Source organism: Zingiber officinale, chromosome 4B (genome assembly GCF_018446385.1).
Source record: "Zingiber officinale cultivar Zhangliang chromosome 4B, Zo_v1.1, whole genome shotgun sequence".
In the NCBI taxonomy this organism is placed as follows: domain Eukaryota; kingdom Viridiplantae; phylum Streptophyta; class Magnoliopsida; order Zingiberales; family Zingiberaceae; genus Zingiber; species Zingiber officinale.
This window is the reverse complement of record NC_055993.1, coordinates 28109971-28182059: the sequence shown is the minus strand read 5'-3', so window position 1 is coordinate 28182059 and position 72089 is coordinate 28109971. Positions and strand designations below refer to the sequence as shown.

General features: G+C 38.9%; 3 protein-coding genes, 1 non-coding gene and 1 pseudogene across 4 annotated transcripts; 2 read left to right on the top strand and 3 right to left on the bottom strand.

Annotated features, from left to right (window-relative positions):
- The first annotated feature begins 30223 nt into the window (after nt 1-30223).
- LOC121978942 lies at nt 30224-30329 on the top strand. The gene has a single exon (XR_006111260.1). It is a non-coding gene; the product is annotated as a small nucleolar RNA R71 (small nucleolar RNA).
- Nucleotides 30330-35122: 4793 nt separating this feature from the next.
- LOC121977466 (ethylene-responsive transcription factor ERF026-like) lies at nt 35123-35934 on the bottom strand. Its single transcript, XM_042530026.1, has one exon. The coding sequence runs from the start codon at nt 35831-35833 to the stop codon at nt 35264-35266; it is 570 nt and encodes a 189-aa protein (XP_042385960.1). The 5' UTR covers nt 35834-35934; the 3' UTR covers nt 35123-35263.
- A 5226-nt stretch (nt 35935-41160) lies between these two features.
- Nucleotides 41161-42078, bottom strand: LOC121978174. Its single transcript, XM_042530551.1, has one exon. It carries the CDS (start codon nt 42076-42078, stop codon nt 41161-41163), a length of 918 nt encoding a protein of 305 aa, XP_042386485.1.
- A 9810-nt stretch (nt 42079-51888) lies between these two features.
- Nucleotides 51889-52977, bottom strand: LOC121978173. The gene is made up of 2 exons (XM_042530549.1): nt 52633-52977; nt 51889-52578 (listed from the first exon to the last, which is right to left on the bottom strand). Exons 1-2 carry the CDS (start codon nt 52975-52977, stop codon nt 51889-51891), a joined length of 1035 nt encoding a protein of 344 aa, XP_042386483.1.
- Nucleotides 52978-53680: 703 nt separating this feature from the next.
- On the top strand, nt 53681-53752 carry LOC121978871 (annotated as a pseudogene).
- Nucleotides 53753-72089: the final 18337 nt, after the last annotated feature.

Sequence of the window (72089 nt, the reverse complement as noted above, 5' to 3'; positions counted from 1 at the left end):
TCCGAGTGGTATAGGGAAATCCTGTATGCATGTCAAACATAGGTATCCAAACAATATGCAGCATATAAATGCAGCAAACACAAACACAAGAAATAAATGCATCATGCATATGATGCCAATGACGCGTCCTGGTCACCCCTGACGCCAGTCGATCATCTCACAGAATAGTGAGGCCGAGTGGGTAGGGCTGTGACAACCGTGCACTGTCAGAACTACTCCCGATGGTGACCGAGGGACGGATGCCGGAGTACACCTATCCTCCTACCCCAAATCATAAATGGGGAGTGCAATGCTCAACTCCCGGTACACGATGACGGGAGGAATCCTGCCGGATAACACGTTGTCACACTACCCATGAGCGGACCAGCGGTGCCTAACAGAGTCCCTACTGCAACACACTGCCTGAATCGACCACTAACCCATGAGTGGTGGTGTGTGCAGATCCATGTAATCAAGCGATGTGCTCAACAATAATGGAGCGGACTATCGACATGCAATCATGCAAATGGTGCATGACAAATATCCATAAAAACATCCTGGCCTAATCCATATATATAGAAAAGTGCACCCTAGGTCAATGAATCATATCGAATCAAAGGTACACAGAAGGTATAAAAACCTAGGTCCTGAACATTGTGAAGCATGGTATATCACTACCCCCTATAAGCATGTATAAACAAATAAAGTATACATGGGATGCAAATCAAGCAATCAATCAATCATGTAGCAGATATTGGGTAGTGACTAACCGAAACAAATAAAGGACATAATTAATGCAACTTGTTAAATTCACTACTATGTATATCAAATGACATAAGTCAAAAGTACCCGCCTCCAATAGGAAAAGTCCAATCAGTCCAAATCCGACGTCGAGATACTCGTCTCGCGTCAAGGTCCTGTATATCAAACATAATGTCTAGTTTAGCTATTTCTATAATACCACAATTATCCAAACTACATTCTAATCCAATTAAAGAAATTCTAAATTGGATCCAACAAAATTAATGAACCCTAATTAAATAAAATCAGTGGGTCCACCAGGGTTAGTTCCTTAACCCTAATCATAACATGAGATTAAAAATCTAAAGCTAATCCAATCTACCAATCTCCAACATAAACCTAATTAATATACACGAAGCTCAAAAACCCTAAACCTTACCTCAAATTTTTCGGATGCCTCAATGCTGCTCAAATCCTGAAGAACTTACTGTCGAGACCCGGAGAAGCTGCTGTGGGAAAACAGTGACAAGTAACATAGTTATCAACCAACAAATTCAGCACAGGATCCAAATCAAAAATCCAAATACCCCTTTTTGCCTTACCTAACTCGCTACACCCTGTTCTCCTCACTGCCGGCGGCTGGTGGCGAAGAAGGAGGATCCAGTGGTGATGTCTAGGGCAGAAATGTTTGGCCGGCTAGGAAAAATTCAAATGGCTGGCAACCGAAGATCGGCAGGGCTCATCTAGCGCTTGCTTCTGCCGTGAACAGGGCGTCTCCGAGAAAAAGGAGGCAAGGCCGGCGGTGAGCTCAAACCTAGGGCACGGAAGAGGAGGAGGTTCGGTGGTGGGCGAGAGGTGGCTGTCGGAGAGGGTGTCGGTGCTTAGGCTCGGCGTCGGGTCAGAGTGACAGCGTCGCGGCTAGAGCCCGGTGGACCTGGTGGCCGGCGCTCGAAGAAAAGTAGAAGGAAAGGCCGGCGAGGTCGCGATCGGGGACCGAGAGCCGGCAGTCAGTGATGGAAATCTCACGGCTAGGGCGACGGCAGTGGCGAGGGAAAGAGGTGAAACCCTTAGCCGAGGGCTATTGTATAAAAAAAGGAAGAAGAAACCGCCGCGGCCGGCGGTTAATGCTCCGGCGGTTAGGGCTCGGAGGCGTCGGCGCAAGGGGGAGAAGGTCGCGGCGTCGAGGGGTTTTGGCGAGGTAAGAAAAAGAAAACAGATAAAGAAAATAAATAGGAAAAATGAAATGTAATTATAAACATTTCCTCGCTTAACTGGGGTAGCCAAAACAGGCTTTTCTGGGCCATATTTTTATCCCCGTGAACTCGTCCATACGAGCTCCGAAAAATTCCCGAAAAATTTCCAAAAATTCTGAAAAATTCCCTTATTAAGTGTCGGCTTTGATTTTTGTTTTTTACCTTCAAAAGAGGACGAATTTGTCCTCTACACCGACGCGTCTCTACAGGGTATGGGTGCTGTTCGTTCATGATCTGAAGTTGGCCGTTATTATTTTTGCCCGAAGATTTGGCGGTAGTACCTGCATGATATTACATTGAGATTCTCACTGACCATGGAACTTAATCTTTGACCAAGGACATAGATGGAGTTCTGAAGGATTATGATTGTACCATTAGCTATCGGGAAAAGCTAATGTGGTTGCCGATGCACGCGAGGTCAGAGGACTTTAGCTTGCACAGAGTTGGTCATGATTTGATTGAGATTTCTTCTGTTAGACCAGCAGCAGGCTTGTTACCATAGTTGCTCGATCGTCGATCGGGCGAACCAGAGACAGTTGTTGAGACCTTATAGAGCTCATGAGGCAAAGTGGTCCATATTATCGACGAGGATGTCGGAGGCATAAGGCACAAGTGCGGGTCGAGACGAGCTCTCCATTTATTTCCACGTTTCACCCACGTGAAGAGATTGGCCTCGAGAGCGCGATAAATTGGACCTTTCCGGATCTAGGAAAGGATTGGGCGAGCTTATCGCCGTCCTTGGCGGCGTTCACGCCGTATTCCACGTATCTACCGAGGAGATCGTCCCGATCTGATACATGTGTTGATAGATAATCTCGGTTCCTTTCAGCCTGACGTCACCTATGAGGAGGATTCTAGACCGGAAAGAATGTCAATTGCGGAACAAGACTATTCGGCTGGTTAAAGTCGGATGACAGCATCATTCGGACGAGGAGGCTACTTGGGAGCTCGAGGATACGATCCTAGCTCGATGTCCCCATCTTTTCACTTGAGGTGTGTGATTTAATTCACCGTTCAGCATTTATAATCGTTACCGGTTATTAGTACTTGCTGATGGTAGATACCGAAATTTGGGGATCAAATTTTTATTAGTGGAGGAGAATGTAAAATACCGGAAAATAGGAAATATTAATAAGGGAATTTTTCGGGAATTTTTCGAAGCTCGTATGGACGAGTTCACGGGGATAAAAATAGGGGACATCGAGCTCGGATCGTATCCTGGAGCTCCCAAGTTGCCTCCTCGTCTGAATGATGCTGTCATCCAACTTTAACCAGCCGAATAGTCTTGTTCCGCAACTGACGTTCTTTCCGGTCTAGAATCCATACCGGAACCTCCTCATAGGTGACGTCAGGCTGAAAGGAGAACTGAGATTATCTATCAACACATGTATCAGATCGGGTACGTATCTCCTCAGCGTAGATACGTGGAATACGGCGTGAACGCCTGCCAAGGACGGCATTAGTGCCAACCGATAAGCTACTGCTCCAATCCTTTCCGAGATCTGGAAAGGTACAATTTATCGCGGAGCTAGCTTACCTCTGAGGCCAATCTCTTCACCCCTTTCGTGGGTGAAACTCGTAGAAATACCTGGTCGCAAATGGAGAACTCTAAGGGTCTCCGACTCCGGTCAGCATAACACTTCTAGCAGTCTTATGCCTCTGACATCCTCTGTCTGATAATATGGACCACTTTGCCTCACGTTGAGCTCTATGAGGTCTCAACAACTGGGTCTCTCGGATTCTCGTCCTGATCGACGACTGAGCAACTATGGTAACAAGGCCTGTCTGCCCTCGCCTCAATGTCTAACCCAGAAAATCCCGAATCAAATCGACTACAACTCGGTGGCAAGCTAAAGTCCCTCTGGACCTCTAGCTAAGTGCATCGGCAACCACATTAGCTTTTCCCCGGTGATAGCTAATGGTACAATCATAATCCTTCAGGAACTCCATCTATGTCCTCGGTCAAAGATTAAGTTCCTTCTGAGTGAACAGCTATTTGAGACTCCGATGGTCAGTGAGAATCTCAATGTAATATCATACAGGTACTACCGCCAAATCTTCAGGGCAAAAATAATAACGGCCAACTCCAGATCATGAACTGAGTATTTTCTTCTCAGGCTCCCTCAACTATTGAGAAGCATATAAGAACGCTCTACCGTTCTACCTCAGAACAGCACCCATACCCTGTAGAGACGCATCGGTGTAGAGGACAAATTCGTCCTCTTCTGAAGGTAAAAACCAAAAATCAAAGCCGACACTAGTCTTCGCTTCAGCTCCTAGAAGCTGGTCTTGAAATCCTCAGTCCAAGTAAACTTCACGCCTTTCATGGTCACGCGTGAAAGTAGCATAGCTATGCGGAAGAAACCCTCGACGAAAGGTCTGTAATATCCTGCGAGTCACAAAAGACTGCGGATCTCCTACACTGATTTCGGTTGCTCTCAACGGTAACAACCTCTATCTCCTGTGGAACCACGGTACACTCCTACTAGTGACCGTGTGTCCCAAACATCATAACAAAAGACAATCCAAACCAGCACTACTGATAATCACATATAGATGTTTCTCGTCGAATCATCTCTAGATCTATGCAAAGGTAGTGTACGTGACTCACCTCGGATCCGAAATAGATCACAACATCGTCCACAAAGATAATGGAAACCTATCCAAACATCCTCGACATACCAGGATCATCGAGTCCCTGAAAACATCTAAGGCACTGTAAGCCTATATGGCAAAAACCAAGACACATAATGTTCGTATCACAGACATTCCTATCCATAAGATCTCCAATAATAAATCGAAAAATCTGATCATCAATAACATAAATCACCAAAGAATAAATCCTCCAGGGTGAGAGCAACGCTCCATCACAGGAAACACCACATATGTGGGAGCAACGCTCTACCACAAGAAATCCTCAATATGTGGGAGCAACACTCCACCACAAATAATCTGAAATATGTATCTGCAATAAATATAGGAGCAATGCTTCGCTACCAGCAATCCGCGATATGTGGGAGCAACGCTCCACCACAAAACAATACCTAAGTACCCCAAGGCACCTAACTATCCAGCTAGAGACTGTACAAAATCTCTCTACCACAATTCGCTGTGGTTAGCCTAGGATATAACAACCTAGTAACTAATCAAATTCCATCATCAACTCTATCAGCATCCTAGTGGGTCATCCACTGATAGGAAAATTAGTTGATGGGTTAATTCAACAAATGACATAATGCAGTCACTCCACATTCTGCATTCAGTATAAGTAGAATCATCATGCTGCTACCAATGTATACACCTAGCACACATGCTCACACAACATATGTATGATCAACAAAATCCTCCAATTATTATACACCAAACATACTCACAACTCAGGTATACTCAGTATGATACCTCCAACAATACATACCAAACACGTGTGCAAAATCAATGTAGGTAAAATCAACAATGCACCTCAAACAACACTCACATGACATATCTTCACCTATGCCAAGAGTATAACCAACATATACTTCCAATAAAGCATACTAAACTCAGGTGCACTCACAAATCAAACATAATCAAAAAGTTACCTCAGATACCACACCAAACACATATGTACATATCCCAACTCAGATTAAATCGACAAAATGCCTCCATCAAAACACCACCGATGTACTTATACTACATCTCGGATTTAATCAACAAGATATCTTCAATAATACCTCCAGATACATACACCCAACTACATATCTATGATCCACAAGGAACCTTCAAACCATATCAGAACATGGATACATATACTACTTGCAAATGGGCAGTCTACCACAGGACTCCTACAACCCAAAACAATCATGATATACATGCAAAATCAGCATACCAGCTCAATCAAAGAGGCCAACCTTATGCTACCAACACTCATGGGTTACCGGTATATCTAAACAAAATTCATGCATATGTATCAAGCATGAATACATCAATCAAAGGCAACCCAAAATAAAGCAGCCTAATCATCCAGTAACAACCCTGCTCTAGGTTCAAAGGAACTGGTATCGGACAAGAAAAATATACACACCGTGGTATAACATTGCTAGTCAATGTCATACACTACCAAGACTATATCCAATGGGAAATTTTTTTTTTTTCATCATAAATCCAAATGTACTCTCCCAGTTTACACTAGTAACGATTGTATCCCATAAGTGTTAAGCAATTAGCTCTACACTTCCTTACACCAGCGGGGTCACATATCCCAACGCACCCTCTAAGTTATCCCACCAGGTATATACAGTCCACGGTCAAAGTCTTCATGGAATAGGATACATCGATCATTTATAAACTATCCAAGCTGAAAATGATTTCTGACTAAATCAGTCCTTCCCACGTCAGTACAAAACATGTACTCTAAGGTGCTCTAGATACATAACTAAGCACAAACAACCTAAAGGTTCGAACCTCTAAAAATAGAGTATGGCAATCCTCTACTGATCAACCAACAAAACTAAATCATTCATCTACTAACTAATCAAGAATACCTTAATCCTCCACAAGCAACTAAGGTATATCCAACCACATAATATCATATGTATAAATGTGTACGACCCAAAAGAAAAAGTCAGAATTTAAGAACATCATGACACTCTCATCTTCATCCTCAAAAACATCAGCCCACACTATATCAGATGAATAAATCTCTACTCCCCATGAGGGCAAGTTAGCATTCAAAACATCAATCATTATTTATCCACATAGTCCCATATCAGAGGAAGCATATATCATTTTTTTTTATATCATCCTGTTAACTATCCATAACCAACCAGGTTTATTAAAATCTCATAGGCACATTCAACCGTAAAACTCTCCAGCACCCAATTTATAATCTGATCACCAACCATAATCATCAAACCTGTGAATATCATAAATGACACTCACTATGTCACCATCAATGACAACCCAAATATAAATCATCAAAATAGTTATCCACTGATAGATCATCAAAATAAATATCCAGTAATAGATCATCAGACAACCACATAACATTTACTCTCACAAACCATTAGAAACCAACATATCACAACATCTGATCTCCCAATATCCCTCAACCTCAAATCATTCTCAACAATGATCAAACATGATAACTCTCCAATGATCAATTTTCATCGTATCGGATACCCTAATATCCAAAAGATACGAGTATAAAAACTCTACTGGCTAAGTCCACAGGAATATATAGGTATCATCCATTACCCAGCTAACAATAGTATAGACTGATATGTGCCTCCATCTCCTAATAGTAGTAACAGAAGCTAAAACTACTGATGGTATGATATGAAAAATCACCAGTGACTATAATCCTTGATCTCTATTAGGGTCGACCAAGATCAGTGGCTAACCCATCACATGTAATATGGCCACAACAACTAGACAGGTAATAAAGATAAAGTGCTAATAGATGTCCTAACTATCATAAAATAAACATCATACCTATTTGCCGCCTGGAGATGTTCCATCGCTGTCCAGTCCCCAGCTTCTGACCTCAAAATTCCGAACGAGAAAATCGACGGAAATCCATATAAATCCGAAACGGAAGTCCGAAACATAACCATAACGGAAATCCGTACAAACCGAAATAGACATCCAAAAATCAAAGCAGGTATCCATAACCAGCTCTGATACCAATAAATTGGTATCAGATAAATCTCGAAAATCCAAAATACAAAAAAATCCGACAAGTATCGCCAAACTTGGCGCTCTGATACCAAGTAAATAAATTGGTATCAGGTTATCCCAAACATCAAAAATACGAAAACAAAAGATCGTATACCAGTGCTCTGATACCACTAAATTGTCACGCCCCAGAGGAGTCTCTGTCCGAAGAAATTTCGGCAGCATCTCCCCTGTACGGCGGACAATATGAAACTTTCTACATATCACATATACATCAGCCACAAGCGGCTGGAATGATAACAAAAATAAAAAACAAACAACACGCAGTTTATAAAGATATTCAGCCTCTGGCTGTCACAACCACGCAGTTAATAATAGTAATCAATAACAATAGGACTCTGACTCGAAATCCACCCTACTCCACTACACTCGTAAAGCTCACCTCTTCTGCCGTCCAGGCAGGCATGTAGTAGAATAAAATCCAAATCCAAATCCATCGCAATAATAAAATCCATACAATATCCATAAGCAGAATAATCTAAAACATAACATGTTCAAACAGTCTAGAACAGACAAGAAACCAAAGAAAACCAAACATATCCTCGAGGTCTGCAGGGACCAGCAACTGGAACTCTCTCCTGACAGCATCAACCTGAAAATATCAACAATGTAGGCGGGGTGAGTCCAACACTCAGCAGGTACAATTGATATACAAAGTAAGGAAATAACACCTAGCACTAATTATGCGTACAGTCTCCTGATGAAATAAAGGTAAATGCAAACTGAAATAACAGGAGTATACTGTACTAACCAGGTCCTGAGTATAAGGTCAAACAGTCCGAGTGGTATAGGGAAATCCTGTATGCATGTCAAACATAGGTATCCAAACAATATGCAGCATATAAATGCAGCAAACACAAACACAAGCAATAAATGCATCATGCATATGATGCCAATGATGCGTCCTGGTCACCCCTGACGCTAGTCAATCATCTCACAGAATAGTGAGGCCAAGTGGGTAGGGCTGTGACAACCGTGCACTCTGTCGTCACTACTCCTGATGAGTGACCGAGTGGACGGGATGCTGTCGGAGTACACCTATCCTCCTACCCCAAATTTTGGCAGCATCTCCCCTGTACGGCGAACAATATGAAACTTTCTACATATCACATATACATCAGCCACAAGCGGCTGGAATGATAACAAAAATAAAAAACAAACACCACGCAGTTTATAAAGATATTCAGCCTCTGGCTGTCACAACCACGCAGTTAATAATAGTAATCAATAACAATAGGACTCTGACTCGAAATCCACCCTACTCCACTACACTCGTAAAGCTCAAATCCGACGAACTCACCTCTTCTGCCGTCCAGGCAGGCATGTAGTAGAATAAAATCCAAATCCATCGCAATAATAAAATCCATACAATACCCATAAGCAGAATAATCCAAAACATAACATGTTCAAACAGTCTAGAATAGACAAGAAAACCAAACATATCCTCGAGGTCTGCAGGGACCAGCAACTGGAACTCTCTCCTGACAGCATCAACCTGAAAATATCAACAATGTAGGCGGGGTGAGTCCAACACTCAGCAGGTACAATTGATATACAAAGTAAGGAAATAACACCTAGCACTAATTATGCGTACAGTCTCCTGATGAAATAAAGGTAAATGCAAACTGAAATAACAGGAGTATACTGTACTAACCAGGTCCTGAGTATAAGGTCAAACAGTCCGAGTGGTATAGGGAAATCCTGTATGCATGTCAAACATAGGTATCCAAACAATATGCAGCATATAAATGCAGCAAACACAAACACAAGCAATAAATGCATCATGCATATGATGCCAATGACGCGTCCTGGTCACCCCTGACGCCAGTCGATCATCTCACAGAATAGTGAGGCCGAGTGGGTAGGGCTGTGACAACCGTGCACTCTGTCGTAACTACTCCTGATGAGTGACCGAGTGGACGGGATGCTGTCGGAGTACACCTATCCTCCTACCCTAATTCATAAATGGGGGAGCGCAATGCTCTCAACTCCCGGTACACGATGACGGGGAGGAATCCCTGCCGGATAACACGTTGTGTCACACTACCCATGAGCGGACCAACGGTGCCTAAAAGAGTCCCTGCTGCAACACACTCTGCCTGAATCGACCACTAACCCATGAGTGGTGGTGTGTACAGATCCATGTAACTGGCGATGTGCTCAACAATAATGGAGCGGACTATCGCACAGCATGCAATCATGCAAATGGTGCATGGCAAATATCCATAAAAACATCCTGGCCTAATCCATATATATAGAAAAGTGCACCCTAGGTCAATGAATCATATCGAATCAAAGGTACACAGAAGGTATAAAAACCTAGGTCCTGAACATGGTGAAGCATGGTATATCACTACCCCCTATAAGCATGTATAAACAAATAAAGTATACATGGGATGCAAATCAAGCAATCAATCAATCATGTAGCAGATATTGGGTAGTGACTAACCGAAACAAATAAAGGACATAATTAATGCAACTTGTTAAATTCACTACTATGTATATCAAATGACATAAGTCAAAAGTACCCGCCTCCAATAGGAAAAGTCCAATCAGTCCAAATCCGACGTCGAGATACTCGTCTCGCGTCAAGGTCCTGTATATCAAACATAATGTCTAGTTTAGCTATTTCTATAATACCACAATTAGCCAAACTACATTCTAATCCAATTAAAGAAATTCTAAATTGGATCCAACAAAATTAATGAACCCTAATTAAATAAAATCAGTGGGTCCACCAGGGTTAGTTCCTTAACCCTAATCATAACATGAGATTAAAAATCTAAAGCTAATCCAATCTACCAATCTCCAACATAAACCTAATCAATATACACGAAGCTCAAAAACCCTAAACCTTACCTCAAATTTTTCCGATGCCTCAGTGCTGCTCAAATCCTGAAGAACTTACTGTCGAGACCCGGAGAAGCTGCTGTGGGAAAACAGTGACAAGTAACATAGTTATCAACCAACAAATTCAGCACAGGATCCAAATCAAAAATCCAAATACCCCTTTTTGCCTTACCTAACTCGCTACACCCTGTTCTCCTCACTGCCGGCGGCTGGTGGCGAAGAAGGAGGATCCAGTGGTGATGTCTAGGGCAGAAATGTTTGGCCGGCTAGGAAAAATTCCAATGGCTGGCAACCGAAGATCGGCAGGGCTCATCTAGGGCTTGCTTCTGCCGTGAACAGGGCGTCTCCGAGAAAAAGGAGGCAAGGCCGGCGGTGAGCTCAAACCTAGGGCACGGCAGAGGAGGAGGTTCGGTGGTGGGCGAGAGGTGGCTGTCGGAGAGGGCGTCGGTGCTTAGGCTCGGCGTCGGGTCGGAGTGACAACGTCGTGGCTAGAGCCCGGTGGACCTGGTGGCCGACGCTCGAAGAAAAGGAGTAGGAAAGGCCGGCGAGGTCGCGATCAGGGACCGAGAGCCGGCAGTCAGTGATCGAAATCTCACGGCTAGGGTGACGTCAGTGGCGAGGGAAAGAGGTGAAACCCTTAGCCGAGGGCTATTGTACAAAAAAGGGAAGAAGAAACCGCCGCGGCCGGCGGTTAATGCTCCGGCGGTTAGGGCTCGGAGGCGTCGGCGCAAGGGGGAGAAGGTCGCGGCGTCGAGGGGTTTCGGCGAGGTAAGAAAAAGAAAACATATAAAGAAAATAAATAGGAAAAAGGAAATGTAATTATAAACATTTCCTCGCTTAACTGGGATAGCCAAAACAGGCTTTTCTGGGCCCTATTTTTATCCCCGTGAACTCGTCCATACGAGCTCCGAAAAATTCCCAAAAAATTTCCAAAAATTCCGAAAAATTCCCTTATTAATATTTCCTATTTTCTGGTATTTTACACTTGAGTCCTTTAACCTCAGTTCAAATTGAAAATTCAACCCAAGTCCAACAACTTGAGGAAGAAAATTCTAATTTGAAAACTCAAGTTAAAGAACTTAAGGCCATGTTGGAACAGTTTACACTGGATTCCAAGAATCTTGACTTGATTCTAGGAAAACAGAAAGTTGTATACAATCAATCTGGACTAGGATTTAAAACAAAAAGGAAATATCGGTCTTATTTATCACTTATTAACAGACCAAATAGTAAATTAGCCAAGCATGGGTACCAAAGTCCAACTTGGTTAATCAAGTTGGACTTGGTCAATATTGGGTCCCCAAGGATCAAGTCCATTATCTTGATAAACCATATCGAGGCTATAATCCAGGGGGAGCCAATAGAAAAACTATACTGATAAATAGATAAAATGCTTAATGATTGTTTATTTATTTTTCCAGTAATATGCATGTTTAGATTAGGATAGTTTAAGGACCTAGGCATAATTTAGACTTATTAGTTAAACCTAGGAGTTCCAAAAAGAAAATTAAATATATATTTTCTTTGAGCGATTCTGTCTAGAAAGTGGTGGATGATCTCATACCCAAGAAGGCCTAGTGCCTCGCCACTGACTGGGAATCGATCCTTGAAATGTGTATTTAATTGACTAATTGGAAAATCTAAGTTTAATTCAAATGTAAATTAATCCTTAGAAATAATTTAAATTAAAAATAATCATCTCACAAAACTACATAAGATTTGCTGATTGATAATTTATAATTGGGTGAGATGGATCTAGGACGAATTTAGTCAAATTAATCAATTTAAATATATTTATTTATTTAACTAATTAATATAATTATCAACCTAATCAGGTAAATTAACTTAATCAAATAAATTACTTTAAACCCACCTAATAAATTATTTTCAAATCATTTTAAAAATTATTTGAAAAATTATTTTAAAATCATTTTAAAAATTATTTGAAAAATTATATAAAAATCATTTTAAAAATTATTTGAAAAATTATTCAAAAATCATTTTAAAAATTATTTGACAAATTATTTTCAAAAATCATTTTAAAAAATATTTGAAAAATCATTTTAAAAATCAATTTGAAAATTATTTGATAAATTATTCAAAAATAATTTTAAAAATTATTTGAAAAACTATTTAAAAAATCATTTTAAAAATTATTTAAAAAATTATTCAAAAATCATTTAAAAATAATTCAAAAATCATTTTAAAAATTATTTGAAAAATTATTCAAAAAACATTTTAAAAATTATTTGATAAATTATTTAAAAAATCATTTTAAAAATTATTTGATAAATTATTTAAAATAACATTTTAAAAATTAATTGAAAAATTATTTAAAAAATCATTTTAAAAATTATTATATAAATTATTTTAAAAATTATTCAAAAATCATTTTAAAAATTATTTGAAAAATTATTCAAAAAATATTTTTAAAAATTATTTGAAAAATTATTCTAAAATCATTGTAAAAATTATTTGAAAATTTATTTAAAAAATCATTTTAAAAATTATTTGAAAAATTATTCTAAAATCATTTTAAAATTTATTTGAAGAATTATTCAAAAATCATTTAAAAATTATTTAAAAATCATTTTAAAAATTTATTTGAAAAATTATTTGAAAAATTATTTAAAAAATATTTTAAAAATTATTTAAATATCATTTTAAAAATTATTTTTTAAATTATTTGAAAATCATTTTAAAACTTATTTGAAAATCAATTTTAAAACTTATTTGAAAATCATTTTAAAACTTATTTGAAAATCATTTTAAAACTTATTTGAAAATCATTTTAAACCTTATTTGAAAATCTATTTTTAAAATTATTTGAAAATCATTTTTAAACTTATTTAAAAATCAATTTTAAAACTTATTTGAAAATCAATTTTAAAACTTATTTGAAAATCATTTTAAAACTTATTTGAAAATCATTTTAAAACTTACTTATTTGAAAATCATTTTAAAACTTATTTGAAAATCAATTTTAAAACTTATTTGAAAATCAATTTAAAACTGTAACGCCCACCCTAAATGCTTTCTAAGAGTGGGGTTACTTTCTTACACTTTTACTTCTTCCTTAACTGAAGCGCTACTCTACTTGGCAATAATTAAATGAATTTCTTTTACTCTCTAAAATGAATCCACATACAATGCATCAATTAGCATACCTCACGTGCTAAAAGTATCAATCTCAAAAACTAATTAAGCATTTCTTCATTTTATTACTTTAGAATCTCATGCATATTCTTTAAAAGACATGGAATCATCATATCTAACAAACATTAACTAAAACTAATATATTTCATTACCAACAATAGAAATACTAAACAATATCCAACATATGCAAAATTAACAATTTATAAAATCTTCTTGACAATGAATACAAAGTAAACTCCCTAAATATTCGTAGTAATTTAAAGAAAAAAATCTTAATATGTTCTTAGCAAATTCCCAAGGCTTTCCATAGTCCAAGCATCACACACACCATCACGTATCCCCTTGTCGCCTTCCTTCAAATTTGTTTTCCTTTTCCTATGTTTGCAGTAAGAGAAAATGCAACTAGTAAGTACTACCTAGCTCACAAAAATCTCGAGATGTGCAAGCATGTTTTTTTTAAAAATACTTTTCATGCCAGAATCTTTACTACTACTTACACTGGTGGTACATGTAAACACACATAAATACTTTCGTACTAATAGAGGAACTAAAACAGGTTTAACTCAAGGAAACATGCATATACAAGCATTTAACTTTCTTAAACATATACAAGCATTTAACTTCCTTAAACTCGCTTTTTCTTAACTTAACTTGAAACCTGGAAATTCTTCAAACTTGAAAACTTTGCTAAAGCATATACTTGAAAATAAATAGCTTCACTTGGGATCCCTAAGGCGTAAGTACCATCTTATGCGCGTTCCCTAATAGGTTGGGTAGCGAGCCACCAATCCTAAAAGAGCAGACATTGGTCTACCAGGGCCAAGACCTTGGAATTGGACACCTGGATTTATTTACGACAACCTTGGAAGTCGGGTACTGACCTTTCAAAGTAAAATATTTTTAATTACTTCTTCTTTAAATGTCTTGGCATTTTAACAAGCACCTTGTGTGCCAGAATCCCTAAAGTCTTGACTTTGAGATCTACTTAAGGCCTTGGCCTTTTTCTTTCTTTTCTTTATCTTTCTTATACTTCTCCTAAGCCCACAATACTGATTGGGTATTCTTCCATATGCATCTATGAGTGAAATTAACTAGGTAACACACAATCATGCATAGAACACAAAAGAAATCTACACATATAATATTTCTACGACGAGGAATCAACGGAAAACACCTCTTACTGCAAGTGAGCAGTACTTACTGTGTTATCTTGAACTTACTAACGCGAAACCCCTCTAGGATTCCAGTGAAACTTGAGATCCTCGCGGCTTGCTCACGTCCACGCGTTCCTCTCGTCGAGACGAGTCGTAAAATATCAAAAGCTCCCTCGAAGCTTGTCCTAGCCGGCCACCACAGGAAGCCCTAAGCTTCTTGTTGTTTTTTTTTCACCCAGGCTAAGGAGGAGTCGGTGCACGGGAAGGAGAGGAAAGATTAGGTCGAGAAAATCCCATTATTTCACTTAAGTTCTTCTATTTATGCCTAGGGACATATTTATTTCTACATAAACTTATTCTTCTCTCTTTTCTTTCAACACACCCCTGCTGGGGCACCTTGTTATCTAAATATTCTTAAGACCTCTCTTACTAAGAGGTTCCGGGGTCGAACCTCGGCTTGATAAATTTTTGCCACAACTTTATTTTTTTTTTTGGAAAAAATACCAAACGACCTCCGAAAATTCTATAAAAATACTCTAAAAATCTCTAGAATATTTCTAAAGCATTTCTAAATATTTATAAGCACTTTTAGAACTCAAGACAAAGAAATTTGGGGCGTTACAAAAACTTATTTGAAAAACATTTTAAAACTTATTTGAAAATCATTTTAAAACTTATTTGTAAATCATTTTAAAACTTATTTGGAAATCATTTTAAAACTTATTTGAAAATCATTTTAAAACTTAATTGAAAATCATTTTAAAAACTTATTTGGAAATCAATTTAAAACTTATTTGGAAATCATTTTAAAACTTATTTCAAAATCAATTTTAAAACTTATTTGAAAATCATTTTAAAACTTATTTGAAAATCATTTTAAAAACTTATTTGAAAATCATTTTAAAATTTATTTGAAAACAATTTTAAAACTTATTTGAAAATCAATTTTAAAACTTATTTGAAAATCATTTTAAAAACTTATTTGAATATCATTTTAAAACTTATTTGAAAATAAATTTTAAAAATTATTTGAAAATCATTTTAAAACTTATTTTAAAATCATTTTAAAACTTATTTTAAAATCATTTTAAAACTTATTTGAAAATCAATTTTAAAACTTATTTGAAAATCAATTTTAAAACTTATTTGAAAATCATTTTAAAAACTTATTTGAAAATCAATTTTAAAACTTATTTGGGAATCATTTTAAAACTTATTTGAAAATCATTTTAAATCTTATTTGAAAATCATTTCAAAACTTATTTGAAAATCAATTTTAAAACTTATTTGAAAATCAATTTTAAAATTTATTTGAAAATCATTTTAAAACTTATTTGAAAATCAATTTTAAAACTTATTTGAAAATCAATTTTAAAACTTATTTGTAAATAAATTTTAAACCTTATTTGAAAATCATAATTCATCTAATTTTCAAAATCTTATCTTCAAATCATAAATACTTTTCAAAATCTTAATGATTATTAAATTTTAAATTCTCAAATCATATTTTTCAAATTATGATTTCAAGCTCAATTAATTGAAAATCTTCAAAACTTTAAATGTTTAGTCCTTTGAAATTCAAACTTACTTTAAATATAAATTTCAATTAAAATAAAGACAACTCCATCTCACACTCACTCATAGGCCGAACATGCTTCTCAATCTAGAATGAGTGAGATGGAAAATTAAGAAAATATAAAATACCTATTATGTTTTTTTTTAATTACATGCTTGGACTCTAGGACCCTAGGACTTTATTTTGGCAGTTATTAAGTGGGAGTGAGTGGAGTCAAGCTAATGTTTTCGGTTTAAATAAAAGGTAAACTCTTTGAAAAGTTAAAACAAATCCAATTTTTTTTATCTAGACAAATAAGTTTTTTTTTTAAATAAAAAATAAATACTAAGTATTTTTACATTTCTAGCTAAATAAAGCCAAGTTATTTTTTCAAATTTAACTAAGTATTTCAAAAAGGCTTTTTCAAAATTTAGCTAAGTATGTTTCAAAAAGCTTTTCAAAATTCGCTAAGTATTTATCCCCTATCAAACTCCCTTCTTTAAAACTAAGGACTTAACATTTTTTTATTCTCTAATTTCAAAATTAGCTAAGCTACTTTTCAAGTCAAAAATAACTGTCTCTTAGCCAAAGTGCTTTTCAAACTTAAGTTTCAAATCTTTGGATTTCATTTAACAAAAAAAGGGCTTAATAAGAAAATTAATTCTAAAAAGCTAAGTGTTAATCAAAGTATTTTTATCCCTCTATTTAAAAGTTTTTTTTCCTTTTTCAAAATTTTTCTATAAGAAAATTTTCATTTAAAGCTAAAGTTTTACAAGAAAATTTAATCTAAAAAGACTAAGTTTTTTTTAACCCCTCTATTTAAAACTTTTTACTATCTTTTAAAGCTAAGAGAAATAACAATTACGGGAAAGTTAAGTTTTTCGAATGATTTCTCAAAACAAACTAAGGTCTATACTCTTTACTCTCTTGTTTATTTTTGATATATGACAAAGGGGGAGAGTATGAGAAAATTCAAAGTGAGTATGAGAAAATTCAAAGAAGAAAAAAGAAATTTCGAAAGTTTAAGAAAAAGGGAGATTTTAGGAGCTTCTTTTAAAGGGAGAGTAGCGTAAAAATTCAAAAGAAAGCTCTAATTAAGGGGAAGCCTTACACTTTAAAGTTTTATCTTAAGCTTTGTTTGCGTCTAAAATTGTTTACTTATGCTTGCTTATACTAAAACTTTAAAAATTGTGACTTATGCATCTATTTACTTATGCCTGTTATTACTTAAGTTTGAATTTCAGTTGTCATAATCAAAAAGGGGGAGATTGTTGGTGCGGGAAGCATCCGACGATCGAACTCATATTTTGATAATGGCAAAGGGTTCAACGTTAAGTTGTTTTGTGATCTAACAGTTTGAATGAGCTTGCAGGAAAAGTCCTAAGTGTACTTAGGCAAAAGTCCTAGCTGCAGTTAGGCAGGTGGAAAAACCTAGGGGGTGGTAACCCTAGGTCATAGGGGGTGGTAACCCTATGCGAAAAGTCTTGGCGGGTCGAGGGCTTCAGGCAAAAGTCCTAGGGGATGGTAACCCTAGGTGGAAAGTCCTGATGTTGCAAACTAGGTGGAAGACTAGACGGGTCGGTGAGCGGGCGTCCAGTAGAAAGTCCAAAAGCATCGAGCGCCGAGCAAAAGTCCAGTCGATCTGGAGGATCGTGCTGGCATCAGGTAAATCTCCTGAGTGGAGTAGGTGAGGACACGTTCCCCGCAGAGGGAACAGTAGGCGTCGGGTCGACCTAGGGTTTCCAGTTGGAAATTTGAAGTCAAATCCGAACAGTCCGGTGACTGTCAAATATTCATTTATCATATGTATTATGTGCTAACTTTGTGCTGCAGGGTATTTTTGGAGAATAATATATTTTGCAGGGACCGAAGTGCATTTTACACCTCGGATGAACAGTACCCAAGGCGTCTCCATGGAGCTTGGAGGCGCCTCAGGTACAAGGCGGAAGCCGTCTGCAGGAAGGAGCTGGAGGTGCCTCCATGGGACTTGGAAGCGCCTTGAACCGCTACTTGGAGGCGCCTTGGAGTGGCATTGGAGGCGCCTTCAGGTGGATAACGGGCAACGAGCAGAGGCTTATCGCAGAGTTGATTTCAGGTTATGATTTCAGGTTGGAGGCGCCCTGGAGCTTGATGGAGGCGCCTTGAACACCCTATATAAGAGGGTCTCGACCAGCAGCTAGATATCATCAATTCACAAGCAACCTTTCTGCATCCAGCTGCTTACGAGAAGCTCCGACGAAGCTACAACTTGACACCGACGACCCAGAACTCTAAATCTGACATTTCACTTGTCGTTGGTATATTTCTTTATTACTTTTAATTGTACTTGCTTGTAAAAGATTTTCAATATTATAGTTGTTGCCCACCAAAAGCGATCAACGATGGCGGGCCTTGGAGTAGGAGTCACCACAGGCTCCGAAACAAGTAACCAACTTGTGTTAGCGTTTGTTCTTTTCCTTTCCACTGCGTTTATCTTCTCGATACATTTTAAATTGAATGAAATAGCCACAAGCGCTATTCGCCCCCCTCTAGCGCTTCTCGATCCAACACTTGTCACTAGAGCGCCTCGGTAGATCACAAGAACGCAACTCTAATTGGTGTCATTAAGGATAGAAATAAGGGCTTGATTTGGTCTCTTACTTCCTTACGGAGAAGTTGTCTCTCCTTTCGAGGAAATACCCTAGATGTCCGTGAACAGGTTACCCATGTCACTAGAGCCCCTCGGGTATACGATATAAGATACTCTCTCTACGACGTTAGCAATTCTTACACAATCAATTACTACGATATGGAGATCTAGCAACAAGTCTCATGCATAGTAGTTGAAGAAAAGCAAGCGAAATCATTCAATGAATAAAGGCATAAATATGAGTCTTACATCAAAATCAATCCACAACTACTCCCTAATCCTATAATAAGGAATCTACTCCATAGACGCCGGAGAAAAACCCGAAGATATAATGTAATTAAGCATACAATCCTCAAACTAGAAGAGAGAAAGAGAAAGGATGCTTATCCAACGACGACGAGTGATCTTCGGATCCAATCCTTTGCTTCTGGAGTTGATGTGGTGATGAAGGATCGCTGGACGGAGGTCTGGGATGGCGTGGAATGGCACCAAGGTAATTCTCCCTTTGACGGCTCACTCCCCCTCGAAGAGAAGGGTTAAAACCCTTTTTATAGGCTAGGGCACGACCGTGCAGATGTGGCATGGTCGTGTCTTCTTTTACCTCTAGCCATGCTGCACGGCCGTGGCACTGCCATGTGGATCTGGGGTACTGCTCCTGGGACACAGCCGTGCAGGATTAAATGATCGTGCATGGCCTAGCTGCTGGTCGTGGGGGGCACGGTCATGCAAGTTTGCATGGCCATGTACGGATCATCTCTATTTGGCCGCACGACCATGCAAGAGTTGCATGGTCGTGCACTGTTCTTCCTCTATTTGGCCACATGGTCGTGCGAGATCACACAGCCGTGTTCTCTGCCTCGTTCTGGTACATCGACAATCATTATTTTTTTTACTTCAAAAGTTATCCCTGTCAACACAAAACCAAACAAAGAGCAGATCTCCAAACAAAAGAGTATTCATGATGAGTATATGATAAAAGAGACGATCATGCAAAGAATATATATGCATAAAGCAAGTGAATGTGCATTATAATATGCATAAACGATCATAATATTTATGCACATCACATCCCCAGACTTGAACCTTTGCGTGTCCTCAAGCAAAACGCTGCAAACTATGTTCATGAGTTCCTGCAGTGTTTCATAATCCCTAGTGCATTCTCCTAACTCTATCAACTAGTTTCATTGATAAGCACGATTGTGGAGTAACCTAAGTATGTCCTAAGCATAAGTTCTTTGTTCTTGATACAATAAGTGACTCAAACTCTTCAAGTTTTAATTCTCTGTCTTAGTTAAGTCGTCATACAATTGAGTTCCTAATGTTCCCAGTGATAGGCACTTACCTGCCACACACTTGGTTCGTTTTCCTTAAATTACACAAGGTCTCAAAGGATACTACTTAGGATCAAGATAAACATAACATTTATTTCCCCTATAACCTAACTCGATCTCAAAGGGGTAAATTGTTAGTTTCCACTCACGACAACTATTTTTTTATCCCTTATTCAAAATTCTTTTTTTAAGCACTATAGAGGTGTAGCACTAATCACATATGCGAGATGCATATGTTGGATTTAGATTTTTCCAAATGAGCTTCCATAATCCGAGGCCTTCCAGTAATCAAAATGTAAATAAGAAATCACCATTGGAGCAAAAGTACTAAATAATTTGGATGAAGCATAACTATTTCAAAGATATTTCTACTATTCAAGCTTAAGTACTTAAGTGTAGTGAAAATAAGATCCGTAAGGTTAGACCAAGACTTATACCAAACTTCATACAATACTTAGCTTATTTCATGCTACTAAAGATAGAGAAAGGAGATACACCAAATATACTAACACTATCTTGACAACACATGAACTAAGAAAATGCTAGTCATTTTGTTATCGGACAAGTTAGCAAAAAAAGTATAAGGTTTGATGTTCTCAAATATGCCTCAAAACTTTTTTTTCTTTTAAAAAAAACAAAAATGATGAATAATTACAAGTAGGAAAAGAAAGTGCAAATGAGATATAAGTAGAAATATGAAACTAATAAAATGCGAGTAAGCAAAGCAAACTAAATAAACAAAGTAGACTAATAGAATATGCAGAAAGAAAAGAAAAAATTGACTCGACTCAGGTTGTGCATACACAACACTCCCCAGACTTAGAAATTTTATTGTCCCGATGAAATCAATACGGTGCGGGGGTGGGGGATAAGGGGGCCCCCGTTGTGTGCTAGAGGAAAATCTAGGCATACCAGGAAGATAGCCAATGTGTTGATGATATTGATAAAGGGCATCTACTTGTTGTCTTGTAATATCCATATCATCTATAAAATTCTCATTCTTTCATGATCAACCTCATAGTCTTGAATGAATCCTGACACCTGACTATGAAAATCCCTAGTAAACTGAAAATGATCTTGTACCTCCCTAAACTGGTTGTCAGATAATTTGAAACGACCCTCCAATAATTATTGTTGGGTATTTTGCTTCTCATGGAGGGAGTCTAAGGCGGCACGGAAGTCAGAAAAATCAAATCTAGAGGGTCACATACCATAGGCAAAAGAGTGCCTAGGAGGTTCCGAAAATCTGAAAGATTGCAACAATCCTGATGACGAGGGCTCTTGGTGGTACTCGGTATCTTCTATAAGGGAGGGAACAATCTCAGGGTGTAGGTTAGTAATCACCCAGTTCGCGGGGTTGCGAATTGAAGTACGCTCAGGGCAAGGAAGGGGTAATGGAAAACCATTGTTCCTAGAGAAGTCGAACCCATTCTCATCCCGACAAATCATCTTCATTTCCAGACAAGAATCGATGTCGATCTTGTCATTACCATGAATGACCTTTAATTCATCAAGCTCACAACCCAGATTGAATGCTATTTGGATGATCAATCCACCAAACACTATCATCCCCGAAGATGCTTTAGCTACCCTCAACAAATTTTGTAAGAAATGAAATATGGAATCAAAATCTACTTTATTCAACATTGCCCAAAGAGAATAAAGCTCTACCTTTATGACCACTCCATCACTCTCTCCTCGACCAAAGATCATTTTGCTCATCACTCGATGAAGGTATCTAAAGGTTGGGTTTTGCATGCGGGATGAGTTAGCTCTAATGTAACACCTGTAAATTTTCTCTATTCAAAAAGGGCAAAAAGAACTAGAAGAGAAAAAGAAATAAAAATATATTCATAAATGGCCTAGGCAAGGATTGAACCCTAAACCTCTTATTTGAGATTAGTTTAAGTTGCCATTAGGTGGTGGTAAAGCATCACATTGGCTATAGGAAACAATTCCTTATAAGAAAATTTTGTGGGAGGAGATGTTTCAACTTCCACTTAGTATAAAAGGGAAAGGAAGAGATGAAAACCTAGCTTTTCATCTCCTCTTCTTTCCCTAGCCGAATTTTCCCTTCTTCTTCTCCTTTGTAATTTCGGCCAAGAAACCTAGGGCTCCAAATCTTGAAGCTTTTCAAGGGAAGGATCTAAGGAGAGGGTTTCTTTCAAGGAAGAATTATGCTCAAGGAAGGTATCTTGGGGATTAAAGCATTCAAGAGGGGAGTTGTCTTCTCTACATCTAGAATAGTAAGATCTAGATCTAGCGAAAGCATGTAAGTATCTCTCACCTGCAGTATAAGTTGTTTCGTTTATGCTTGTAAGAACTTCCTCGTTGTAGTTTGGGATGGGTGTACGCATGTTAAAGGAGTAAGCATGTTAAAGAAAAGATACGAGCAATAATATGTAGAATACCCCTCTAAGTTTGGGATTAAGAGCATGTGAGTACTTTGAATTGCTTCCCATGTAGTTTAGGACTAAGAGGCATATTCAGGTGCCCTAAGGTGCTTCCCTATAAGTGAGGGGGATTAAGCGCACATAAGGTGTTTGTTTAAATGATAAGCAAGTGCAAGAACAAGAAATCAATAATTAAAGAGAAATATTTTACTTTAGAAAGGCATGCACTGGACACAAGGTCCATGGGTGGGCTCCTAGATTGCCCCTAGGCCCCTAGATCGCCTAGTAGTACTTTAATGGGTTCGGGATTAGCTACCTCAGATCTTATTAAGGATGCGCGCAAAGTGGTATAATGTCGGGCCCAAGCAAGATGATTATTATTTTCACTATTTATGTAATATAAAGGTTTCAAAATTCATGGTTCGTCTTAGTGAAAATCTCTTAGGTTTGATGACTTGAGTTATGAAGTGTAGTATGATGAACTCTATAATGTGCCTAGATTTTTTGCATTAAGTTCATTACATTATTAGCATAGTTGGAGTTGATAGTTTGTGTGGTCAATCTGTTTTAAAATGCATGTCATGTACATATTTCCAAATTATGTGTTTTAGCATGAGTGATCGTCAACTGCATGTTTTGTGTCCCTTCAAGCAGCTTTGAAAAGTATGTTTTTCCTTTTTAATGCATTGTGTTGTGAGTAGATGGTACTTACTAAGCGTTTTCTTATAGATTTCTTTTCCTTATACTATAGATAAAGGTAAAGGAAAGCTCGAGTAAAGAGGGGCAGCAAGAACAATGTTTGTTGGTGTGTGTAACGGAATAGTGGGAAGTGATCTTGGAACTTGCTAGTGCATGGAATATGTTAGATTTTGGTACTGATGGACCTATTTTTCTTATCCTGCTTAGTATAAAATATACTATTAAGAATTGTGTATGATGAAATTGACAGTTTGTTAGTAATTAGCATGTCAAAGACTCTTCCTAAAGAAATGGGAGAGAATGGTAAGCCAAGAGGGAGTACGAAGGGGAAAACCAACCTCCTTTGTAGTGCTGTGTGTGACCCCCTGCACGGCCCATAACACGGCCGTGTGGGGTGACACGGCCATTACATGCTCCCTCTCAGCCAGGGTGACACGGCCGTGTGGTTTCACACGACCGTGCACCTCTTCCTATCGGCCGGAGTGACACGGTCGTGTGGTTTCACACAGCCGTGCATTCCTCTTGGTCTTGGTCAAGGTGACACGGCCGTGTGAAGCACACGGCCGTGCGTACCTCTTCTCCTTGGTAAGATGACACAGCCGTGTGGTTTCACACGGCCGTGCACCCCTTTGTCACAACTGAGGTGACACGGCCGTGTGAGCCACACGACCATGCCCCTCTTCTTCACTGCCTAGGTGACACGGCCGTGTGGAATCACACGGTGGTGCACCTCTTTTGCTCGGTTAGAGTTACACGATCGTGTGGCACACACAATCGTGCCCTGTCTCAGCAGGGAAAGCCTTACACGACCGTGTGGCACACACAACCGTGCCCAAAGTTGGGTCTGGTAAGGTCACACGGTCTGTTATCACCACACGGCCATAGCATGCCCCTTCATGGGTTGGGCCACAGGGCTAGTTAGGGTCACACGGCCCAGACCCCTCAGCAACTATAGAATTTCTCTCAGCTCTACTTCACTCCAAACCATGGCTTAACAGTCGAAGCAAGTTCAGACTAGATTTCTAAATCGAGCGGAGTGCAAATAACAATGTCCTTAGAAGGTATAAAAAAAAAAGTAACGTCCGTGCTCTAAGTTAGGGTTTCTAGTTAAGCAGGCGTTACATCTAGAGGATTCATAAGGGTCCTTTGATCTAATTATTGACGTCCAAAATTCATTCGATTTAATCTCATCATCAAATCTATGGGCACCACCAATAGGTAAACCAAAATAATTATTAAAATCACTAAACGTCCACCGAACTTCTTTATTCATCAACCTTAAAGTTATGACCCCTACGTAGTCATCCTCAGACAAAAATTTAACATCAATTGAGCTCAAAAATTCAAGGACCAGCCGGGGGTAAGTCGGTGAATGAGCGTACATAATATCATTCTAGTCTAAGGAACTAATCATCCAATTTATGTCATCCCTAATTCCTAGCATATCCAAAGTAGTGGGATCCATATATCTAGTGCATATAATTCTTCTAGCGATAAGGATATCATATCTAGCTTTATATTTATGATTTCTAAAAATAATATTAAACTTGTTTTCATTACCTTCGTCGCGTGCCACCCTTTTTCCTTTGCCTTTTGAAGAAGAAGTCTTCCCCTTGCCTTTATCGCCCCCCGGCGCATCTCCTTCGCTAGATCCACCGCTTCCTCGATGAAGTCTCTTCATGATTTGCGACATGATGTGCAAGGTGAACTTTGAGGAATTTCTTGTAGGTGGAGATGGATCTTGAGGATGGAAGAGGAGGAGAAAGAAGAAAAATAGGAGAGTTGCTTCTCTCTTTTCGGATTTGTGGCCTGAAGAAGTGTTAGATCTAGATGTAGATCTAAGTAAAGATGAACTTTAGAGGTAGGGATTGGGGTTTGATGAGGTGTAGTGGGGAGGAGAACACTTTTGGGAGAGAAAGAGATGGGAATTAGGGCTTTTTAGAGGGGTGGGCGGCGCACACGGGTAAGGGTACAGCCGTCAGGTAGGTAGGGTTTATGCATGGTCGTGCCAATTGGCACGACTCCTTCTCTTCTCCCCTCAGCCAAAATCGCACGGCCGTACCGGTTGGCATGGCCTGTACCTTCTTCCTCTCTGCCTTGATCGCACGGTCGTGCCGATTGGCACGACCTGTGTCTCCTTCTTCACTGGTGGTCTTGCACGGCCGTGCCAATTGGCACAGCCTGTGTCCTTCTTTTCTCTGCACAGGCCACATGGTCATGCAAGGTTGCACGATCAATGGGCTTTGCCCCCTTGCTGGCTTTGCATGGCCGTGTGGGGTCACACGGTCGACTCCCTTAAGCACACGGTAACTCACCTTTCACCGTTTTCGCTCCTCTGACACCTCCACGCCCATGAAACACTCACGGCCAGCTCGTCGAGACTATGCACATCCTGAAAGTGAATACCCAAAAATAAAGAAATAAAAATAGTACTCGACTGAACTTACTAGAACTAAAATTGAATAATGAACTAAAATGAAAAACCCTTGGGTTACCTCCCAAGAAGGGCTTATTTTAGGTCTTTAGCTCGACGTCGTTTCAATTAGTGTGGACTAAACTCATGGAAGCATGGCTCTCCTCCTAGGGTTAATGCTCCAGTCTGCACCTTTAGTTTTTCTCGTGCAAGACATGTTAGGATGTATACTAAAAGCCTAGCTTTTTGTATAAATATTTATTTTGAAATAAGAATCACATTGGTCAAATGTCTGTATTTATGTTAAATGTAGTTGTCCATTTAATTTATATTGTAGATAGCATGGTGTGTGGTGTCACACAGAAGATCATGTTATCAGTTCCTTATAAATTATAAATAGTAGCTCACGACAAAGATGGATAGGGACAAACTATTGGAACGGTCATAATATAATTTGGTATTAGTCTATCTTGATTATAAAATTACACTAGTACACTATGAGTGTATTGAGCAGAATCATTTGAGGTTGTTCTTTTTATACTGACTGAATAAAAGAACAGGACCTCTCTTATTATGGAAGTGTGTGCTCTTAATCCTGATATAATAACAAGCACATATACTTAGTATTTATTTCTTTAATTTATCAATGGGTGAGATTTATTTAGTTGGATCAATAGACCCAATAAGTTAGGAAATAATATTATTTATATGGTGTATTATTGATTATAAAAGGAAACTGTGTCCTAGTAATCTAGGTTGATGATGTCCCCTTGAGGAGCTCATAAGGATTGTCATATAAACCCTGCAGGTGGACCTAGTCCGGCATGACAATGAAGTTGATTGGTACTACTCTTAGAGCTAGATATTAATTAAGTGAGTGTCAGTAACTCATTTGATTAATGGACATTTGATATCTTAAACATAGGAAGATTAACGCACTCATAATAAGAAGGAGCCCATAATGTAATATGGGATTGGTACGGTAGTTCAATAATAACTCTTTAGTAGTATGAGTTATTATTGATGAACTTGAGTTGGGTGTTCAAGTCGAACATAGGAAGCTCAAGCTCATCGGGAGACCAAAACCAATTCCTTCTCTCGATCCTTGTTGTAGCCTCTATAAAGCCTTATATCCACCAAGTCCACTTCTTGCGCAAGTAATGGGTCGGACACATCCTTACTTGGTGCAAGGGGGCCGACCAAGCATTAGCTTGGAGCCCAAGTAGTGGCCGACCAAGCCTTGCTTGGTGTCCAAGCAAGAGGCTGACCACATGGAGTTAAAAAGAGAGATTTTATTTGTTAAAATCTTTCCTTTTATAGCCATCCACATGGTTTTAAAAGAAAATTTTAAATTTTAAAATCTTTCCTTTTATAGCTATCTACAAAGGATTAAAAGAAAGATTTTAATTTTATTAAAATCTATCCTTTTTTGTAGTTATCTATAATGTTTAAAAGAGAGATTTCAATTTTGATAAAACTTTTCTTTTTTGTAACTATGATTTAAAAGAGAAGTTTTAATTTTAATCTTTTCTTTTTCTGTAGTCATCTATAATGTTTAAAAGAGAGATTAATTTTAAAACTTCCCTTTTGTAGCCATCACAATAGGAAATTTAAAAAGAGAGAGATTTTAATTGTTATTAAAATTTCCTTTTTTGCCATGAACAAGGATTATAAAAGAGAGATAGAGGGTGCCTTATGGGATATACAACTCCATAATTCCCTTGCTCCCTTAGGGCCGGCACCTCTTCCTCTTCTTCTCCTTGTGTGGCCGACTCTCACATCTTCTCCCCTTCACCTTGTTTTCTTCCCTAAGGCTAGCGGCACACATCTTCTTCTCTCCATTTCTTCTTTCTAAGGTCAGCACTCATCTCTTCTTGGTGGCCGAAACTTGAAAGAAAAGAAGAAGCACTTGGTGGCCGGTTGCTTGGAGAAGAAGGAGAAGAGAAGGAAGTTTCCTATTTTGGCATTCTTTGGGTGGCCGGAACTTGTAGGTAAAGAAGAAGGTTTGGGTGTATTTCATCTTGGTAGATCATCGCCCACATGACGTCCAAGAGAAGGAGAAGAATACAGCAGAAGATCAAGAGGTCTTTGTCTACGAAGAGAGGTATAATTAGTTCTTTATTCCGTAGTGCGAACTAGTTTGTTTTCTTCTTATGGATCCTAAAATACCAACATAAGAGGCTAGCGATTTCGTGTTTCATATTTTGTGTTTCAATTTAGTGTTTTAATATTGTGCTTCTATTGAGGTCTCTGTAGTTAAACATAGGGTTACTATAAGAAGTTTAAATATCCAATTTCTTTGAAAGGTTTTGTCTAGGAAGTGGAGGATGATCCCATACCCAAGAAGGTCGAGTGTCTCATCATGTTTAACCTGGAAGTCAATCCTTGAAATAGATATTTAATCAACTTCTGTAACATGGGATGAACTTGGATTAATAATGTTAAGTATCGTTTGCAATTCAAGTTTTAACTACTGAAGAACACATGAGTTGAAATTAAAGTAAAAATGTTAAGTTCTATTTCCAATTCAAGTTTAACTCATGAGTAACACATAGGTTGTTAGGAAAGTTTTGTTCTTGCATAAAATTTTTATACAGGGGAAGCAAAACGGAATTCCAAGTAGCGACCAACAGGACAAATGTATTTCTTATTTCTGGCTGGAGGGGACCTCTCTTGGAAACTACATTCCTCAACTTTGTGTATGTTCATCTTGCTAGAATTACCCTGAGAAGAGGGGATGCAGTTAGAAGAATTAGATAAATCAAATTCTAACCTTTCTTTACCGATCTCCAAGGATAACTTATGACTTTTTACATCAATGAGGGCTCCAGCAGTGGCAAGGAATGGTCTCCTAAGGATGATTGGTATCTTGGGATCCTCTTCCATATCCAGGACAATGAAATCTGTGGGAATGATGCATCTGCCTATTTCTACTGGCATGTCTTCCACTATTCCCATTAGGTATCTACATGAATGGTCAGTCAATTGCAATGTCATAGTGGTCAGTTTAATGTTTTGGAGTCCTAGCTTCTTACATAACGAGTACAGAAGTAGGCTAACGCTGGCTCCCAAGTCGTAGAAAGCTTTCTGTATGAGTTCAGAACTAATTTTACAAGGTATGGAAAAACTCCCTGGATCTTGAAGTTTCGGTGGAATATTTATCATAAGTATAGTGCTGTAATTTTTCATTAATGCTACGGTCTCAAAGTCACCCTTTTGCCTTCTGTTAGATAAAATACCCTTTAAAAATTTTACGAACTTCGACATTTAGTATAGTGCATGAATTAGTGGTACTTCTATGCAAATTTCCTTAATCTTCTTTAGGAATTGGTTGAACTCTTCATCCTTTTGGGATGTTATCAATTTCTAAGGGAAAGGAATTGTCTAACTTTGTGGGGTAATTTGAAGAGTTCCTTCAACTTTCTTGGTGATCTCCTCTCTATCCCTGTTCTGGATCTGATTAGGCATTAGGGGAGAGAGCTCTTCCTCTGAGTCAAGACCTTTCTGAGTAGTGATTTGGGGGTCTCCCAAAGTTCGTCCGCTCCTCAGCTCGATGCAGTTGTAGTATTCCACCGGGTTTATATCGGGCTTTCCTGGAAATGTTCCCTGTGCTCTTGAGAAGGACTGGGCTATCTGGGCTACTGGCTGTCTTGCATCTTTTGATGTTTTTCAGAATTTTCCAGTCTTTGAGTCAATTTCTTAATCTCATTCTTCATCTCTTTTTGCTCTGAGAGAGCTTCTTCGAGCATCTTTTCGATTCTGAACAGCTGTGAAGGTTACTGTTGTTGATAAGTCTATTATCCAGATGAGTAGCTCTGTTGCCTAAGTTGATATTTTTGTTTTGCTGGTCCTTGGTCCTGATTATTTCGATACAAAAAATTTAGGTGGTTCCTCCATCCAGGGTTGTATGTGTTGGAGTACGGATTGTTTTGTTTTAGTTGTAACTGACTATCACATCACATTGCTTAAGTTGATTTATCTGTGTTTGTATTGACCCTATGGGGCAAGTATCTTGAACGTGATCCATACTTCTGCAAGTTTCACAAACACATACTATTTCATTGGTCGTGTTGTTTCTCATGGCCTCAAGCTTCTTGGTCAGAGCGTCCAACTTTGCAGACATGAGTGTTATTGCATCTACGTCAAATTTTCCTGACGCCTTTATTGGATTCCCTGAGAAAGAACCACCAGATCTTTCGGTTGCCAACTGATGGTGGTTCTATGCCACATTCTCTATTATCTCTTCAGCTTCATCAAGGCTCCTGTTCATTAATGCTCCTCCTGCTGCAGAATCAAGGGATGCCTTCATGTGATAGTTGATTCCATTGTAGAATGTGTGTAGAACCAAACATTTATCAAGGCCATGATGGGGGCACTGTCTCAGCATACTTTTGAATCTATCCCAGGCTTTAAATAATGATTCTGATGCTATCTGTTTGAAGCTTGCGATCAAATTCCTCATGTGGGCAGTTTTTCTTGGCGGGTAGAATTTGTCCAGAAATTTCTGCTCACACTGTTCCCAAGACGTTATGTTATTTGCTGGAAGAGAATTTTATTGGGTCCTACTTGGAATTCTATTCTATTTCCCTTATACAAAAATTTGTACAGGTACAGAACTTTACTTAGCAACCCATGTGTTCTTCAAAAGTTAAACTTGGATTGCAAATAAAACTTAACATTATTAATCTAAGTTCAACTCATGTGTTCTTCAGAAGTTAAACCATATTACAGAAGTTGATTAAATATCTATTTCAAGGATTGGCTTCCAGGTCGTTGGCGAGACACTCGGCCTTCTTGGTTATGGGATCATCCACCACTTCCTAGACAAAGTCTTTCAAAGAAATTGAATATTTAAACTTCTTACAGTAAACCCTAGGTTTAACTATAGAGAACTCAATTGAAGCACAAAATCGATAGCCTCTTGTGTTGGTATTTCAGGATCCAAACAAAGAAAAACTAAACTAGTTTCGCTGCGGAATAAAGAACTAGTTGTACCTTTCTTCATAGATAAAGACCTCTTGATCTTCTGTTATATTCCTCTCCTCCTCTTGAACGTCGTGTGGGCGACGATTTAGCCTGACAAAGCACCCGAAGCTTTTCTTCTCCTCCAAGCACCGCCGACCACAAAGATTGAAGCAATGTGCCACCGGCCTCAAGAGAAAGAAAACAATAGAAGAGGGTTGGCCACACAAGAGAATAAAAGAGAGAGATCTTAGGTTGTATTTTTGGGCACCACCCTCCTCCTCTTTTATATTCTTTGCTAGAAGCTAAAAAGGAAAATTTTTACAAAATTTTTCTTTTATTTGCTATTGTGGATGGTTAAAAAAATGAAAGATTTTAACAAAATTAAAATCTCTCTTTTAAACCATTGTAAATAGCTATAAAAGGAAAGATTATAACAAAACTTTGTTTTAACAAAATCTTCCTTTTATTCCTATAATGATTGATTACAAAAGGAAAGATTTTAACAAAATTAAAATCTTTCTTTTAAACCATTGTAGATAACTACAAAAAGGAAAGATTTTAACAAAATTAAAATATCTCTTTTAATCCTTTGTAGAAATCTATAAAAGAAAAGATTTTAACAAAATTTTATTTTAAATAAAAACTTCCTTTTCTCTTCTATTATGGCCGACCCCATGCTTAGGCACCAAGCATGGCTTGGTCGGCCCACATCTTGGCCACCAAGCAAGGCTTGGCCGGCCCCTTGCTTGGGCACCAAGCAAAGATGTGGTCGGCCCCTCTCTTGAGTAGGAAGGAAAATTAAAACGGGTGAATGTGAGACTTTATAAAGGCTACAGCAGGGACCGAGAGGAGGAATTGGTTTTGGCCTCCTGATGAGCTTGAACTTCCTGTGTTCAACCCGAACACCCAACTCAAGTTCATCAATAATAACTCATACCACTAAAGAGTTATTATTTAACTACCGCACCAATCTCATATTACATTATAGGCTCCTTCTTATCATGAGTGCGTTAATCTCCCTGTGTTTAAAATATCGAATGTCCATTAATTAAATGAGTTACTGGCAATTCAATTAATATCTAGCTCCAAGAGTAGTACCACTCAACTTCATTGTCATGTCAGACTAAGTCCACCTGCAAGGTTTACATGACAAACCTTATCAGCTCCTCAAGGGGACATCATCAACCTAGATAACTAGGATACAGTTTCCTTCTATAATCAATAACACATCATATAAATAATATCATTTCTCAACTTTTCGGGCCTATTGATTTAACGAATAAATTTCACCCTTTGATAAATTAAAGAAATAAATACTAAGTATATGTGCTTGTTATTATATCGGGATTAAGAGTACGCACATCCATAATAACAGAGGTTCTGTTCTTTTATGCAGTCAGTATAAAAGGAACAATCTCAAATGGTCCTGCTCAATACACACATAGTGTACTAGTGTAATTTTATAGTCAAGATAAACTAATACAAATTACGCTACAACCATTCCAATGGTTTGTCCCAATCCATCTTGGTTGTGAGCTACTATTTACAATTCATAAGGAACTGATAACATGATCTTCTGTGTGACACCACACACCATGTTATCTACAATATAAATTAAATGGACAACTGCATTTAACTAAATGCAGACATTTGACTAATGTGATTTTCATTTCAAAATAAATGTTTATACAAAAAGCTAGGCTTTTAGTATACATTCTAACAAATTTAGCCACTGCTTGGCTCTGTCATTTAGGGAAATCCAAAAAGAAATAACCTTACTGATTATGGAGGGACCCCATTCACTTTTATAGTACCGCAAATCTCGTAGAAAAGCTCTAAGTGATGATTTGGATCATCGTGTGGTCCTCCTCCAAATTAATTCTGCTGGACCATGTGGATTACTGCAGGCTTGATTTCAAAATTGTTAGCTTCGATTGGCGGTCAAGTGATGCTAGATCGAACCCCTCGTGCATAAGGTGCTGTTTAATCCTTCAACAGTTTGTCAATCATTTCTGAAGATTTTTGTTCGGCTTGAAATGTTTTTTGTATGTTTATTCTTCTCAAGAAAGTCCTATCAATCTCTGGATTTAACGGTAGAAGTTGTCCTAAAAGATTAGCTCTTCGCATATAAGAACAATATATAAAATATTTCGAGTGTAAAATTAAGCAAAATAAAATAAAATGAAATAAAGTAAAGAAAAGAGTTAAAATAATATTATATAACTTTTTTTAGGCATTTTAATAAGAATGCAGAAAATAAAGAAAAATAAAAATAAAATTATTTATCTCTGAAATGTAGAAATTCGGAAAAGGAGAAATAAATAAAAACAAAGTCTAGTCTAATCCAATATGATTTTCACTAATGTTATAGACGTAGTCCCCGGCAACAGCACCAAAAACTTGTTACGATTCCGCAAGTGCATGGATTCGTCATCAGTAATAAAGATTATCGATCTCACGAGGACTGGTTATAAGCACTAGCAATGGTTCACTTATGATTAGCTAAACTATCGATGGTTGTAAGTTATCTAAAGAAAAGAGATTGGGAAGCAGAAACGAGAACTAGTAAAGAGAAAGTAATTAACTTGTTTTATGAAGAGTTCTAGGAGTTTGGTTTCATTATGGTGGTAATGATGTATTACGTTCTATCCTTTACTCATTGTCCATCAACATGCATTCAACGAAAGCTAAAGAAATTATCCTTAAGCACTAAATAGAGAAGATCTCTGTGAAATCCTGTTACGGCTAACCCTTGTCACTAGAGCGCCTCGGTAGATCATAAGAACGTAACTCTAATTGATGTCATTATGGATAGAAATAAGGGCTTGGTTTAGTCTCTTACTTCCTTACAGAGAAGTTACCTCTCCTTTTGAGGAAATACCCTAGATGTCCGTGAACGGGTTACCCCTGTCACTAGGGCCCCTCGGGTATACGATCTAAGATACTCTCTCTATGAGGTTAGCAATTCCTACACAATCAATTACTAAGATATGGAGATCTAGCAACAAGTCTCATGCATAGTAGTTGAAACAAAGCAAGAGAAATCATCCAATGAATAAAGGCATAAATATGAGTCTTACATCAAAACCAATCCACAACTACTCCCTAATCCTAGAACAAGGAATCTACTCCATAGACGCCGGAGAAAAACCCGAAGACATAATGTAATTAAGTATACAATCCTCAAACTAGAAGAGAGAAAGAGAAAGGATGCTTATCTAACGACGACGAGTGATCTTCGGATCCAATCCTTTGCTTCTGGAGTTGATGTGGTGATGAAGGATCGCTGGACAGAGGTTTGGGACGGCGTGGAACGGCACCAAGGCAATTCTCCCTTTGACGGCTCGCTCACCCTCGAGGAGAAGGGTTATAACCCTTTATATAGGCTAGGGCACGGCCGTGTAGATGTAGCACGGTTGTGCCTTCTTTTGCCTCTAGCCGCGTTGCACGATTGTGCCAATTGGCACGACCGTGTGGATCTGGGGCATTGCTCCTGGGACACGGCCATGCAAGATTGCATGACTGTGCATGGCCTGACTGTTGGTCGTGGGGGGCACGGGCGTACAAGTTTGCACGGTAATGCACGGATCATCTCTGTTTAGTCGCACGACCATGCAAGAGTTGCACGGTCGTGCATTGTTCTTCCTATGTTTGGCCACACAACCGTGCGAGGTTGCACGGTCATGTTCTCTGTCTCGTTCCGGTACATCGATAATCGCTGTTTTTTTTTTTTGCTTCAAAAGTTGTCCCTGCTAACACAAAACCAAACAAAGAGAAGATCTCTGAACAAAAGAGTATTCATGATGAGTATATGATAAAAAAGATGATCATGCAAAAAATATATACATATAAAGCAAGTAAATGTACATTAAAATATACATAAACGATTATAATATCTACGTACATCATATATATATATATATATATATATATATATATATATATATACTTTAAAAATCTCTTTTTCTATATTAAAGAGGTTTTGGTGTTGTCCCCAGTTTGTATTAAAAGTTTAATTAAATGACTCCGAAAAGTTTAAAATTTCTGAATACGGCAGTTTGTTCTTGTCCGGGCCAATTAATGGAATCACCATCATTCGGATTATGTGTCAAAAGAAGGAGAATCCAAATTGCATTCTCATCCTGTTACGTTGTCCTTTTTCTTCAAAAATATGTCAGAAATAAAATGTTTTATTAGTTTTAGTTATCCTAAGCCACGATTTTTTTAATGCATATTTATATATTTTTATTTATTTAAATCAGTTTGTTTATAAAGTAGAATGTGTATAGTACTTGGCAATATTCATTGGTTTAACTCAAGCAAATATAAAACAGTTGAAATAAAATTTACAGACATTCTAGTTAATTATTTTTAATAAAGTACAATAATACTTAGCATAATTACATTTATACCCGTCCGTAGTCAAAGCTTCCTCATCGGTAGCTCCACAGGCTCTCATCGTCGCGCATCTCCGGCGCGTCGTCAGTCGCTGAGTTCGGATTCAATCTCGGCGGGGACATCATCATCCCCTCCGCCATGTCCACCAGCAGGCCAGGCATGTCGAACATCTCCTCCTCGTCCATGTACCTCTCGCCTGCCACGCCCTCCGGCACCCTCCGCCCAAGGACGGCCGCTGCAGCTTCGGCGGCCGCGGACTGTATTGCCGCAGGCGACAAAGAAGTTGGCGCGGGGCGTGCCGATATCTCGTCGGGGAAATTGAGCACCGCATCAGCTCCGCGCAGCGCGTGCGCTGCCACATCATACGCCACCGCCGCCATCTCCGCTGTCGGGAACGTTCCCAGCCAGATGCGGCTGGACTTCCCCGGCTCCCGTATCTCCGAAACCCACTTCCCGTTCCTCTGCCGGACGCCACGGTAACTCCGGAGGATGCCCATATTGCGCGTAGTCGTCGCATTGGCCGATGTCGGCTGCCGTTGTAATCGTACTCTCGGTGGGGACGACGACACGAAGGAATGCGGCACGTGCAGATAGTGATCGTCCATTAGATTTAGTTATGTGGTGGCAGGACTGGACTCATATTTTATGGAAGGTATTGCTCATTGCTGAATTCGTAAATGGACCCTTATAATATTGATAGTGGAAAGAGGAGAGGGGATTTAAAGGACGGTAAGAAGAAGGTTAAGCGTGGTGACATCTAGGGGAATGAGTGCAGTAAGAGCTGGAGACGCGTAGTGCGGCGAGCGATCATCTGCTTGCAATGAGCTGGTACTTTCCTCTCCTGAGAACGACAGCGGCTGATTTTAGTATATTAAGTTACCGGCACGTGCTCAGAGAGTTATCAGTTGCAGCTGCAGCTTCTCTGGTGGATGGAATGGCATTATGTCAACGTCATTTGCCTGGTGGGAAGGGGGTACGAAGGATCTTCCTTTGACTTTCTTGCTTGCCTGCCCTCTCTACTGCACAAGAATATATCTAATTTACGTTTGTGTACGTCCTCTTCTCTCTCTCCCTCTTTGATATCTTCTCTCTCCCTCTTTGTGACAGCATCGTACTCTTCTCATATGCCCTCATGGTTTAACAGAGTTGACACTATTTATTTTAATAAATTTTAAAATTAATTTCTAACTGATGTAAAATATATAATCTTTCATTAAAATAAAATATTATATGATTTATCTATGTGAATCTGATTATGGGGCCATATCATCCTTTTTGCTCAAATCACATCCAAATCTTCATAAGTGGTATGTAACGATCAGACTTCTCGTTTTTATTTTATATATATATATATATATATATATAAGTATAATAATTAAAATATTCAATTGTACACAACTAAGTCTAGAAAGTCATAATACAAAACCTAAACTGAAAATCAATCCAACCCAACCTTCAACACAACTTCTCCACTTGATCACACAATCTCAATTTGATAAAAAGAAAATAGAAAAAGGAAAAAAAAAAAAAAGAACTAACCAGAAGTAATAGTAGCATTAGTAATTCAAAACCTCATAGTTGGTCATAAAAATTCACTTAAAGACCTTTTTTCTTGGAATCAAAGAGATATTAAATGAATTCAAGGATATAAACTAGTAATGAATTACCCAATGAACTGATCTATATATGCACATATCTAATACTCCATATTGATCTGATATAGAGTCACAATTACCCAACCTACCATATTATCATCCGAATCTCTTAGAGCGTGTTGAATTGAATAGGCAAGTAGAAGAATTCTTACAAAAAAACAAACAAAGATTTATTAGAAAACATGAGTCCAAGAGTCGTCCCCGCCTTATGAGTCCCAAAAAAGGATAACTCTTGGAGAATATCCATAGATTGTTATGTCACCAATAAGATCACAATTAAGTATAGGTTTCTCATACCAATTGATTTGATGACATGTTTGACTTTGATGGCAAGTGCCAGTTGATTTCCAAGATTAACTTGTGTAATGAGTATTATCAAATTAGAATCTGGACGGACAATGAATGAAAAAACTATCTTTAAGACACAAGATAAATTATATGAGTGATCAGTCATACCCTTTGAACTTTTAAATTCCCCCTAGTACTTTTAGGAAGCTAATGAATCAAGTACTAAAATGTTTCATAGGAAAATTTCTGGTGGTCTATTTTGATGAAATTATGATTTATAGCATGACACGCGATGACTACATGAAGCATATTAGCCTCGAGGAAAACTATTTGTCAATTTGAAAAAGTATTCTTTCCCTACAATCTTAGGTTCTCTTCCTTGGGTTTATCATTGATGCAAAATGCATTTCAACGAATTCAAAAAGAGTAGGATAATCGAGGAATGACCAAGCTGCAAACCCTTCAAGAGGCTCGAAGCTTTAATGGTTTTGTAATCTTCTATCCTTGCTTTATCAAGGACATTAGCACCATTATGGCTCCCATTACAAACTCTTAAAGAAAAAGAGTTTCAAGGAAAGGATGACTAAGGATCCTATCTTAAACATCCTCCCTCTCCAAATCATTTGGGGTAACATGCAACGCGTCAAGAGTAGGTATAAGGGGCACATTAAGCCAACATGATCATCTAATTGTCTTCTTTAGTGAAAAACTCAATGAGACTTGACCATGTTATTCCACCTATGACAAATAATTTTATGTTATTATTCAAACCCTTGAAAAATTGGCGTTATTATATATTACCCCATGAGTTCATCCTCCATTTAGAACAAAAAATACTCAGTTTCATTCAATCTCAATAAAAATTAAATATTAAACATGCTAGGTGTTGGCTTAGAATCGGATAGGATAACACACCCAAAGCACACAACACACAGGAATATATAAGAAAAATAGGACAAATAGAAATTTAACTTATGAAAGAAAACCTTATATCGAGATACTTTCTACACGCCTCTACGACCCTTTAAATACACCACAAATGATAAGAGCAAAGACTACGAGATCCATAAAAATAGGATTGGTTAACGCTAGATCCATAAAAATAGAATCGGCTGAGTAATAAGAAATTATCAAGAAAATTAAAAAAAAACAACTAACGACATGGGGACTTAACCTTATAATGTCTGGATTATTTTCTCACAGTACTCCCCCTAATCCTGACATAGTTGTAAATCACGGACGGCGAGTAGTTGTCGCATGGCAGCTAACTTCACTCCTGGCAATACTTTAGTTAACGTATCGGCTCGTTGTTCTCCGGTATTAACGAACTCAACCACAATCTGCCCCCTTTCAATACATTCTCTGATAAAATGAAACCTTGTATCTATATGCTTGCTTTCAAACCTTTCAATGCATGATTGTAGGCCTCTCCATATATCTGCTCGCCATTCCGACAAAATATGACAGGTCTGACATTGTGTGTAGCAAATATCTCAGACAACCAATAATGTGTTTGTACTCCGTGGCATCAACTGGAGTCCCTTCCAAGTCCTTATGCAACTGTGTCTTGAGTTCCATTGGATGCTTTGTGGCATTGCAGTCTGTCATCTTGAACTGAGATAGAATTTTCTTGGTATAAGCTGATTGTCTAAGTAAAATTTAGCTCTTCTGTTGCTCCACTTCAATTCCTAAGTAGTAGGAGAGAAGACTCAAATCACTCATATCAAATTCTGTCATCATTTGTTGTTTGAACTTGTTGATTTTCTCTATGCTACTTCCTATCACAATGAGATCGTCGATATACACTCCAACAAGTATACTTGTTTCTCCTTCACCTCTTGTATATACTGCATGTTCTTGAGTACAATTTTTGAAGTCAAGCTCTTCCAAACTCCTGTTCAAACGCATGTTCCAAGCTCATGGAGCTTGTCGCAGTCCATAGAGGGCCTTAGACAACCTGTATACCTTATGTTTCTGATTTTGTACTTCAAACCCTTCTGGTTGAGTGACATATATTTCTTCTTCTAACTCTCTGTTAAGAAATGTTGACTTCACATCTAGATAGTGTACCTCCCAGCTTTGATTTACCGCGAGCGCAAGAATGACTTGAATAGTGTCAAGTCTAGCGACAGGCGCAAACACTTCTTCAAAGTCGATGCCTTATCTTTGTACATAGCTTTTAGCCACTAATCTTGCTTTGTCCTTAATGACTTTCCCATCTGAACCTTTCTTCAATTTGAACACCCACTTTAGGCCGATGGCTTGTGGCCTAATGGGAGCTCAGTTAGGTTCCAGGTATTGTTCATCTCAATAGATTTCAGCTCTTTCTCCATTGCTTTGTACCAACAAGCATCGGTTGTAGCTTCTTGATAACATGTCGGCTCTTCAGATATCACCATCATCACCTCACCCTCTTCTTCATTAATGCCAACCACTTCCTTAGTGTTGGCGTAGATATCAACAATGGATCTAAAACGGACCGGTCCTTCATAAGACTCGGGTGAGTTTGTTATCGAAGGCGAGGAAGCTATATGGGTGTTTGATGATGGTGTAGATGGACTTGAAGCTCCTGTCATGGATACCATGGCTACTGCTGGTGTTGTGACTTCTTCTGTTGCGGCCTCAATGTCGGCTGCAACAATCACCTCGTCGGTGCCAAATGCATCCACCACCATAAACTCTGGTACCTTTTCTTCATTGTTGGCACCTGCATTCCATGTCCATTCACAATTTTCTCGAAACATCACATCTCTACTTACTTGTAGCTTGCCATGCCTTGGATCAAATAGACGATGAGCTTTGCAGCCTTCCTCGACACCTAAGTATACCATGGGTGAACCTCTGTTGTCAAGTTTCTTGAGGTGAGGGGATGTATTTTTCACATATGCAACACAACCGAACACTCTCAAGTGGGCGAGATGTGGCTTTCTCCCCATCCAAGCTTCAAATGGCGTGTGCTCTCCTAGTGCCTTAGTTGGGAGACGGTTTAACAAATAGACAGCATGCCTAACCGCCTCTCTCCAGAACCTTGCCGGCATATGTGTACCCTTGAGGAGAGATCTTGCCATGGCCATCACGGTGCAATTACGGCGCTCCACAACACTATTTTGTTGGGGTGTGTAGGGAGCCGTGAGATGTCGCTCGATTCCTTCATTTTCACATAACTGAGTGAACTCCGTGGATAGAAACTCACCGCCCCGATCTGTCCAGAGTGTTTTGATCTTGTATTCAGTCTTATTCTCCGTCAAGAATTTGAACTTCTTGAATGCTCGGAATGCATCATTCTTTGCTGTCAATATAAACACCCACATCCACCTTGTCAAATCATCAATAATTAGAAGAAAGTACTTGTTACTGGCCAGTGTACATGGTGAGATTGACCCGCAAATATCAGCATGGAGAAGTTCCAATGGCTTCTCCGCTCTACATTTTGCTTGGCACGGGAATGGCGACCTTGCATGCTTGGTGCTTGGCGATCACACACACCTCGCAAAGCTTGTCCGGTTGGGGTAATGGAGGCACATCAACCATCAATTTCTTCTCCCCTAAGAGCTTCAAGTCATGGAAATTGGCATGTCTGAGCCTTGTATGCCATAACCAGGTTGGGTCTTCTAGGCTTGCTAGGAGATAGACTTGCTTGAATGTCTTCAAGATTATCTTGTACAAGCGATTTTGTGTTCGCTTTACCAGCATCAAGAGCTTCCCACTCCTATCAATCACCTTTATGGTATCTCTTTCCATGTGCACCTCGTTCCCAGTTTATGTCAATTGACCGAGACTTATGATATTACTACAAAGTTTCAGAATGTAGTATACCTTGTGGAGAGCCTTCCGATCATCGTTCTTGCATTCGAACACAACCGCCCCTTGCCCATGATCTCAATGGTTGATCCATCGCCAAACCTCACCCTCTCGATGATGGTTTCATCTAGTTCTTGAAACTTCTCGCGATGGCCAGTCATGTGGTTGTTGGCACCGTTGTCAAGGTATCAATCGTCTTTATCTCCTTTATTAATGCTGCGGTACATCTCCGGTAGCAACCTATCTTCACTGAGCAGAATGGTATCCTGCTGCTCACGACTAGTGTCAGCCTCCTCGTGGGTCATGGTCATTATCAGTGCTGGCTCTTCATCGGTGGCGCAAGTGAAGTGAGCCTCATCATCACGACGCTTGTTGTAGCATTCGGACGCATAATGTCCCATTTTCTCACAATTGAAACACTTTATACGGCTCTTGTCACCAGTGCCTCTGCCATTGCTGCTAGTGCCTCCTGCACTGTCTTGGCTCAGCGTACCACGGCCACGATCGCACCCCCACCCACGCCATTTTCCATGACTAGGGCTGCTGGACCCACGCCCCTTGCCTCCTAACGAAGTGCCCACGTTGCTCCCCTTCTGTCGCATTTGCCATGTGGCATGAGTAAGTTGGAGGTCACCTTCAGTGTCGTTGGTGTTGCCGCGTAAACGTAGTGTTCGTTCCTCGTACGCTTTCAATCGCCCAATAGTCTCCTCAAATGGTATCGTCTCAAGATCGTGAAACTGCTCAATACCGGCAACAATAGGGAACAACTTATCAGGGACAGAATCAAGCAACTTCTTTACCAAAGAGGAATCTTCAAGCGTGGCACCAAGAGTGGAGAACTTGCTGCTCATGGCGCTGAGTTTGCCAACAAACTCATCAATCGTCTCGGTCTCCTTCATCCGGAGGACGTCAAACTCGCTCTTCAATGTTTGTACGCGTGCCTTCTTCACCCGATCACTACCAAGGTATCTCGTTTTGAGGCTATCCCAGACTTCCTTCACCGTCTTCTTTTTTGCAATCTGGAGAAGGATGTTTTCGGGGATACATTGCAAGATGTATGCACGCCCCTTTTTGTCCTTCTTTGTATCTACTTGGGCTCCTTTCATTGGCTCCACCGCCTCCCAGACTCCCTAGGTATCATGAATCGCCTCTGTCTTTATTGCCCACACAGTGTAATTGTGAGGGCTTAGCATCAGATAGGGAAATTGCACTCCGTCGTTCTCCTTCGCAGCAACTTGTGGGATGTCAAACATTTTTGTGGAATCGTGGATTCTTAGGTGTTTTATACTGCCAAAGCTCTGATATCAGATGTTGGCTTAGAATTGGATAGGATAACACACCCAAAGCACACAGCACACAGGAATATATAAGAAGAATAGGACAAATATAAATTTAACTTATGAAAGAAAACTTTACATCAAGATACCTTCTACACGCCTTTACGATCCTTTAAATACACCACAAATGATAAGAGCAAAGACTACGAGATCCATAAAAATAGGATCGACTAACACTAGATCCATAAAAATAGGATCGACTGAGTAATAAGAAATTATCAAGAAAAAAAAAACAACTAACGACGTGGGGACTTAACCTTATCATGTCTGGATTATTTTCTCACACTAGTTGGGTCGAGTTCCTCCAAAGTACACTATTATTCTAAACCATCATTCTTGTATAGATAACAAACCAGCAGATGCATACCATGAACATAGTAGGATTTGATTGCTTCAAAGATGAATCTACTACTTGTCTTGATCGGCGATGAAGAATGGAGAAGAAGAGTTACTGTTTGAATCTCACTAAAGCCTTTATATCTCACAATCTAGGGCTCCCAATCAATTGGCCTTACCCCCAATTGATTGTCACGTCAGAGCCAAGCAAATCCAGTCATCAAACCTCGCAACAGTCTTCTTCCAATCGATTAGTCAATTGATTTTGGGGCTTGAATCAATTAGCCAATCGATCCAGCCTCTCTCTTTGTCATGATTTTCTCCTCCCAATCAATCACATGATCGATTGGGAAACCACTGTCTGTCACTAAGAAATGTGCCCAATTGATCACCTGATTGATTGGCGTAACCCAATTAATCAGCTGATTGATTGGACCACCTTCTGTTTGCTCTTAACAATCTTCCAATCAATCACCTGATCGATTGGGTTTCAACTGAATTGATTACTCGATTGATTCATCACGCCTCTTCGCGATAACACTCCCAATAGATCTACTGATCGATTGAGACTTGGGACAATCATTACCTAATCAATTGCTCTAACCTTAACTCACTCAATTGTGTCTAGGGTTCCCTTACCTAACCTTCGGTCAACTGTGACCTATTAGGACTTCTCCATTAAATGTCCGATCAACTTTTTGATCTACTTGGACTTAGCCAACTTCTTGTTGGAGTTTCGATTGCTAAGTGTGATCCTTTTTGATCCACTTAGATTTTCCTCTTGCCTAACCACAGCTAGAGTTTTTCTTTGCCAAAGTGTAATCCTCCTTGATCCACTTGGACTTGTTTACATAATCGCAATTAAAACTTTCCATGCCAACGTGTTGTTCTCCTTGACCCGCTTGGACTTTCCTTTACCTAATTCTCGAGTTAGGACTTTACCTTTGTCTAACCTTAGTTAGGACTTTACGATTGCTTAACCCCTAGTTGGGACTTTACCATTCTAGTACCGGTCCTTCATGGTATACTTGACTTCTCTCACATATGTCCCACAATATATTATCCAAACATGTTGTCCATAACATATTATCTAAACATTGAAGCTCAAGCTCAACTCTGCTCAAACTTAGTTAAACTGGTCAACCTTGACCCGGGGATAATTGCACTAGCAATCTCTCAACAATCTCTTCCTTTTTTTATGTTTGACAATATGTCTAAATTAGGCTAACTCATATTAGCCCAACTCCAACTTCATCCCATGCTTGAAGCATGAATGTGGATTTCTAACTAAAATCCTACATTTGCCCTCCTTTAACACACATAAAAAATCTTCCCCTTAAGAGTCAACTTTTTCAAAAGAACGCAATGAAAATGACATACCTTTCATTGTATCCTATGCTCACCCTTGAGCATATATCGTATACTCACCCTAGAGCATACATTGATTACAATGAAGATTTCCAATCCTCCATTGTCTCCATTACTCAACCTTGAATATTCATAGTAATAAAGGTTTTCAACCTTCCATTGTTTCCTTATCCCAAAAAGAAATTTAAATCATGTCTTTCAAGGAAGAACTCCCCCTCAAAACATGCACCAAACTTTTATCATTTTACCAACAATGACTTGAAATTCCTAAACTTTTAGGAAGCTCAAAATTAAAATTTTGAGGTTCAAAATTTAACTTTGAAGATAAACCTTCTCCTAAACTCTAAGTTTGTCTTCTTTAACAATTCCTTTCTTATTTTCATCAATAAAACAACCCTTAGATACTTATAAATATATTTCTTAATGTTAGAGATGGTTAACATGACTAAACATGCCTTAATGGACTAAAATTAAATCATTTAAATCAAAATCAGACTTCCTAGTCGATTAATTTTAACTACCAATCGATTCAGGCATCTCTTAATCGATTGAAGTTAGGTTTCAATTGATTAAAACCATCATCAATAGATTGGATGATTGATTCAGTGAGCCTCTGTGCTCGTGAAAATAGCCTTAATTGATCACCTGATCAATTAAAGTCTAGGCCAATCAATCACTTGATTGATTCTATGAGCATTTGTGCTCATGGAAATGCCCTTTAATCGATTAACCAATCGATTCATGCCTATGAATCAATTGCTTGATCGATTGAGATTTTTGAATATTTTGATTTTGAATTCAGACCAAATTTCAGAAATCCCTAAATAATTCTACGATTATCAAAAAATCATAAAATTTTACAAAGACTTTTTTTAAAGATTGACAGAAAATTAGAAATGATTGAAAAACTTCAATGCTTCACTCTATTTTGTGTTCAATTAATCAATGATGATTCCAATCAGAATATAGACTTCACCAAGGTTTTTTAAAATGATTTTGAAATTATTTTCAAAATAAATTTCTAACCATATTCTTTGGGCTAAATACACATGACTTGTATACTTACTTTCCCAATGACTGGACTTCACATAATCTAGTATTTTAATGAAGCTAAAACTTTAAAAGGATACACTAAATCAACATCTTAAGTTTTGTTCATCTTCCTAACATCTCACTTGTATCTAGTATGTCTCAAAAACACATACAAATCACTCAATAGTTCTTACGAGATATACAATAGGTTTTTTCTAAAACTAAGGGATCATGTATATCTATCTAGGCATTTAAACTTTGATCATCTAACCTAGGATGTCAAGTGATGTCATTGTCCTTAATTACAAGAAAATTTGAAATAATGCATAAAATTTAGCATGACATATAGCAAATGTATATTTTTTAAAATAAAAACTATCATGAATAATGATGTATGAATGACATGATATATGACATTTTTAATGACATATATGAATGTTATATATGATGTCATGGCATATGATGGGCACATAATCATGGCAATTTTATCATAAATGAAATACCTAGATTATCTATCTAAATATCATTAACTGATCACTAAATTTAAAAATAATCCTTAGTTTCCCTATACCCAAAGAAATTGCCAAAATCCCAACATGACAATTTTTTGACTTCTAACCTAATTGTGCCAATTTAATTAGCTTCAAATCTTTAAATTTTGGCATATTTTACTCTTCTAAAGAGTAAACATTAATTCTTCATTTTCAAGGTGTGGCAATACCTTGAAAATATCCTAAAATGTCAACTTCACTAAGGTTGGATTCATTATCCTTCCAATTAGAGGTAACAATCTCTAAAACCATCTAGGGTGTAGAGAACACACTCTTAGGAACCCAAAACCTATTGGTGCTCCTTAGGTGTTCTAGGTATTCACTAGAGATAACTTCCCTTGATTCCTTCTTGATCACCTTCCTAGGTTTCTTAAAAGGATTAGTCGCACTAGTCTCCTCACGGTCAACTCTAGAGATAACCTCCCTTGTGACCTTCTTAATGACTTTCCTAGACTTAGGGTTAGTTCCATAGCTATATGGAACTTTATGGTATAAGGGTACATTCTCCTTAGCTTTTGATTTGTATCCCAAACCTCTCTTGCCATTGAATAACTCTTGCCTATCTATCCCTAGATTTTTCTTCTTATGCCCTTGGACACTAATTGTCATTTTCTTAAGGATCTTCTCTACTTTATCAAGCTTTGACCTCAAGACTTAATTTTTCTCCTTAAATCCTTAAATTTAGATTTTTTTTTAATTTCCTTGGCCATTTTTATTTTTAGGCATATACACAAAATCCTTAGAGCTCTTGCCTAAATTATTATCTACCTTCCTAACGTTAGATGAGGTAGTCCTAGCATGAAACGATTTATAATTTACCCTACGATTTTTATGCTTTCTATTTTCATGATAAATAGCATTAAAATGATAAATTTTAGATCTAGCATGCTCTTTATCATGACACAAAGAAATACAATTAACTAATGGTACCTTAATATTATTCTTGGAAGCTCCCCCTTGACTTGAGCTTCCTCCTTTCTTCTTGGTCGGATCCCTACTCCTTGAGCATTAGTTCTGGTTATTAGGGAATGCTCGATGTGGTGCATGCTAAAATACATTTCATAAACATGTGCAGCAAAAATAAAAAAATAATAATTCCTAATTATTACATCACACACACCACACACATGCAAGAATACAATATAGCTAGACATGATCGCATAATTAAAATTTTATAGAAAATAAGTTTATGTTAGTCATACCTGACTGTTCATGATTGAACCTTGTAGATAGCGTTTGCTAGTCTCTCAAGGCAAGACTCCTTCAGAATCAACGAGCAAACGATTGATTAATGAGGAGTGGAAATGGAATCAACCAAGTAACACTCGAAAGCCTCGCCTCTGTTCATATCCAATCTGAGTTATTGTTACGAACCGCAAGTGCACGGATTCGTCGTCAGTAATAAAAATATCGATCCCACAGGGACTGGTTATAATCACTTACAATTGTTCACTAAGGGTTAGCTAGACTACCAATGGTTATGAATAATCTAGGGAAGAAAGGTCGAGAAGAAGAATCGAGAGCTGGTGAGTCAAAGTGTTCACTTGGTTATGAGGAGTTCTAGGAGCTCGGTTTCGTTGTGGTGGTGTTGATGTGTCACGTTTTATCCTACACTCGCTATCCTTTATCATGCAATTGCCTGAAGCTAAAGCGGCTATTCTTAAATACCAGAATAAAGAAGGACCCTAAGAAGTCCTGTTGCGGTTTACCCCTGTCACTAGGGCACCTCGGCAAATCTTGAGGACACAACTCTAATTGGTAAGTTAAGAATAGTAGTTAAGAGCTAAGTTTGGTCTCTCACTTCCTTGAGGAGAATTTGTCTCTCCTTTCAAGAAAGTATCCTAGATGTCCGTGAACAAGTTACCCCTGTCAGTAGGGCCCCTTGGGTGTACGATCTAGGGATAATCCCTCTACGAGGTTAGCAAGTTCTACACAATCAAGCAACATGCAATTGAGACAAAGCATAAAAGATCGTCCAAGGAGTATAAGCATAATACGAGTTTTACATCAAACCGAACCACAACTACTCCCTAATCCTAAAATAAAGGATCTACTCCATAAGTGTCGGAGAAATACCCAAAGACATAATGTAGATAAACATACAATTTTCAGACATGGAGAAAGAAAGAAGGAATATGCTTATCCAATGACGACGAGTGGCCTTTTGATCCAATCCTCAACTTCTGGAGTCGATATGGTGGTGGAAGATCGCTAGACGGAGGTCCAAGACGGTGTGGGATGGCTTCAAGATGTTTCTCCAACTAACGGTCTGCTCCCCCGCCCTCTCCCCTTAAGAAAAAGGGTTAAAACCCTTATATAGACTAGGGTTCGGCTGCGGCGACACGGCCGTGCCAAGATGGTACGACCGTGTTCATTCTCCTCTCTGGCGGCGCTGCACGGTCGTGCCAATTAGCATGGTCGTGTGGTGTCTGGCCTCGGTCCATGGGGCACGGCCGTGCAAGGATGCACGGTCGTGTACTTCTTGGTCTTGGTATGGGGTGGCACGACCGTGCAAAGATGCACGATTGTGTGCTGATCCGCCTTAGTCTTGGCCACATGGCCATGCAAGGATTGCATGGTCGTGCACTGCTCCCCTTCTGTCCGGTCACACGATCATGCAAGGGTGCATGACCGTGTTCTTTGGCTTGTCTTGGTGCGTTGATAATCGTCGTTTTTGCTCCCAAAGATGTCCCTGTCAACATAAAACCAAACAAAGAGCAGATATCTGAACAAAAGAGTATATATAATGAATACAAGATCAAAGAGGCAATCATGCAATGAATATATATGCATAAAGTACGTGAATGTGCGCTAAAACATGCGTAACTTATCATAATATTTGCACACATCACACCCCCGGACTTGATCCTTTTCTTGTTCTCAAGCAAAACACTACAAACTATGTTCCTGAGTTTTTGTAGTGTTTCATAATCCCTAGTGCATTCGCCTAACTTTATCAACTAGTTTCATTGATAAGCATGACTGTGGAGTAACTTAAGTATGGCCTACGCATAAGTCCTTTGTGCTCGGTGCAGTAAGTAGCTCAAACTCTTCAAGTTTCAATTCTTTGTTCTAGTTAATCATCATACAATTGAGTTCCTAATGTTCCCGGTGATAGGTACTTACCTGCCACACACTTGGTTCATTTTCCTTAATTTACACAAGGTCTGAAAGGGTACTTCTCGGAATCAAGAGAAACATAACATTCATTTCTCCAGTAACCTAACTCGGTCTCAAAGGGGTGAATTTTTAGTTTCCACTCACGATAACTGTTTTTTATCCCTTATTTTATTTTTTTTTCCATTTTTTTGGGTGCTGTAGAGGTGTAGCACTTATTACACATGCGATGCATATGTTGGGATTTGGATTTTTCCAAATAAGCTTCCATGATCCGAGGTTATCTAGTAACCAAAATGTAAGTAAAGAATCACCATGGGAACAAAAGTACTAAACAATTTGGATGAATCATAACTATTATAAAAGTATATTTACCATTCAAGCTTAAGTACTTAAGTATAGTGAAAATAAGGTCTTTAAGGTTAGGCCAAAACTTATACCCAACTCCGTACAATACTTAGCTTATTTCATGCTACTAAAGATAGAGAAAGAAGATACACCAAACATACTAACACCATCTGAAAACTCATGAACTAAGAAAATGCTAGCTATTTTGCTATCGGTCAAGTAGCAGAAAAAGTAGACAGTTGATGTTCTCAAATATGCCACAAAATTAAAGATAGGAAAGAAAAATGCAAATGAGGTGCAAGTAGAAACAAATAAAATGCAAATAAATAAAATAAGACTAAATAAAATAAGGCAAATAAACTATGCAAAAGCAGGTAAAATATGCAAAAACAAAAGAAAGACTCGACTCGACTCAGGTTGTGTAATAACACCCCCCCCCCAGACTTAGACTTTTCATCATCCCAATGAAATCAATATGGTGGCAGGGTGGGGGATAAGGAGGTCCTCGATGTGTGTCCTAGGGAAATCTAGGCATACCAGGAAGATGGCCAAGGTGTTGATGATATTGATATAGGGCATCTACTTGTTGTCTAGTGATATCCATATCATCCATAAAATTTCTCATCCTTTCCTGGTCAACATCATAATCCTGAACGAACCCCATCACCTGACTATAGAAGTCCCTAGTGAACTGAAAATCATCCTGTACCTCCCTAAACTGGTCGTCAGATAACTTGAAGCGACCCTCCAACAATCATTGTTGGGTATTTTGCTTCTCATGAAGGAAGTCTAAAGAGATACGGAAATCATAAAAATCAAACCTAGAGGATCCCGTGCCATAAGCAAAAGAGTGTCTAGGAGGTTCCGGATATCCAGAAGGTTGCGGGAATCCTGATGACGAGGGCTCTTGGTGGTACTCGGGTTCTTCTACAATGGACGGTACAGTCTCGAGGTGTAAATCAGTAATTACCCAATTCGCGGGGTCGCGAACTGAAGTGCGCTCGGGGCAAGGAAGGGGTAATAGAAAACCATTGGTTCTAGGGAAAGCAAACTCATTTTCATCCCGACAAATCATCTTCATAGCAAGACAAGAATCGATGTCGATCTTGTCATTACCATGAATCACCTCTAATCCATCAAGTGCACAACCTAAATTGAATGCTACTTGAGTGATTAATCCTCCAAACACTATCATCCCCGAAGATACCTTAGCTGCCTTCCACAAAGTTTGCAAGAAATGAAACCCCGAATCAAAATCAACTTTATTTAACATCGCCCAAAGAGCATAGAGTTCTATCTTCTTAACCACCCCCATCGCTCTCTCCTCAACCAAAGATCGTTTTACTCATCACTCTGTGAAGGTATCTAAAGGTCGGGTTTTGCATCCGGGATGCTTTGGCTCTAGAGGGTTCATAAGGGTCTTGTGATCCGGTAATCGACATCTAAAATTCGTTCCACTTAATACCACCATCAAATCCACACGAACCACCAGTAGGTAACCCAAAACAATCATTAAAATCACTAAAGGTCCACCGAACTTCTTTATTCATCATTCTAAAAGTTATAACCCCTGGGTAGTCATCCTCAGAAGGGAATTTAACATCTATCGAGCTCAAAAATTCAAGAACTAGGCGGGGGTAAGTTGGTGCATGGGCATACATTATATCGTTCCAATCTAAAGCACTAATCATCCAATCTATGTCATCCCTAATTCCTAGCACATCCATAGTAGTGGGATCCATATATTTAGTGTATAAGATTTTCTAGCGACAAGAATATCATATCTAGCTTTTTGCTCATGATTTCTAAAAATAATATTGAACTCATTTTCGTTACCTTCGTCGCGTGCCACCCGCTTTCCTTTTCCCTTCGATAATGAAGCCTTACCCTTGCCTTTGTCGCCTCCCGGTGCGTCTCCTTCGCCAGATCCATCGCTTCCTCGATGAAGTCTCTTCAAGATCTGTGACATGGTGAAAGGCTTTGAGGAGTTTCTTATGGAAATGGGTCTTGAGGATGGAGATAGTGAGGAGAAGGAGGGAAAATAGGGAAGTTTCTTCTCTCTTTTCGGATTTGTGGCTTGAGGAAGTTTTAGATCTAGATGTAGATCTAAGCAAAAGTGAGCTCTAGAGGTGGGAAATCAAGGGTTGATGAGGTGTAGTAGAGAGGAGAAGGCTTTTGAGAGAGAGGGAGATGGGAATAGGGTTTCTTGGAAGGGGAGGCGGCGCACACGGGCAGGGGCACTGTCATGTCTTATAGACACGGCCGGGTCAAACGGGATGCTGCATGGCCGTGCTGATTGGCACGACCTCCTTCTTTCTCCCCTCTGCCGAAGTGGCATGGCATTGCCGATTTGCACGGCCCCGGTCTTTTTCTCCTCTGTATGAGTCACACGGTCGTGCCAGTTGGCATGGCCTGGGCCTTCTTCCTCTCTGCCAGGGTTGCATGGCCATGCCAATTGGCACGGCCTGTGCCTCTTTCTTCTCTGCACAAGCCACACGGTCGTGCAGAGTTGCACGACCCTTGGCTTTAGTCTCCACATTGGCTCCACAGCCATGTGAGGTCACACGACCGGCTCCCTTAAGCTCATAGTGGTTCGCTCTTCGTTATTTCAGCTCCCCCATCGCCTCCCACCCATGAAAACGCTCATGGCTAGCTCGTGGAGGCTATACACATCCTGAAAATGAAATACCCAAAATGAAATACTAGACCATAACTCACTAGGGAAATAGAAAGACAAAAAGGAATGATGAACTAAAATGAAAGAAAAACCCTTGGGTTGCCTCGCAAGAAGCGCTTATTTTAGGTCTTTAGCTCGACCCCGTTTCAGTTAATGCGGACTAAACCCGTAGAAGGACGACTCTCCTCCTAGGGTTAATGCTCTAGCCTGCGCCTTCAGTTTCGCTTGTGCAGGACAAATGTATTTCTTGTTGCTCGCTGGAGGAGAACTCTCATGGAAATTGCACTCCTCGACTTTGTGCATATTGATCTTGCGAGAATTTTCCTGAGAAGAGGGGTTGCAGATGGAGGAATTTGATAAATCAAACTTTATCTTTTCTTTGCCGATCTCCAAGGATAACCTGTGACTTTTTACATCGATGATGGCTCCAGCTGTGGCAAGGAATGATCTTCCAAGGATAATCAGGATCTTAGGGTCTTTCTCCATATCCAAGATAATGAAATATGTGGGAATTATACATCCACCCACTTCAACTGGTATATCTTCCACTATCCCCATTGGGTATCTGCATGAATGGTCAGCTAATTGCAGTGCCATAGTGGTCAATTTAATATTCTGGAGGCCCATCTTCTTGTATAAAGTGTATGAAAGTAGGCTAACGCTGGCCCCCAAGTTGCAGAAAGCTCTCGGTATGAGTTCGGAACCAATTTTGCACGGTATGGAGAAGCTTCTTGGATCCTGAAGCTTTAGTGGAGAATTCACCATAAGGAGAGCGCTGCAATTCTCTGTTAATGCTATAGTCTCAAAGTCGCCCTTCTGCCTTCTGTTAGATAATATCCCCTTTAAAAATGTTACGAACTTCGACATTTAGTGTAGTGCATCCATCAGTGGTACTTCTATGCATATTTCTTTAATCTTCTTCAGGAAGCGATTAAACTCTTTATCTTTCTGGGATGCTATAAGCTTCTGAGGAAAAGGGATCGTCTGATTCTGTGGGGTAGCTTGAAAAGTTTCTTCAATCTTTTTAGTAGCCTCTTCTCTATCCCTGTTTTGATTCTGATTGGGCAATAGGAGAGAGGGCTCCTTTTGAGTAATGATTTGAGGGTCTCTCACAGTACGTCCGCTCCTCAGCTCAATGCAGTTGCAATGTTCCACTGGATTTAAGTCTGGCTTCTCTGGGAATGTACCCTGTGCTCTTGAGACGGACTGAGCTATCTGAGCTATCTGGTTGTCATACATCTTCTGGTGTTTTTCAGAGTTTTCGAGCCTCTGAGTCAGTTATCTGATCTCGTTCCTCATCTCCTTTTGCTCTGAGAGAGCTTCCTCAAGCATCTTTTCAATCTTGGACAGTTGTGAAGGTTGCTGTTGTTGATAGGTTTGTTATCCAGATTGGTGGCTCTGTTGCCCAGGCTGATAATTCTGATATGATGGTCCTTGATATTGATTATTCCGGTATGAGAAATTGGGGTGATTCCTCCACCCAGGGTTGTATGTATTGGAGTATGGATTATTTTGCCTCTGATTGTAGCTGGTTATTACATCACATTGCTCAAGTTGGTTCATCTGTGCCTGTATCGGCCCAAAGGGGCAGGTGTCTTGAGCGTGATCCGTACTTCCACAGGTGTCGCAGATGCATGCTATTGCATTAGCTATGTTGCCTCCCATGGCATCAAATTTCTTGGTCAGAGCATCCAGCTTTGCAGACATGAGTGTAACTGCATCTACGTCTAATTTCCCTGACGCTTTAATTGGATTCCCCGTAAAAGAGCCACTGGATCTTTCAAATGCCCATTGATGCTGGTTCTGCGCCACATTCTCTAAGATCTCTTCAGCTTCATCGATGCTTTTGTTCATCAGTGCTCCTCCTGCTGCAGAATCAAGAGATACCTTCGTGTGATAATTTATCCCATTGTAGAAGGTATGCAGAACCAACCATTTTTCAAGGCCATGATGGGGGCACTATCTTAGCATACTCTTGAATCTGTCCCAAGCTTCAAATAATGATTCTGAGTCTATTTGTTTGAAGCTGGCAATCAGGTTCCTCATGTGAGCAGTTTTGCTAGGTGGGTAGAACTTATCTCGAAACTTCTGCTCCCAGGATGATATGTTGTTCGCTGGAAGGGAGTTCAACCACTATTTGGCTTTGTCTTTCAGGGAAAACCCGAAGAGACGTAGTCTAACTGATTCTGGAGGGACCCCTTTCACCTTCATAGTGTCACAGATCTCGTAGAACAACTCTAGGTGGTGGTTCGGGTCCTCATGTGGTCCTCCTCCGAATTGATTTTGCTGGACCATGTGGATTACTGCGGGCTTGATTTCAAAGTTGTTGGCTTCAATGGGCGGTCGGGTGATGCTGGACCGAACACCTTGTGTATATGGTGTAGCGTAATCTTTCAGCAATTTGTCGGCCATTTCTGAGGATTCTTGTGCTGCTTGGAATGCCTTCTGTAGATTTCTTCTCCTTAGAAAGGTCCTGTCAATCTCTGAATCAAATGGTAGTAGCTTTCCTGGAAAGTTAGCTCTACGCATGCAATAATAAGATATGAAATATGATAGCGGAATAGAAAATACTAAAAGAGAAGAAATGAATGTGGAAAACTAAGAAATGAAAAGAAAGCCTAGTCTAATCCAATATGATTTTGCTAATGTTATAGACGCAATCCCCGGCAACGACGCCAAAAACTTGTTACGAATCGTAAGTGCATGGATTCGTCGTCAATAATAAAAATATCGATCCCACAGGAACTGGTTATAAGCACTAGCAATTGTTCACTAAGGGTTAGCTACACTACCAATGGTTGCGAATAATCCAGGGAAGAAAGGTCGGGAAGAAGAATCGAGAGCTGGTGAGTCGAAGTGTTCATTTGGTTATGAGGAGTTCTAGGAGGTCAGTTTCGTTGTCGTGTTGTTGATGTGTCATGTTTTATCCTACGCTCGCTATCCTTTATCATGCAATTGCCGGAAGCTAAAGCGGCTATTCTTAAATACCAGAATAAAGAAGGACCCTAAGAAGTCTTGTTGCAGTTTACCCCTGTCACTAGGGCACCTCGGTAAATCTTGAGGACACAACTCTAATTGGTAAGTTAAGAATAGTAGTTAAGAACTAAGTTTGGTCTCTCGCTTCCTTGAGGAGAATTTACCTCTCCTTTCAAGGAAGTATCCTAGATGTCCGTGAACGGGTTACCCCTATCACTAGGGCCCCTCGGGTGTACGATCTAGGGATAATCCCTCTATGAGGTTAACAAGTTCTACACAATCAAGCAACATACAATTGAAACAAAGCATAAAAGATCATCCAACGAGTATAAGCATAATTCGAGTTTTACATCAAACCAAACCACAACTACTCCCTAATCCTAGAACAAAGGATCTACTCCATAAGTGTCGGAGAAATACCCAAAGACATAATGTAGATAAACATACAATTTTCAAACATGGAGAAAGAAAGAAGGAATATGCTTATCCAATGACGACGAGTGGCCTTCGGATCTAATCCTCTGCTTCTAGAGTCGATATGGTCATGGAAGATCGCTGGACGGAGGTCCAAGATGGTGTGGGATGGCTTCAAGATGTTTCTCCAACTGACGGCCCACTCCCCCGCTCTCTCCCCTCAAGAAAAAGGGTTAAAACCCTTATATAGACTAGGGTTCGACTGCGACGACACGGCCGTGCCAAGATGGCACGACTGTGTTTATTCTCCTCTCTGGCAGCGCTGCACGGCCGTGCCAATTGGCACGGTCGTGTGGTGTCTGGCCTCGGTCCCTGGGGCACGACCATGCAAGGATGCACGACCGTGTACTTCTTCGTCTCGGTATGGGGTGGCACGGTCGTGCAAAGATGTACGGCCGTGTGTCGATCCGCCTCAGTCTTGGTCGCAAGACCATGTAAGGATTGCTCCTTGCACGGTCATGCACTGCTTCCCTTCTGTCTGGTCACACGGTCATGCAAGGGTGCACGGTCGTGTTCTTCGGCTTGTTCCGGTGCGTTGATAATCGCCGTTTTTGCTCCGAAAGTTGTCCCTGTCAACATAAAATCAAACAAAGAGCATATATCCAAACAAAAGAGTATATATAATGACTACAAGATGAAAGAGGCAATCATGCAACGAATATATATGCATAAAGTACGTGAATGTGCGCTAAAACATGCGTAAATGATCATAATATTTGCGCATATTAATTATTATTGAGACGGCTCCACAAAGCCATGAGTCGTTCATCTCCGATCAGTGCTAGCCAAGCATGAAGAAGAAGCAATCTGAGAGAACTCTCACAGCACGATTTGGAGAGTGGCACAATTGAAATCGTTGACACTGAATTTGTTGGCACTGAAATCATCGGTACCAAATTTGTTAGCACCGAATTCATCGGCGCCAAATTTGTTGGCATCGAATTCATCGGAACCAAATTCGGGGGTTAGAGATGGCTAGCAATAATTCTTGGGTGGCAAGAGCTTGGATGGCGACATAGAGAGAGAAGAGGATGAGAAGAAGCACTAATCAAATTAAAGTTTTCTCTCAAAAATAAAATCACTACTCTCTTTTCATCAGAGGGTATTTATATACTTCTACATGATTTGGGAAGCAAGTCATCTCTAAAACCCAATAAGAAAAGTCAACATGATCCATTACCATTAAGATTAAGTTTGGTTCAAAATGAAATCATCTTGGTTCATAATTAAACCAAACCCTTTTAGTTTATTGTTAAACCAAGTTGTTTCATAACTAAACCAAACCCTTTTTGGTTTATTATCAAACCATAATGAATCTATATCTCCTACAATAATCATAGCTCATCCGCGCTTCTGTTACACCAATCTCTTTCCATAATTATCCTTTATCTTGTCCAACCAGACTTAATCTCTCTCGATCTGAACTAGTTACCTTAACTAGCATTCATGTTTAGCTTTCAACATCCCAATGTTTCCAACCAGTGAGCTTCATGGATTCGTGATCTGAACTAGTTACCTTCACAATTTGTGCTTGTAGAAACTGCTCCGTTCATCCACGAGTCGCTCCTTGCTCTTGCGTACCATAGGGTCGACCTCCTTTGACTTCTCCTTCATCTTGAGAGCCATTTGAGCCATCTTCTTCTCCAATTTAACACACTTGCTCTTGTAGTGCACTTTTTCTCTACACTCAAAATAAATAATATGATCTTTATTTTTAATGCACAAAATTGATATATTGTCACAATTTGTGCTTGTAGAGGTGACATTTTCTTCTTCCTTATTGACTTTAAATGATGATGATGCTTCTTTTTATTTTGACGTCAATGGTCTATGCTCCCCCTCAATCCTTGAGGTGGATGCATCTTCAAATTCCTCCTCAGATGTTGAACATCTCTCAACCTCTAAATTCTCATGCATATGAAACAAAGAGTTTCCCTCTTTGCTTTTGTTGTTACGTTCCGTTGAGGATGAGTCTTCATAAATTTTTACCAATTTACTTCATGGCTCCTTGACATCTTGATATTCCCCAATTTTGCACAAGATGGTGCTTAGCACTAAATTAACCAATAATTTGGTTACCTTATCGTTGGCCTCGCATCTCTTGACTTGCTCCTTGATTCATCTCTTCTTCTTGAGGAGCTTCCCTTTTCCATTAATTGGAGTTTGAAATCTCTCCATTAGAGCAAACCATTGCTCTATCTCCATCAAGAGAAATTTTTCAACCTTTGATTTCCAAAGGTTGAAGGTTCCAATTTTTAACGATGGAGGTGCTCGGATATCATATCTAAATCCGTCTCTAAACTCTATTTTTGAACTTGAGCTCTTTTGATGATAATTTCTTGACTTTGAAATTAGGGCTTCAAGCTTCAATGTCTTCTTCTTCCTCTAGCTCATTTTTCTCTCTAGGATTAGTCCAATGAATAGAAACCTTACTTTGATACCACTTGTTAGGATAATCTGACGAGGTAGAGGGGGATGATTAGATCCAATCTCTTCTTCAATAATTTGTTACAGCAGATAATTGAAGCAAAGACTCCACAATATTAATGCCCTTGATTTTATTTAGTATCCACCTTCTTGAGGTGACTAATCCAAGAGGATACACTATGAAAACCTCCTTCATAGAGGCGATGAAGCCTCATACAAACTCAAACATAAGAGTACACAAGAGAATACAACAATGGATGCAACAAGAATAAGTAAATGAATACACACTACAACAAAACTGCTAAAAGATAACGGTTAAAAACCGTTGTCAAAGACCAAAAAAATTATAGTAAATTGACATGTTGACAAAGATAAGGGTTAAAAACCGTTATCTCTTCACTTGAAACACAACGATTTTTCACCGTTGTGTTTAAAGTAAAATGATAACGATTTTTAACTGTTGTCTTTAAGTGTCTCTATCTTTCTCAACGCATCAATTTACCATGATTTTTATTGGATCTTTAACAACGATTTTTAACTATTTTATTTCAAGTGCAAAAATAATGGATTGTATCTGTTGACTTTGAATGCCCTATCTTTCTCAACACATCGATTTCCTTTGATGTTTTTTGGGTCTTAGACAACGCTTTTTAACCATTGTCGTTCATATTGAAATATTATCATTTTGACCATTTAACCTTTGTCGTTTCTCAACACACACTATAGGACAATAAATCGTTGTTTACAAACATATATACAATAAACCATTATTTACAAACATATATACAATAAACCAATGTTTACAAACACATATACAAACTTTTAGAAAAACATATATACACAATACTTCTTACAAACATATATCCAATACTTGTCGTTTCTCAAGTGTAGTAGATTCAGTCTCTCTTGAAGTTAACAATTAATGGAACTTCTTAGTTTCAGAGTCCTCCAAAGGATGACTAGTTGGAAGCTTTGTCTCTTCTACTCCATCAAAGGTTTGACCTGGTTGCAGTGCAATCATTTGAAAATGTCAACAACAAATGTCAACACATCAGACGAACTTAAGAATGAGTAAGAAAGCAGACTGATGGTAACATGTCAATACCCATGCCAATCTCTAGTGATTGTTCATTCATGTCAAGACCCTTCTTTGTTTCAACCATGCTTAAACCTGAGGAACTCAAGAAGCAACAACTAATCATAATATTTATTATATGCAACCATGACTTTTGTATCTATCATGCACTAATACACAAAATATATTATCCTTTGAATTATAAATATATACATAAAAAAGTTGAAAATAATTTTTACACAAATCTCATGATATTATTCAACTTAACTGCCAGAACAATATAGAAATTTTAGTAATATAAAAGTACATGTCCTGCACAAAAAGGGGAAAATAAAACATTGCCATGATCTAATTAGAGGGAATAACTTAAATTTCTATTGGCTATGAGTCAAGAAGTCTACTAATAGTTATCTACTCAAACTTTATTGTATTTTCTCCAAAAAGTCTTCAAACGTGGAATATCGATAGAAACATAGTGCCTTGAAAAACAAACTAAATAAGAATTTTCATATGCAGATCACAAATAATGATAAACTAAGCCATTTTCTCTTCTAGACCGGAATCAATCGAGATGAACATATGAAACAAATCCATAAATTCTATCCACTAAACTAGTAGAATGCTCATAATCAGAGGCATACTAGCCATGATTTAGTTAAATGATTGCACATTGACAAAGTCTAAATTTTATCCACTAAAGAGATTGCACCTTGACAAAGTCTAAATAAGTGATGGCAAAGTAGATAATTAATATGTCTCAAGATGTTTAATTAGGTAGGAAAGATAAAAATTAGGGAGTAAAGAACATAAATACAAAATGAGAAACATGATTCAGTTAACTTGAAGTTAATCATAGAAGACTAATTGAGACTATTTAGAATCAAATGAACAAATTGAGAGTGATCAAATTTAGTATTACATAAAATTTTCTAGAATCTCATTGTTAAATTGTCATTTTCAGTTTTCTAAATGCCAACATTTAGTTACAACACAACACAAGCAAGTATATTCAACAATGCTACAGTAAGATAGTGACTAGCAATTGTTACAATAATACCACAATATAGGTTATTTAACTACAATAAGGAAGGATCACAAAGAACATTTATAAAGATCCATAAGGAAAAAAATTAACAAATGAGTAATGAGAGAATCATCAATGAGTCTTACCACTCTAGTAGTTTTTGTCAAGTGTTGTAATAATAGATGGAACTAAAAGATACGATAGGTATACAAACTAGTTAATACACTTTTCCTTTAAGATAAAAGTTATATTAGGTGCATACGAGTTATAAAAACTACATTTACAGCACTCAGCCAATGAACTCCATAACTTGCAACTTCCCATATTATTCAATTCTATAATTTAAGGAATCATTATCATGATAGTCTAAAAAGGGATAATAATAATAACATTTATTATTAACAATTATGTTGATGGAAAATCAATAGTTAGTACCTTGGAAAAAAGGAACATTGAACTAGCTGAAAAATTAAATAGTTGACTAAAAAATGAATTACATGGGATTGACAAGTGAAGTGTTTTGGGTTTAGTTCATGTACCTGAAACTATAAGCAATCAACCAAGAGAAAAAGGAATGATACTTTTTTTTCCTTTGTTAGGAACAAGTAAACTATATATGATTATCAACAATGGAATAACAGATGGAATCACATTATGTGGTACTTGGTTATATATCATTGTGCACCTAGTTATCGTCAAGACTACAAAACAAGACATGAACTCTCACCTTGATAACTTCCAAATGCTCACTTGCTGAGCCTCTCTTTATGTTTACTTGAATGATTTTTAGCATTGCCCCTCTCTTTGAAACAGTGAATCTGCCTTGCTAGACAACCATGAATAGTTGTCGAGGAATCACAAATTATAATAAACTAGAAGAAACAATAAAAATACCAAAGAGAGGAGATAGAAGTATGTTACCATACTGCAGTAATATGACATCCTTCATATGCTCGTTAAAGATCTTCCTAAAAGATAATTTTCTCACATGCTTTTGGATTATAATAGCTGATGATCTCTATCTCTTATCAACACTTCAAAATTACACCTTTCACTTTCACCTCTAACAACTGTTTATCAAAATTTCCAATAGAAAAATTGAAATTGTCAGAACTTGTATTGACACAATAAGTAGGAATGTGTTTCCACCACACAAAAACTTTACATAGAAACAATATAAGGTGATGATCACAAAGAATGAACACAGAGTCTCTTGAAGGAAATAAATGGCAGTGAAGTATTTTTATATCAAATGTCTTTTAGATATTTAAATGTTAATGATTTGAAACTACATGGCTGTCTCTAGTATCAATAAATTATAATGTTATTATAAACATTAATACCAATGCTCAAAGACTTTGAATATAATTAGTTTAATGTATTACTGATAATGATTAATACTATAAGATACAAGTGACTTCTTAAATACTCATACACACATGTACTTTACATCAAATTTTAGTTTATCTTGTATTGTATTCAAGAATTTATTATTGAATGATTGGAACTTTTCAAATAAAATATTTATTAAATATAATATTAAAATGTGAGAACTATGTCATTTTATACTTTCCATTAATAAAAAATTTACCTATATATATTTGAAAGTAATTATTATAAATTGAAGTTTATGCTATGATTAGTTAATCTATCATCATTCCTATGGCAAATTGAAATTTGAAAGGGACAAATACACACACACAAAAAAACTTTGTAAGAACATATATTCAACTATCCCTAGCATCAATGGCATGTGAAAGAATCTAATATGATAAAGGTTCCACTTTGAACTATATATCCGCAATAAAGTTATCTAGGGAAACTACATTACATGATTGTAAATCAACTACATTACATGATTTAGGGTCAAAAAAAAAAGTTTTTAATCCTATTTGCCAATAAATACTTGAGCTTCCAGAAGAAAAACAAAGATCCTTATCTCTTCTACTCCACTAGTCATCCAACTATTTGCATATTATAAGTTATCTATACTTGTCATATTGATTGCATCCAGTATTGGAGATACGATCAAAATAAGAGGTGAAGGACAAGAAAATAGAAGTAAAAGATAAAGTAAAATTGGGATAATGTCCTAAATTCAGTCAAGTAAAATTTGTAGATTTTGCTTCTCATGGAAGTCAAATGGCAATAATGCTAAGCAAACAAGAACTGCTCTTAGATTGAATCTGAATTGCTTTAATCAACACATATAAATAATCGAGGTAAAATGGTAAAATACCCATTCACTTGTCACTTTTAGCCAATAAAAAGTGTCGGAATAGAAAAGTATCACAATAATTGGCTCCTTGCTTTTAAGTTTGAAGTGGCTTTTGCAATTTGCAGTTTCGACTGAAACTTTGCCAAGTGAAGTTTGTTTCCAATTATTATAGCCCAAACAAAATTGTCATTGAAGCTCCTTATTATTTCAATCATTTCAGTCATTTTACAGGTAAGGTACTAATAATTGTTATAGGGAAAATGTAATGATGTGATGATATAGGGAGGCCCATCTAACACTGGGTCAACTGTCAAGGTGAAGGTCAAAGTTAAGGTGATTAACGCTACGGTGTCAAAGGATTGAACGAAGGACGATTGCAACGGTCGGTCGGAACAGTCAGTACTCGACCGGCGGGAGACATGTCCGAGCGGACCTATCTAGGTCGAGATAATATGATAAGATAACCGAACGCTCCATGTGGAGTAACAGGACACCAAGGAGATTGGAGAGCTTCTCTGAACGGGGAGGTCAAGCTACTACACAGTCACCACAGGGAAGAGTAACTAAGGTCGACAGAGTAGAGTGGTCTCGGCCGAGTGGCTACCCTGCTCGGCCAAGCAACGGGACCCTTGTTATCTCTCTAAAGTCGACAGAGTGGAGGAGTCCCGGCTGAGCAGCTATCCTGCTCGGCCAAGCAGCGGGACCTGGTCATTAACGGAGCTGAGGAATCCTGGCCGAGCGGCTACCCCACTCAACCAAGCAGCAGGACTATGGTTGAATCTCTCTATATCCTTCTTGGAGATAGTGTCACTGACACGAGGCATGGTCGATAGACAGATCATATGGCGGAAGCTTCTACTGTCTTATTAGGGATATGCATGTCTTATTAAGGTATAGTCTTAGAGGTACTTTCCTGATAGGTCCCTTTATAGGATATATTGGAGAACGTGCCCATGCCTCGAAGAGTGTGTACGTCGCCCACCAAGGCTCTATATAAAGGGGGTCCATCACCGACGGAGGTACGCGATATTCACTGTTTGCACTAGGGTTACTATTGCTCCACTTTCTTCCACTATTATGGTGACTGACTTGAGCGTCAGAGGGTCAACGCTGGGAACCAGTTCCCTAGCTCGGCACTGACGTTCCTTATTTTGCAGAGCAGAGCAAGGTTTACAGCCAGTCAGCAAAGCCGCCACATCCCCAACTTTCCACCTTCCCACTTTTGGGCAGAATGAAGAGGGACTTCAGTGCGGAACAAGCATGGCTCAGCACGAGCTTCATGTCCGATCGGACGCTTAGTTGGTGAAACAGAATAAGAAGGACTTCAGCGCGGAATAAAACCTGATCATCCATGATATGGGTTAGGTTTAGTAGGTCCCCGGTGAAGAGGGGAAAGGAGATAGCAGAATTAAGCAAACATGAATATCGTCCGGGATAATAGGCTTAAAGGAAAGTAGGCCAATATCGGCTGGGATAATAGGCTTAAAGGAAAGTAGGCCAATATCGGCCCGGATAATATGCTTAAAGAAAGATAGGTCAATATCGGTCGGGATAATAGGCTTAAAGAAAAGTAGGCCAATATCGGCTGGGATAATATGCTTAAAGAAAGATAGGCCAATATCGTCCGAGATAATATGTTTAAAGAAAGATAGGCCAATATTGACCGGGATAATATGCTTAAAGAAAGATAGGCCAATATTGGCCGAGATAATATGCTTAAAGAAAGATGGGTCAAATATCGACTGGGTTTACACGTCTAAGATAGATAAACCAAGATTGTTTGGATTAGTACATCTGGATGTATATTAGCATTGGGCGGGCTTCTATGATCGCCCGGGTGTGAAAAGACACAAGGCCTTACAAGATCTATAGTATATTATCAAACGAATATGACATATGTTGAACAATAGTAGTAACTCGCCCAGATATAATTTAGGTTTAATTCCGTTCGATACAAATCATAGTATAAGATCGGGTTGTCTATAGCATAATAAAAACAGGGTAAGCAGGTAGGGACGATAAATATATCTCCATATAGCTTATAAGACAGGGTGAGAATAAATATTTCAAGAATATTCATAAATAGCTTAATGAAGATATCTGTAGTATGTGATTGTATAACATGTTTACTAATTTGGCGGGAAGAATGTTTCTAGACTCTTCTACAGACACTAGGCGACAAAGAAGGTACATCTGGGGTACAAAAAAGATTCATTAAAAGTTATTTTCTACAAGTACATGACTTACGTCATCTCATAACAAACTCTAACAAACCGGGATCCACTTCATGACTACGGAGGTTATATGAAGTGGTGTAAAAAGGGGAATCCTCTCCGTTGGCCAGAGATGCTGACGCTCACCACACTCACAACTATCCATTACAAACCCTAATTTCAATCACTGTTCATCTTCTTTCTTCCTTCCACACTAAAGAGAGATCATTGACTTGAGCGTCGGAGGGCCTAGCCAGGGATTCCCACCCCGGTCTTAGGTCACTGATAATAGTGTTGGTTGGTCACTTGTGCGCAGGAAGCTGGGGAAGCTCCAGATCTTGGTGTTCTTTATTGGATCCCTCCTTTTGTCCTTGAGTCTTCATATAAGGAGGGTGCTCGGTGACTTTATTCTTTTGGATCCGCTTTGGTTTTCTCGGATCGGGAGTTCTCAGGTGTTCTTCTTCATCAACAGTAAGTTCTCTTCCCAGCTTTCCATTTTGTCAAGCTTCTCAGACAGAATCAATCCATATGGAGATAGAAAAGCTGTTGAAGGTTGGTCACATCCAAGAAGTCCAATTCCCGAGCTAACTCGCTAATGTCGTGTTGGTCTCCAAGTCGGGTAACAAGTGGTGGATATGCATCGATTTTCACGATTTGAATAAGGCATGCCCGAAGGATTTCTATCCGCTGCCCAAGATAGATCAGATGGTGGACTCTACGGCGGGCTGCGAGCTGATCTGTATGCTTGACACATACCAAGGATATCATCAAGTACTGCTCGCCCGGAAGAACGTCGGCACCACCTACCAGAGGTTGATGAACAAGGTATTTTGATGGCAGATTAGTCGTAACATGGAGGTATATGTCGATAACATATTAATAAAATCCCTCTGAGTTGTTGACCTTTGTGCAAACATCGAGGAGACATGCCGAACCTTAAGGACATATGAGATAAAGATGAACCCTAATAAATACCTATTCGGTGCAAAGAGTGACTGTTTCCTTAGATACATCGTCATCGAACGGGGCATCGAGGTGAATCCGAGCAAAGTGAATGTCACATAGGATATGCCCCAGCCCGCAACTTGAAGGAGACCCAACGACTGACTGGACGGATCACCGCGCTGTTAAGGTTTATTTCTAAGTCATCTGTCCGAAGTCATTCGTTCTTCAAGGTGCTGCGTCAAGCGACAAAATTTCAATGGGATGCAGAGTACAACAAGGCGCTAGAAGAGCTTAAGGAGTATCTAAACTCCTTGCTTGTATTGGCCAAGCCAAGCGTTGGCGATCTGCTCTGGATCTACCTGTCATCCTCCGAGTATACGGTCAGCTTGGCATTGGTAAAGCAGAATGGCCACGAACAGCAACCTATGTATTTTTTGAGTCATATATTGAAAGATGCAGAATTTCGCTACACCTGTCTTGAAAATTAGCATACGCATTGGTGCTAACCACTTAGAGACTCTACCTATACTTCCTGGCACATCCGATCGGCATGATGATCAATAGTGCCATGGGAAGGGTCCTTCTTAACCTAGAGGCGTCTGGGCAGCTGATCAAATGGACAACCGAGCTGAGTGAGTTCGACATTCAATATCAGTCTCGAATGGTCGAGGCACCATCTACTTTGGGAGGCGTGCTTCGAGCAGCAGCTATGAATCCAACCTAGTGAAACCAAGCCAAATGGCGAAGACGTTAGTGCTGATCAGAAATTAGGGAGCATATGTAGGGCTTGATCGGTCGTGTAAGACACCAGAGATGCTAATTATCCTGTCAGTCGGACTTGCAACCTTCTTCGACTAGACTTGAGGGGGAGGCTTGTGATGTGACGATATAGGGAGGCCCACCTGGTACGGGGTCAACTACCAAGGTGGAGGTTAAAGTCAAGGTGGTCAACGTCAAGGTGTCAAAGGGCCAAACGAAGGACAATTGCAACGGCTGATTAGGACAGTCAGTGCTCGACTGGTGGGAGACATGTCCGAGTGGACCACACGTCTAGCTCAGGATAATATGATAAGATAACTGAACGCTCAATATAGAGCAAAAGGATGCCAAGGAGACCGCAGAGTTTCTCTGAATGGGGAGGTCACGCTACTACATAGTCACCGCATGGAAGAGCAATTGAGGTCGACAAAGCGGAGTGGTCCCGGCTGAGCGGCTACCCTGCTCGGCAAAGTAGCGGGACCATTGTCATATCTCTGAAGTTGACAGAGCGGAGGAGTCCCGGCCAAGCGGCTATCCCGCTAGGCCAAGCAGGACCTAGCCATCAATGGAGCGGAGAAGTCCGGCAGAGCGGCTACCCCACTCATTCAAGCAGCAGGACTATGGCCGTATCTCTCGATACCCTTCTGGGAGATAGTGCCGCTGACACGAGACATGGTCGATAGACGGATCGTACGGTGGAAACTTCTACTGTCTTATCAGGGATATGCATGCCCTATTCAGGTATGGTGTCAAAGGTACTTTCCTGACAGGTTCCTTCATAGGACATATTGGAGAATGTGCCCACACCTTGAGGAGCGTGCATGTCGTCCACCAGAGCTCTATATAAATAGGGTTCCATCACTGGCGGAGGCACAGGATATTTACTGTTTGCGCTAGGATTACTATTGCTCCACTTTCTTCCACTATTCCGGTGACTCACTTGGGCGTCGAAGGATCAAGGCCGGCAACCTCTTCCCTGGCTCGACATTGACGTTACTTGTTTTATAGAGCGGAGCGAGGTCTACAATCGGCCAGCGAAGCCGTCACATCCCCAGCTTTCCACCTTTCCACTTTTGGACAGGATCATATAATCGAACATAAGTAAAAAACATAAGAGGATAATTTGTATATTAGAATGGTTAAGTTGATAATCGAGGACTATTTTAGATTGGAAATAGTTAAGAAGTCAATAATCTAGGGTGGTTACCCGAATGTGCAATTAGCATTGACAATCTATAAGTTGTCAACAATAGCAATAGCAGAAAATTTTATAACTCAACAAAGCAAATCAAATTTACATATTGTCAAATGAACGAAGATGGTATAATGCATAAGATAAACATCAAAATCACACCTGGTATGCCATGTTTGATCGAGTGAGAAGAGCAATGGCATAGCAATTTTCAATGTCACTATTGCAAAGTCCTTGAATATGAATATGCATACTCATCCAATTGGTTTTGTAACTTCATATCGAGTATGAAGTTATTCTCAATAAGCCCTCCTGGCATATCGAACAAACAATTATGTTGCATAATAGGATAGAAAAAGGCAAGCAGTATAACATAGTTTTTGATAAGGATACACGAGTATCAATCTCATGAAAGTGAATTAGTTTGCAAGTATATATCGGTAAGAATTTTCTATTGATTCCCACACTAAGTTACAAGCCTAAATCAAGTGTAGTTAAAAGGAAATTTGTATATATCAAAAGAAAAGAGGAAAAACATTTGTCTTGTTGAAGTTCATTTTTCATAAATCAATCAAGTTTAACTGAAACTTAATTGAGTGTCAAGATGAAGACAGTGATGCACAAATTTTGAATTAGGACTATATGCAGCCAACATATATTAATAATAACACATATTAACCATTGATAAGTAAAAAAAATGATAATTTAGCCATTTATGTTTTTGACACAGACTAAGGTTTGCTATCGAAACATGGGTAGATGATTACAATCATCCATCAGGCACAAAAAAAAATAATATTTGACTTACTAATAACATTTTAAAGGAATCATTAATTAGCTTGTCTGTGTTCTTTATTTTGGCATTCAACCAACTTTTAATCAAATCTGTCAAAACATATTATATAATTCTTAAAAATAACACAAGGATGTATCAAAGAAACTATAAAATGCATCAATAACATATCTTGTCAAACTAAAAATAGATTTTTAATACAATTGTCTAAAGAAAACTGAGAAAGATTTATCTAGGTGCTGATGAAGTATATCAAATATGAAATTTCTTTCATTTTAATTGGATTTTCTATTGGCTTGCAATATATAAAGGTGGTTGTCTTACAAGGCTTTCAGTTGTCTGAATATACAAATTGATGCGGTGGATGATTGACCATCAGAGGATACACCTGTGAAGTATGCGTCATGAAAAATAAAAGATGAACTGACCTTTGCAATCTTCTACAGAGAAAACAATGAAAACTAAATGCACCAGTAAAACATTCAACAGAAGGAACTCCTAAGCTTCAAGTTAAAAGATCAAAAGCATGCACTCTTAGACTTTCTAGATCGATGGTACAATCAATTTAAAGAATCCCATTTAACCTTGAAAACCTATTTGTTATATAACGATATTAAAACTTACCAATTGAATGCGTGACAAGTCAATTTTGGCATTCCAACCAACCAAATGAAGATCAGGATGATGACCTGCATAAGGAACATGAGCATCAGGAGATGCACAAAGAAAATTAATTTTTTGGGTAATTTGAAATCATTCATTTTTTACAAGGGCTGACAACAACAAATAGTTCATCCTGATCTTCTAGGGCTTATTTAGTTAAGTGGGAAAAGAGGGGGAAAAAGTGGTGATTGCTAACATTTGATATCAGAAGAGCATCAAATTTCCAAAGAGCATAGACATCATTGTAACCGACCTAACATTTGATGTCAAAGGATGCAATCTGATATAAACATCTCCAATTCTCTCATAAGAAAGGCCTCCAAATGCTCTATCAAATAGAATGAAATAAGCATCAGGTCATTAGATATGAATGTGAATTTTACTAGTGATATAGATTTGCATAAAGTTCAATAGAGGAAGAAGATTTTTATAGCCAACCCCAAATAGTTGGGGAAACCATGTCTTAATGACATGATGGTAGTATGCCATATCCATGTCCATCGCTGATATGTTGGGTATGAATCTGTCATAGACAAAAGAAGATTTGATCAATTATCTTCTAGAACAAGACAAAAAGCCAAAGGGGAAGTCCGACAAACCCGCCCCCATTATTAGCTTCGTGATTCATTAAAATGTGACTAAAGAGATCAAGAAGGACATGGGAAGATGAGGAAGGAAGAACCATATGACGATGAAAGTGATGAGTAACTGATGTAAGTAGATTATATACACTTTTATACATATTTTAACGCACATCTATTTGTATTTCATTAGCATAATTTATGTTTATTGTACCTTATTTCGTTATAATATTGTACTTCCATTATATTCTGTTTGGAGATCTAATCTTTACTTGTTTTGATTGACAGGACATCATTTAGAGCGAAAATAGAGCAAAACCACACATTGGAGCAAACATAGAGAAGACCAGCAACTAGGTCGTGTGACTCACACGGCCGTGTGGTCATCCTGAAGAGGAGAAGGCTTTGGCCGTGTGAACTCACATGGTAGTGCTGCATTCCCATTGCCAGGCAGCACACGATTGTGCCAAATGGCACGACCGTGCCAAAATTCTAAAAGAGAAGTAGCACATGGCTGTGTGAATCCACACGACTATGTGGCAAGACTAGAGGAGGAGCAGCACACGGTCGTGTGATCTCACACGGTCATGCCACCCATCCAAAGACAAAGAGGAACACGGTCGTGTGAAATCACACGGCCGTGTCACCTGACTAGAGATGAAGAAGAACTTGGCCATGTGGATTTCACACGGTTGTGTGAAGGAGAAGCCGAGGTCGTGTCATGCACGAACAGAGTTATGTTGAATTCTGAGCAGATTGTAGATCGATCATAAAATGGTCATAACTTTGTACTCGGTTAGATTTATAGGTTGTTCTTTATATCAAAACTAACTTCAAGATCTACAACTCTACTTCAGGCTCAACAGAGAGATGGCAGCGTCTACCCATGCTAAAAGGAACGAGCATGCCTCTAAACTGCGGCTTCATTCGAACCTCCGCCCAGACTGCAGACCAAACTTTGAACCACCATAACTTTCAACTTGATTGGAGCCAGGGCTCGATCCAAATATCAGATTGTCGATAATTTCAAGGGATATAACTTTGGTTTAGGGTGAATCACGAGAAATCCGAGTTTAATGGGTGAAAAATCTGGTTTACCGGACCCTGTAATATTAGTTTTCCTGGGCAGTTTGGAGGTATAAAAGAGTCAAGAACCTCATTCCTTGACTCATCATGGGTTTGGGACTTCATCCCTCTCTTTGGGAAAGGGTTATCCCCTTAGGGGGAAAACCCTAGAGCTTCATTCTCCTTCATCCATGATGATCCATCCTCCTCCGGAGTAAGGGAACATATTCAAGGACGCTACGCTTCAAGGATAAGCTTTCTACTCTCTTTATCTCCATGTTTTAAGATGTAGTTTGCTTCTTTTCTCATCTTTGGTTGAAAATTTTCTTACAATAGAGTAGATCTCTAGATCTAAGATGTAGGTATTGGATCGAATGAGTGCGATAGAGGGGGGGGGGGGTGAATATCAAGCTTTTAAAACTTTTCTTTTACTCGTTAAAAACAAAGTCATGCAGCGAAAAAATAAAGAACAATTCAATTACTTGGTTTGAAGCCTAGGTCTACTCCTACTCCAAGGCCCCCGATCCTTGACCGCACCGATGGGCAATCCACTAATACTCTTCTTTTCGAAAACCTTGGAAAGAAGCAGTGCGTACAATATACAAGATAGTAACACCCTACTATCTTGTAAGATTTTAAGTACAATACAAGCTTTTCTAAAATAAAATATACCGACAATAATTTACAATGAAGCTTGGTCGGCACTTCTGGATGGAGCAGCTTGCAAGTCATAGAGCAGTAGCAGAAGCTTGTACAGAGATGATTTTCGAAACAGAACAGAGTTATCCAGTCTTAGACCTTGAGCTCTCTTTTATAAGAATTGTCGATGTTCGATCGACTGATCCCTGGGTTCGGTCGACCGAACTAGCTCCCTTCCTTCCTGGCTGAGATCCGATGCTGATTCGATCTATGACAATTAATGACCATTAAGGGTTCGGTCGACCGAATAGGCTCCTTCCCTGTTCGTCGAGATTTGCCGAGATTCGCATTTACTGTGCCTTTAATGTTTGATCATTCGGTCGACCAATCCTCTGGTTCGGTCGACCGATCAGTGTAATTTCCTTTTGCTTCTGATCGTTGCTGATTGAATTTATCTGTGCTGAGTCAATATGGTTTGGTCAATCGATCCCTACGTTCGGTCGACCGATCCGGCCGAACCTGCAATATAGAGTTAAACAAAGTATCCCTACAATACAAAGATTAGCACAGTAATATATAATACATGTGTAATATTAGACAGTAGAACTGTCTGGATCTCAACTTGGAAATCTTCCCGGTTTCTTCAGTTAGATCAGCAACCTTAGGTTGTTCCCTTTAGGAACTCGACCTCTCTATCGCTCCTCCAGTTGTTTATCTCAACCTACCTGCTAAACATTGATCCACCATATATTGTTTGAACTTTTCATTTAGCCTTGATCGGCTCGCCAAGACTTTTCTCTTGATCTTCGGTCCTCCAGACCTCTCGATCACACCGCCAAGCGTTGAGTCCTCTCGACCCACTTGGACTTTCACCTAGGTTCCACGATCTGCTAAGACTTCTCCTGCCTAGCCTCCAACTAGGTCTTCCCCAGTTGAGTAAACAACCTGCACACTTAGTCAACTTGTTAGATCACAACAAGACTTAACTTGAACCTTTGACAACATCAAACTATGGTTTGATTTTGGTGCAACCTACACCAACAATCTCCCCCTTTTTGATGTTTGGCAACCAAGGTTCAAAGTTAAGTTAAAAAGTACAGAAATAAATAAGCAAGCATTTTCACTCTCCCCCCGAATTGAATATCTCCCCCTGAATTCACTATCTCTCCCCCTTTGATACACATCAAAAATAGGGGAAGCAAATAAACAGTTGTAAAGAGTTAAAGTTGAAGTTTGATAAAAATATTAGAGTGAAAGGCTTTTTAAAAATTTGTAAAGATAAAGATTAGGAAAAAGTGAAAACAAGA

What these genes read in the sequence shown, in the direction of transcription:
- LOC121977466 (XM_042530026.1), bottom strand. Translation starts at nt 35,833, where the DNA reads ATGGACGATCACTATCTGCACGTGCCGCATTCCTTCGTGTCGTCGTCC.
- LOC121978174 (XM_042530551.1), bottom strand. Translation starts at nt 42,078, where the DNA reads ATGAAAGGAGCCCAAGTAGATACAAAGAAGGACAAAAAGGGGCGTGCA.
- LOC121978173 (XM_042530549.1), bottom strand. Translation starts at nt 52,977, where the DNA reads ATGTATGACAACCAGATAGCTCAGATAGCTCAGTCCGTCTCAAGAGCA. An exon ending in TTAAAGAAATATGCATAGAA is followed by an intron (nt 52,579 to 52,632) that starts GTACCACTGATG and finishes ACATTTTTAAAG; the next exon opens with GGGATATTATCTAACAGAAG.